Source organism: Brassica napus, chromosome C3, assembly GCF_020379485.1.
Source record: "Brassica napus cultivar Da-Ae chromosome C3, Da-Ae, whole genome shotgun sequence".
Lineage (NCBI taxonomy): Eukaryota > Viridiplantae > Streptophyta > Magnoliopsida > Brassicales > Brassicaceae > Brassica > Brassica napus.
The window spans coordinates 17883214-17934667 of record NC_063446.1 but is presented as its reverse complement, the minus strand read 5'-3'; the positions used below and the strand labels follow the sequence as shown (position 1 = coordinate 17934667).

Sequence of the window (51454 nt, the reverse complement as noted above, 5' to 3'; positions counted from 1 at the left end):
GTGGAAAATAACCACCGTAGATGCTCTAAAAGTAACTACAACACTTTTCTCAGACCATCTCCAATGGAACACTATTATTTTTTTTATATTTTATACTAAAATAGAGTAACTCTATTATAGAGTAACTCTATTATAGAGTTGGATTTGCTCTAATGGTTCATTATATAATAGAGTTACACTATAACATAGTAAAATATAGAGAAATGTTCTTTTTTTACTTTATATTTAGAGTAAAAAAACAACATTTCTCTATATTTTACTCTATTATAAAGTAAACCATCGAAGCAAATTCAACTCTATAATAGAGTTACTCTATTTTAGTGTAAAATATAAAGGAAAAAATAGTGTTACGTTGGAGATGCTCTTAATAGGTTTCTAGCAATTAAAAAAAATAAAAATATTAAAAAGGATGAAAGAGAGCGTGTAAGAGTTCTAATATACGAGTTTTTGGCATAATAAATTCTCAACTCTTTAGTTTGGACATAATTAAGCTCTAATTTTTATTTTATCATAATAAATGCTAAACTCTTTCAAAAACTCTAATTAAATCCTAAAATTTCTATAGTTTGGCTATAAAGAGCTACTGTTAAAATCAGTCATGACACCGTCAACTTTTCTTTTTAAAGGCGTTTTCTTGTCTTCTCTCTTCACCGTCCCATTTATACAGTTAAGTTGCAGACTTATTTAAAACAGAGCAAAGAGTGAAAACTTGTAAGATAAAGACAAAACAACTAATATTGATGTTCTTGTGGAGTCACGATGATGACGTATCTCTTCTTAAGTGCTAATATATTATAAGTTCAACATTAAGAAGAAAAAAATAAAATAAAAAAATTGTTCAAAAACAAGGAACAAACTTCGAAACATTATTCCAATACTATTAAATCCCAGAGAAGCAGAATCCAAACAAGATTGTGACAGAAAAATCCAAACAAGATCAGTTTCAAAAAAAATACAAATAAGATTATCGTCATTCAAAAGAAAAAGAAAACAGTAAGACTATTCAGATTTCTCTAAATAGCCTGTCCATATGTTTGCAACATTTTGCCAGCCTACAAGAACAAATATTATGAATAAAATTCATGAGAAATATAATCAAAAGAGCATATACAAAGATAACCAAAATTATAAATAAGATAATCAAAAGCTAAACCATATACTATGGTTCTTTTTTTTGGTCGACCTCGAGGACGTTTTCTACCACCATTAGAGGATTAGAAAATATTGTTTTGTTGCGCCCCTCTTGCTTACAGTGTGAGCATGTAATTGTCCTACCATCATCACCTGTCATTCTTCCCTTCTTTGATAGATCTTCGTGGGGTTCTTTACACTAGTTATGATTCCTTTTTCTTCCTCATTTTGGTCTTGAATCTGGTGGTATAATAGGATATCTATTTAGCTGCAGCCATAATTTCATCCCTTGTACAGTTCTCATCCCTCGAGCATATGTTTGCTGCCACTTATGAGTAGTAAAGTACTCTGGTACATAGTCATCAAGATTTAATTTTTTCCCTATGATAACACACATAGCAAGATCTTCTAATCTCCAACTTTTGTCTCATATTATGCATCGTGATCATTTGGCTCAGATTTAGGGATTTGAGTTTTAGCGAAGTTCAGAAAAAAGAAAAAAAGAGAGAAAGACGTAACGGATACGTGACGAGGTTACAATGTAAGTTAACCAAACCTCTTTTTAGCCAAAAAAGAAAAGAAAAGAAATTTTAGGATTTAGTCAGATTTTTTGAATGAGTTTAATATTTTTATGCCAAAATAAAAGTAAAGCTTAATTATGCCAAAATTAAAGAGTTGAGGATATATTAAGCCAAGAACCCAATTTAAACACTTTTTGTATACGGTCTAAAACCTCATATAGCACCTGTCACTTTATTATTGATTCAATTAGGTGCATAGTCTCCGCGCAAGCGTGGAGTCGGCTACATTATAGGTGCATTGTATAGTTTTGTTTACGGGATTTTATTATTTGTTTTTTTTTTGTCTATAATGTGATGGATGAGACTTTGGAAATTACATAGGTTGATGAGTTTGATATAAGAATGAATGACGAAGTTATATGTTGATATTTTTATATCTTATATGTTCAAAGTTGAGGGTGATGGAACTTGTTAGTGTTTACTTAGATAGTTGTTTGTATATAAATCAAATAGTGCATGAAAAAAGATAATAAATTTGGATTTAACAATTTAAATAAACAATAAAATAAAATTTTCTTCTTATTTCACCAATTGTTTTTAGAAAAAAATAGAATTGTAATATATTTAAAAAAACTTATAACATTTTTAGAATTACGTACTTAGAAAATTATTTTATTTATATTTTTTCTGGATTTTGTTATAGATGATTTGGGGTTGACAAAAAAGTCTGAAATATGGCCAAATATATATATATTTTTTTTAAAAGCATGACTTTAAAATGTTAGGGTTTCAAAATAGTTGGACCTTGAATCTGTGGTTTAGTCTGATACTGAGAAAACTGTTGGAATTCAACTCCTCTTTTTTTCTATGTTGGGAATGTGGGCACTAATTTCCTCATTCAAGTAGGTAAAATTATTTCTTAGCTTGTGAGATTGAAAAACGTAGATTGATTTTAAGCATGATTGATGAGAGGTTTACTTGCATCAACTTCGTCTGCCGTGGGTGTTGAGTTTCGTCAGCGCCAGATGTTAGACATGCAAGAGAGAAGGTCTGAATATGTTAATTTCGTGTTTTGTTTTTCTTCTCTCGTGTTTTGTGGGTTCCACTCTTTTCTCAGGCTGTACAAAAGATGAAGTCTGGCTAAGCCGTCTCACTTCTCTGAAGTATTCCCTTGATCAACCTCCCATCAACATCTATTTTCTGATTCTGTCTTGAAGTCGAGGAACTTCCAGAAAAATTAGCTTACATCTGCTGTTCCGCTTGGAATGGAGAAATTAGTTCTAAAATGCCGCATAAAAACCATATTGGCAAATGACTAATGATTGTCAACAACTATCACTATACTAAATAGAAAAGAAATCAAGGTTTTTTATTCTGCACAAACTAAAATCTTACAACAGGGTTACCACATTCTTTTTTATTCTGCACAAATTAAAATCTTACAACAGGGTTGCCACATTCTTTTTTCAGGAGCAAGATCTTTTTCTTCCCAGAAACCATAGTCAATGCAATCCTTGGGAGAGAGCTATCCATGACAGAGGCTAAAGTTGCGTAGATGAAAAAATAGATCAGAAACATAGTGGATTTTTTTAGGAATAAGGAAAATATAGGATAAGTTGTTGACTAATTACCAGTTTCAGTTGTTGATATGTCATTTCACTTGAATTTGTCTGATTGTATTCTTGCTTGGAGCTGCCAAATATGCTATGTTTACCAGTTTCTAGGTTTGTGTTCGCAATCACTTGGCAATTGTCGAACATTCTAATCTTGATTGGATATTGATCTCAGGAGCACCCGTGATGACTTCATCAATAATGGTTAATGAGATGAAACGAATGAGGAATGAATGATTAGTTATCGTGTACATGCTTGAGCATCTAGCAACCTCAAAATGATCGACTTTCACAGTGGAACCTTCTTTCAAAGATGGCATGTAATGATTAGCAAGTCTGACGGGAGTAAACCCATGAATCACGGAATCTGCAAATAATATTATTCAACAAAGAATTAGGAAATCAATTAAAATAATTATGTTAAATAAGTGTGATAGATCGAAGATTAACTTACATTTTCATCAAGGAAGAGAACTGTGATTCCCACAAACTCCTTGTCTTTCTTGAAGTTCAGGGAATCCCAGAAGCGGAGGAAGCCAAAGGCTATGCTCTGACTACTACGACCAAGACGGAGAGACTCGAAGGTTGAGTGGCGGACGCCGGGACGCTGGTTTGAGAAACTGGAGAAGCAGAGAGAAACATTTTCTAGAAAATGCAGATTGGGTTCATCAAAGATGAGAATCATATATATAGGATTTACAAAGGGGCTACAAATCAGGAACATTTATGATAAAGCGATTTAAGATGGGGACATGAAGAGTTCACCGGTGAAAAAATAGATTACGAACATACACGGCGCAACTCTGTAACTCAGACTTGTTTGAGACAATGATGAAAAGAACTCGAACTCATGTTGAACGACAAAAGTTTATAATATAGGAAAACCATAATTATTTCAAACTTGAGCTTTTTTCATATAACGTGATGAATCCCATTAAAAAATGAAACTCATAATACACTTGTAGGTCCGACCCTCAGAGGAAGCCGAAAAAGCAAGGGCTTCCGACCTTCGTAAATATATATTAGGTTCGATCATCAATGTACAAAGTATCAGTTAGCTCAGTGGTATAAATGTTGGTGTTTATATCTCACTAACCCGAGTTCGAGCCATGAACTTGACATTTTTTCACACTTTTTAAAAGTGAGGCCCACGAAACGCTGACGTGGTGCGCTGAGGAGTGAGTAAAAACTCAACTATTATAATATAGATTAATACTAGAAAGGTAGAATGTACTTAGATAATTATAATATTAACATAATTTTTTTTAAAGAAACTATAGCAGTTTGTTATCGATAATGCTGCTCTAAGGCTGGAGAAAATATGGGAAATAAAAATACAAACATAAACTCGTCGTCGGACTTCATTGAAACTGATGATATGCGTAGTTCTTCTTTTCTTTTTTCTTTTTTTTTTTGACTCATACAATAGTTTAGGCTTTGTTGCTTCTTGTTTTACTGCAGCTTCATGTTTCTCATCCTGCCAAAAGTAAATGAAGGAATTAAAAAGAAAACTTATTACATTGATTTTGCTTGTACATGTTTGTTTTTTTTTGTTCTCTTTTTTGGTAAAACTACATCTTGTTTGTTTTCATAGAAAGCTTCCTTTTATTTTCTTTAATTAAATATAGTACTTAGTAGTTTCATGATGAATAGGTTTCGTTTTTTTCCCGAACCTTCTTGGGCAAGATGTGGGATCGGACAGTAAATATTACATACCAAACTGAGAAGGAATGATCCTAGGCATAAATATTTTGGGTACCTTTTGTTGTCTGGTTTGTTACAAAGCCTAAGGAGGCACTGAGAAGGAAACACTTGGAAGATTTAGAGACTCACATTGCTTAGCATAAGAAGTCAGAGAATCTTTGTAAAGTAAAAGATGTTTTATTCTGAAACAGACATGCCCTTTTATGTTTGATTTGGTGTGTATTATCATGACGCAGGCACACATATAACCTTGTTCATAGAAGTATTTTAAAATGGAAAATAAGCGGGCTATTAGGGATATAAACACAGTTGATTTGTTGTAATTATCACAAAATGTTTGGAATTAGATTGCAAAAGAATAACAATACCTTTTTTCCTCATCACAGCCTGCCTTTGGTTCTGCCTCCAGTAGTCGTGTAGTTAGGGAATGGCACATGCCCATTCTCGATGATTTCGATGTCACGTACGAGAAGGTCATATTGTCTCTTAGCTTCATCAGGTGTTGTTCCACCAACAGCTCTAGCAACATTATACCAACGATCAGGAGTGTCTTGGTCATAGGTTGCTAGAGCACGCTCAAAGGCTTTGTTCTGCTTAACAGTCCATGAGCCAGATCCATAAGAAGACATTGAGTTTGATGCCATTGTGAAAAAGTTTGGTGTATTTCTCTAGTAATAACTTATATGAAAGAGAGGATATGTTGCACAGATGTAGTCCTTGCTCTTTATAAAGGAGGATTTGAGGTAAGGTATAGTGCCAGTTGGCAAAGATATCTTTGCTTTGCCAAAACAGAGAGAACGACGTTAAGTTTTTGTCTCCATAGGAAAATAATACTGAGAAAATATTTTGGAAATGACTATCAAAGATCCAAACTAATCACCTCAAAAGATTGTAAGATTGTGTTTGCAAGTGTCTTTTTGGATCCAGATTTGGCATATGATGCTCAGTAGAGACATATTTTCTGTAAATGTTGTTAATGTTTATTTTCCTTACCCAATTAGTGTTATAATGTCATTCTCTAGATTAAGCTTGTATTCAAAACAAATAGTTTATGCATGTGACAGAACCAGTTTTGAAATGTGTATCTACACTTTTGATACCTAGTCAACTACTTCCAGGAACAGTCTTGTCTCTAGTCAATAGTCACAGCACGAGGCTAACTATGTCCGTAAGACAAGGAAAGTTACAAGTATTGGATTAGAGTTAGGGAGAAGTCTATGTTAACATATGATTTTCATTGACTATCCAGATTTCTTCTTATCAAAAATCTCAGCGACTTGGAAGATTGTGAGGATTAATTTGTATCCACAAAACAAAATGTGTAGCTTTGTAGCTTTTCATGTGTTTTCCATAAGCCACATATTCTTCTTGAAGGAAAGTGGGGGCAGAGAGCTTTACCTCGGGATTCTCAGTCCTGAACACACGATATCAAGTTATCTAGCTGCATATACTTGTCCGTACAACCATGACCATAGCCATTTTTGTGTTTATTTTTTGTTGTTGGTGATCTTGTGAAAAATATGGTCAACATTGCTAACCTACCTTTTTTCTTGGATTGTTTGGTCCATCTCCATGGAGTTATATAACTATGCTTTTAAATTATTCTAATTAATGTGGATTCTTGGTCGTTAACTTGTTATATAATCACTTTTCTTGGTGGATATTTAATTGTTTTCTGTTGTTTGGGTTTGCATTATTGAGATGAGGAGAAACCAAATATTTTACAGGTGTCTTACTCTTGCTGTAATTTATTGTTGTCGTTGTGGAATCATATCCACTCCTTAAGAGAGCCTATGAATAAAACAATGACTTATAATAATGTTTTTTCGTCGTATTATCAGCACTTTGGTTTTAATTGAACAATTACTTCCCTTGTTTGGTAAGAAGATCTGGGATGGGCAAACAAACTATGTCCCGAAACTAATTTAGGATAGCCAAACTGTTTCATAGCTTTTGTACAACCTACAAAAAGTTCACATAAAATAATGATAGTAGGAGTATACATATTTGAGCGGGACATTATGGTCCAGTGGTAATGGACGGGTTCTAGAAGCTAACACATTTTGGATTCGATACTCCTGCCGTGGAAACTAAGTCACATTGTTCTGCTAACCACGGTTGCGGATCCGTCCGCATGAATACTCGGGAGATAGCCTATCATAACTACACCTCCCACCCAGAAGTTATGTCTGGTTCTTTAATAAACATGGGTTTAACATTTTTTCTTCAAAAAAAAGTATACATATTTGGCAAAAAGAAACATCCACTAGTTGTTTTATTTTAACTCAGAAATTGAGCATTTTTGTACCATCTAGATTTATGTTATATAGTGGTGTATGTGGATATGCTTAGTAAAATTAATTTTGTTATCCATATCATCAACATACATTTATCTTTTGTTTTTGGTCAATTGGCTAGATAATTTTCAGGAGTTAAGTGTGTTTGAAGTAGTGGAAAGATAGTTAACCATATTAGGAGGTGATTCCTGATATCATGTGAGTGATATTAAAACACAAGAAAATATCATATAATGATTGCATAGCTAGTAAATAAGTATTTTGAGTCTACGAGAAATTGAAGCTCCCGACCACTGAAAAGGGTGGACCCACAACCCTAGAGAAAGTGCCTAGGACACACATGAGGAACAAATAAATCGTTAAAAGTGGTATCAAAGCTAGTTAGATATTTCAGTTCTGACATGAGGGGCGGTTAGAGACTTGTCTTGGTGTGCAACAAGAATCATTTTGTGAGTATATTTGATTGTAATATCCCAATTCCTGCTATATGATGATGTATGTGGATACACTTAATAAAATTTATTTAATTAGTTACATATCTCACCAAGATACACTTATCTTTTAAGTCAGTTGTCCAAAAAAACTCCAAAATTAAGCGTGTGTGGCTAGATGAATGAAAAGGTGGGAGACATATCAGAAAGTGATTCCCGATATCGTGTGATTGAGGCCAACGAATTAACAAAGAAAGATCATGTGAGAATTGATGATATATCTGTGTTTTTACTGGTTTATACCCTCTGTTTTGAGTCTTTTATTGAGTCTAAGTGTTTCTTTTAGAGTCTTTTAATCCTTTATCAAGTCTTTACGACTTTAGGTCAATTTGGAATAAATGAGTTGAATTGGGTATAAAAGAGCAACTAAAGATGCAAAATTGCGCACATGCATCATAATTTTCCACTGGATGGAAGGATTCCCACCAGCGGATTGATCTCCACACAGTATAGAAATTGAGTTATCTTTCCATTTTGAGGTCGATCGCACGGTTGGATTAAAATTTATACTCTGTTACTGAAGATTGGTTTGTATGCAGGTTAAATACAAGAAACAAACTTTGTGTTATACTTATTTTTGGTTTGTTTTAATCTGACATGGACGTGTTTTTGATATATATCTATTATTTTGAGCCATTTTAGGCTAAACTTTATTTTATATCAAACTTTTAGGTTTTAATGCTCTGGGGAGATGAGATAATCTTGATGAACCCATGTATTATCTCTTTAATCTAATTATACAAACTTTATCACTGATCGTGTGTTCTTTGGGTATGTTTGAGTAGCTTAATTGTTAGGTTTTAAGGTTTGAAAAGAATTGATGAGAATGAATGTTTAGGGTTTTTTAATTAGGGAATCTTCCTTAGAGTTCTTCACTTAGATTTTTCTAATTGCTTGGACTTGATTAATCACTAGTTCATGATCTTATGTTAAATGAATTCAGCAAGAGTTGATTTGATTGATTGAAAATAATCCATGAAAGCAAAGTGCCGCTGACCTGCAAGAATAGATGTTATTACGCTTTGTGAACCACTGAAATTTAATCTTAATGCATATTTAATCTGTTGGGCTCAGTGGCTGTTAGTTCTCTAGGTTATTAGACATAGTGATTAGTGGTACAAGAGTGGAAATATTATACATTCGTGTTTTGAATTCTAAAAGAGTTTAATTGATTCTAATAAATTGTTTACATTTATGATCTGATTTTATACAATTTCCCTAATGTTTGACACTTTCTATTTATAAGTTTTACATTGTATTTACTTTTCTACTTGCCTTTAGAAAAAAAAAAACTTTTTTTATCACTTGGCCATTCATGACAGTTGCAGACTTGTTGGGTAATCTTGGTTTCTATGGATTTGATTCCAAGTTTTGTTACTGTGAACTGTTGTGCACTTGCAGTGTGATTAAATGCTCAGTATTACAAATATTTCTTATCTCCGAAAATTAATTCTCCCGACTATCAGCCACGATGTACCCACGTACCTACAGGGGAGGACGGACATGGACGATGTTAAAAGGAAATTCATAGTTATTTCATTCTATAGTATACATTTTGTAAGGTTTTTAATAGTTTTTAAACTTAGCTTAAATAACATATTTTATTATAAATTATTTTATAAAATTTTTTTGAAGTAATTAAAATATGTAATTTTGTTTTTAACAGATGGTTTCATAAAGTGTTTTAACATAAGATGACATAATATTATATGATGTATGATATGTTATAACTCTTAAATAAATTTCAAACTATATTAAAGTTAATAAAGTTAGTGGATTTAAATAGCATATCTGCATTATTCTTTTTTTTTTAATATTTTGTAACAATATATGCTATATATTGGTTTTAAAAAATAAGGTAAAAATTTAAGAATAATCAATTCTGATTTCTTTTAAATTTAGATGCCTTTAAAAATAAGATATATTCTTAGCAAATATACGAAAAAATTAGGATTTATTTATTTTGATATCTTGGTTGTTAGAAATTAACAACGTAATAAAAATATACAAATACAATTTCAAGCACTTTTTGAAATTATATTTAATCTCCATTATAATAGGGCAGTTTCAAGCTATATATTGGTTTTAAAAAATAAGGTAAAAATTTAAGAATAATCAATTCTGATTTCTTTTAAATTTAGATGCCTTTAAAAATAAGATATATTCTTAGCAAATATACGAAAATATTAGGATTTATTTATTTTGATATCTTGGTTGTTAGAAATTAACAACGTAATAAAAATATACAAATACAATTTCAAGCACTTTTTAAAATTATATTTAATCTCCATTATAATAGGGCAGTTGCATCACTCCTGATGCGACACGTCAGCGATATTTGGGTTCCACTTTTAAAAAGTGTGAAAAAATGTCAAATCTGTGATTCGAAACTGGGTTATTGAGATCTAAACAACAACATTTATACCACTGAGCTAAAGGATTCTTTGTACATTGAAGGCTGAAACAAATATATATTTATGAAGGTCGGAAAACTTTGCTTCTTCGGTTTTCTCTGTGGGACCCACACTTATTTATTTTATCTAATGATTTAATAAATATTTTATAACTCACGTTTTGAAATGGAATTCGTTAAAAAAAACCCAATAAACCTCTTTGGTCTGTAAGTGTTCTCTTCAATGGAAGTTTAGGGCTTTCAATTTTTAATCATCGGTTTATGACTCATCTAAGAAACACAGATTGACTCTTTGAGTTTCACGAATCAGTTTTTCTTCTTTAGTCTATACATCTCCCCATTTTTAATAAATTCATCATCAGTTCTTTTATTTTGCCTGATAAATCATGATTGTGTGGTTTTAATTTTCTTTGGTCATCCTTAGCTTGCACCATTTGATCTAACCAAGAAGAAGAAGAACACATTTGTCGTTCAGGATGCCATCGAGGACTCAGCTGAGTCACCCGAGAGACATAATATCAGTTGCCTGATTGTTAAAGAAGAGTTTATGTGCTGTGAAACATATTTGTTTCTTTTCATCAGTTGCTTTGTTTAATCTTTTTCCTGCAAATAATGATGGCTTTGACAGTTCATTCACAGGAGCCAAGAAGTAAAAGAAGAAGAAGCCAGTGAGTGTTTGACATTTTCTGTCTTCCTGAGTTTTTTTTTCATTCATTAAACTTGGATTTTGAAGATTATGTGCCTCACATTCTTTTTATTTTGATGGTTGTTAGGTTGAATGAAGATCATTGAATAAAGAAAATGTCGATGCTCCTGAAGATTTGGAGGGTACTTTATATTTCTTTCTCTGATAATTCTAGCGACATAAATTTAAACCTTACAGAGGGTATATTGCAGAGCATCCTAATGATGAGGAAGAGGTGGAGAGAATTGATCTGCACCAGCAACGTTACCCGTGGGAGGGAAGTGACATGGATTACTTATACGACGAGGTAATCATATCATTAGATGGTTTGCAGTCCATCTTTGAGAGCCGTCGATTGTAACTGTCTATCATTTTGAAGTTGTACGACACTAAGATGTAAAGAATTACTAATCACGATTACCTTACTAGCAGAGTTCTTTTGCACAGCTATTGTCAATGAAATTAACACTGGAAATTGATGGTGTTATATTTCATTTTCCAAATGCTAACGCATACTCCAATGTTGATTCTCAGCTTTAACATGCCAAAATCACAATGCAGTGGGTGTTGTAAGGTAATTCAGTAGGCACAAATGTTCAGTTGAAAAAAATTCTAAACTGTATTTATGCATCAAACTTATCATTCGTAACATAATAATATGTTTTTTCTGTGCTAGAAACCGTTTGTAAATAAATGTCTCGGATGTATATGACTGCTTAGTTTGTTGCTTTTGACAGTGAAATCACTAAGCTTGCAATGTGTCAGGACAGCAAAAGCATCTCAGCTGATGGTTAGCTTTACAATTTCGTTGGTTTATTTTTCCTATTATGTTTGATGAATTATTTTAGCTAACAAATATTGCAACAGAGCGCTGGCAATAACTCTAATAGATTTATATATACATTTAGAATTGGAAGTTTTGTGAGAACAGGAACAAGTACTTCTGTCACGCTATTGGACAGTTATACGCCATTTCAAGAGAATTGATTTCTTATATTTCTCATAATCAGTAAGATTTTAACTGTTTTGTCTACTTTGCATTCATACCTCATTCTCCATCTAACTTCTCGGTGCTACTATAAAATGATCAAGTCATTTTCTGCACAAATAGGTAAGTGGGGATGTTACGTTGGGTGCTTGGTTTATTGGGCTTGGCTATACAAAGTCTGTTGTAACTCTAAAATTTTTACCTCATTTAACGTTGATTCTGGTTCTTGGGAGAATTGCAGATTGAGAATGAAAGGCACAAGCAGGGAACATATGTGTAGCTGCGTTCGACTCGACATGTAGCGGTATCTGCAGATCCGCTGATCCCATTGTGGAGGTTAACATGCAATGTGTTGACCTGGAAATCATTATTTGAAAGCTACATTTCGAGGCATTTCCTCAACATATAAATAGATCATAGACAGAATTTGATATTTACAATACTCAGTGATCATGGAGTCTGCAGAAAACAGTCATTTTGCATATTCTATATGGAACCAAGAGATATGTCATTTGTTTGATGATTGTATTATGATAGCTACTAACATAGGAGATGACTAGAGAAAGAGAAATGAGTATGAAACTCTTATATTGGTAGCTTTTGTAAACACATTTGGGTTTATTAACAGTTGTGACAAGTATTATGTTTATAGTAAAGGAAACCCGCCGCAGCGTCAATAACAAATGCGCCTGTTTTTTGGTTGTTTGGGATTGAAATAGCTTATGGGTTTTCTAAATCAATATAATTGATTTGACTAAAGCTATCTTGGATGACAAAAAGAAGGATTGCAAGTTTAATAACTTCTAATTTAGACTTTAATTTCAACTAAATTATAATCAGTCTTTTATCCATATCATCTTAGTTATAATCGTAAGGATTTATTAGAATAAATAAACAGTTTCGACAATATTTAATATGTGATTTAATAAACAAAAGAACATGTATGATTTTTAGGATTTAAAGAGATTGGAGACAATAGTTAATGAATATGAAAAGAATACGAAGCAGATGATGAAAAATGATTCGAGCAAATTAGTGGCAACACAGAGCTAAACGAGATAAAAATATCAATCAATAAAGAATGAAAGAAGAATGAGCAGGGTTAAGTTATTACACAAGCCAAAAATAAGACAAATCAAACGACAGAACGTGAAAACAAATGTAAACAAGACAAGAGAAGATGATGAAGATAAAATACATTGAAAAACTGAATGCTAGATTAGTAACCAAGAGACAAAAATAGATTAAAATGCAAAAACTCCGCGCCTTGGCGCGGATAACGATCCCTATTGTTTTCAATATCTATATTTAAGTTTGTTATAATGTTGTGATGGATATACTGACATCTTTAAATGATAGATGTTTAAACATTAGTGATTGCATGGCTCATTAAAGTCTTGTTATGGTGTATAATGTTGGTTCTTCTATTTTTTTTTAATTTCATAAACTGAGAAATTGCGAAAGAGTAGGCTGAGTGCATTGGATGCGATTTTTTAAGAACATAGTATCGTTTTGGTTTTGAGATTCATATGTAACGTTTTTATAAGATGAATCTAAGGAATGTTTAACCTAAGACTGACAAATGAATGGCTGAGTGTTGCCAAAAAAAGAATTGCTGAGAACATTGTATATCACTTTTCACGGTAGAACACAATTCTATAAATGTAGATGGTGGGTTGAACTATTTCAGTTTTTACATGTATAATGTTATGTATTTCATTTGTTTACCACATGATATGTAGAGAATAATTATATAAAATGTTTGTATCGAATGGTGCTGTGAAATTAATAGAAACAATGGTTTATAGACAAAACGTAAGTACATATTTAAAAGGTTATAGGTTGTTTTAAGGACAACTAGATTTTTCACCCGCACATCCGTGCGGGTAGATTTTCATTTTATAAATATATAACGATACCATCGTAAAACTTTAAAAGATATTTACATTTTAGTGTTATATATTGTGTAAATCTATAATGTTATTGGTTATGTTTTTTATTCGATATTATTAATGTATAATGATTTGTTTTATATATTTTACTTTATTATTAATTGTTATTATATATTAATATATTTTCGAGTTTGGTAAAATAAATTCATAGTATGAAATAAAAAAATTGAGAATCTCCTTTATTTTTTCTAATTTTTACAGACTGAATACAATACATTTTAAAATTTTATTTAGTTATACTATAAACTGATATTTTCTTGGGATTATTTGAAAAATACCCTACTTGTGTTTTCAAATTTGATAAATACACCTTATTTTTTTTTATTTTTGAAAACTAACTCTTTTTATATGTGATAAGACATATTTACCCAAATTTAACTTAGATATTATATTTTAATAAATAAAGATTAAATTCAAAAAATATTGTCATTGCTGTTATCTACAAAATAAACAGATAATCTAATATGGTTAAATGAATAACTGGATTAAAATGTCTGCAAATATTTTCTAAAATCAATATTTAAACCTTATATATCATACGATTCACTACATCTTTTCAAACTAACCGGTGTAATCATAACCATAAACAATTTGACTGATTTAGTTTAGTTAATAATATGATTACATGTGGGCTGTAAAGCATGGGTGCGTCTACTCTAGGAGCTGTCTCGCTAGAGATGTTCGGGGATGGTTTTGGAAACGTTTTGGGAAGGTTTTTTTGATAGTTTGGCTTTAAATCGTGTCCCTTGTCGAGCTTAGTAACATGAGTTTGTTATCCGAGTGGAGATACCAAGATGATGGAGCAATTGTGCCAATGTGTTTGGCCAATTCTGGTTATGATATCTAATCAGGCCAAAGCAGATTTCACCATTTTTCCTGTTCAAACAAAAAAATGGCGTCCTTTGATGCTTTATGAAACATCTTCATGTGATACGGAAACCTGTAAAATTTTAAAACCGAACACAATCTCTGATCTTAAAGGAAGAAGATGACGACATGCTTTTAAATTAAGCATGTGTATAATTTTAAATGGCCTTCTCATTTATTATTTTAATTTGAAACTTACGATGTTATTTGATAAGGATAATTTAGTCAATTCTCTAAGTAGAAAGTGTAATTTTCAAAAAAATTAAATAATGGTGTATTTATCAAAATAAAATCTTATTAAGAGGTACTTATCCAAATTTTTCCTATTTTCTTAGCATAATTTATATTTCTATGTTATTTATTTTAGTATATTATGGGATTTTATAAGTAAATACATTATAATAATAATAGATTATTAATTATGAAATCAATCGCTGCATTAATTTAAAAATATTTTAAAATTTTATTAAGATTCTGTTAGGTTTTTTCAACATATATTGTTATAAGTAAAAATAAAATTTAAATTTAAAATTAAAATTTATTTATTAATATCTATATAATTTATAAGATTTTTTAGAAATGTTATATATTAAATAGATTAACTTAAATAGTCAAATAGATGTAATTGATGAAATAGACCTATTATGAATTTTTATGGTATTTCTATTAATAAAGAAGATATAAAATATAATTATAAAATTTGAAAAATAGCATACACTTTTATTTTATTTTGTTTTATAATTTTATTTAAATTAATGTATAATAGTATATATTATTAATTACGAAATTAATCAATGGTATTAATTTAAATAAAATATTTAAAATTTTTAGAAAGATTTTGTTAGATTTTTTCTCAACATTTTGTTATAACTAAAAATAAAATTTAAATTTACAGTTAAAATTAATTTATTATTAATATCTTTATATATTGAATAGATTAATATAAATAATTAAATAAATGTAATTAATAAAATGGACCTAATAAGATTAGTATGACTTTTTTTTATGGTAGATAAAAATGGTACTTCTCTTTTAATAGAGAAGATAAACAATTATAGGTTTTATTAAAATGTTAAGAGGGTTTTATTTGGTTGATGTAATAGAGGTTATTTATAATCACTTGAGCATAAGAAGATATACAAAGCTGTGACGTTTTTTGGTCATTTAATGAACGCGGTGTTTTATACTTAACGGCAATTCACAGCTTTTAACGTCAAAAGTGACGGAGGGATCGATTCGTTAAACAAAATGACTTGAGGAGTTTATACATTGAATCATTAATTGAGGGGTTTATATCCAAACAAAACATACTTTCTCTTTTGACGAAACAAAACATACTTAAGGGGTTTTTATGTTAAAAACCCAAATAAATAAATGCAACAACTTTGTCCAACAGATTAATTTGTTTTTAATCGGATTGACCCGAACCAGTTGTTTGGGAACAGTTTCGGGTCGGATATTTTCGGATTCTGATAAATGCACTACAAAAAAGAAGTAGATTGTATCACTTAAATTAAATCACATAAATAAGTGATTTTATTTTAAATTACTTATTTACAAATGATACAAAAATATACAACTTAAAATCAATTATTATAATTGATTATTATTAGCTAATTTAACATCATTTCATTAAAATGATATATTTTTTATTATTTTTTATCATTTTGACAGAAATGATATTATTATATACATTTATATCAATTATATAATTGATACAGCTATTTTTGTGGTTAACACCATTTATTAAATTGATACAAAACTTACATCAATAATAAACTGATACTAACAAAAAAATATGTAACTAAAATTTTTTTTGCATTAATTTAATAAAAGCGATATTATTTTATTTTAATTTGCATCATTTACACAGTTTTTTAATATCAAATTTATCTTAAAAATCACCCTATATTTACGAGATGTAGTTTCTTTTTTTTGTGGCTTTAACTTCTTCTTTTTGTGGTTTTAATTAAGTTTACCCATGATCTTCTGTAACTGTTTTTATTAACATGTTAAGAGCATATTATTCTCTACCAAATTTTTCATTCTTCCGTCCATCTTTCTCGCAGTTTTTTCAAGTTTTTTTATCAGTTTAAAATTTATAGTTCTAGGCTATTTGATTTATGAACAAAAAACAACAAGAATCAAGCTTTTTTTCTTATGAATCATGATTGTATTTTTTTTTCTTATGTAGGATTTGGAAGGAAAGTAGGGTATCCAAGTCAAACGAATCTGATAAAAACCTTTCTCTAAAGGTAATATTTTTCTTTTGTTCTTCTTCTTTTTTTTTTTTTTGTAAACTTTTTGTTCTTCTTCTTCTTCTTCTTCTAATTCTCTTTTTGAAAATTGTAATTATTTTTTACTGTATAGTCCTCGTCTTCCTCGTCAGGCTGCTGAAAGAAGAATACGCATAACAGTTTTCTGAGTTTCTTATGGCGGAAGTTAGTGGAAAAACAGTATACTGTTTGGTGTTTCAAGAGGATAACTGCTGCAAAGTCTCTTGGAGAGGATATTTTCTGTTAGAATTCATATTACCAGAATCTCTTGCAAGTGTAGAAGAGTAGAAGTCTATGAGAAAAGCAGCATTCTTCGATGAATTTCATCAGTATTGAATTCATTCAACTGAAGATTGAATATAAAAACAAAGGAACTTTTTTTATTTGTTTTTAATATTTTTCTCTATGAATCTATCTTTCTTTTGTTTCCGGTTTTTTTTTTGTTCTTCAGATTCTATCACCAGTGTAAAGAAAAAGAAAAAGAGTTAATGAAAAATGTTTTAATTAATTATGTACGTAAATTTAATCAAATACTAGATTTGGATGTGCGGGTATTAATTTTCATGTTTATATATATTTTGCATAATTAGAATATATTTTTAAAGTTACTTATATATTTAAATGTTTATATATAATTATTTTAAATATAACAATTTGATAGTTTTGATGCTGTAAGTTAATTGATTATTTCAAATCATCACATATATTTGGCATTTTTAATATATATATATATATATATATATATATATATATATATATATATATTTTAAAATTATTTTTTATTCAATTATTATGAAGCTGAACCGTAATTCAAAGCACTATATTTCCTTTATCAATATTTTTTTTATGTTTATTCATTTAATATAATAACTATATATATATATAAAAAGTTTGAGATAAGTTTATTTTATACATGAATTATCTAATTTACTAATGGTAACCCATTCTACCAACATATTATATTTCTAGCATAAATTTTTAATGGTTGTAAAAATAAAATATATTAATTTATCAGTTTAAAATAATTTTACCATATTTAGTTAAATACAATGTTTTATTTTAAAATGATAGATAAAATAGTAAAATTTGATATAATTTTTTTCATTTTATAAAAGATAACTAAGTATATATATATATATATCTATATATATATATATATATATATATATTAATGTATAATAACATTAATTTCATTATTAATTACAAAATTAGTGAAAATATTTATATACAATTTTTGATAATTAAGATATTGTTATAATGTTTTTCAACACATTTGTTAAAAAAATTAAATATATTTATTTATATTTTAAATTAAAAGATATCAAATTATATTATGATTTAAGTAGTTAAAAGATTATATATTAGCATTAAGGAAATACATTTAATAAAAATTTAAATGATGATCCAAATAAAAATATCACACATGAATCAAGGTGAGTTTGTTAACCAATCCGGATTTTTAGGAGTCGATGTTATATTAGGAATGATATATTATTAATTCATATTATTAGTAATAAATGAATGATAACTGATTTCTAGTGAGAGTCCATTTTAAAAAAAAAATCACACATGAATCAAGGTTGTGACTTCTGTTTTAATATATAAGATGTGTCTATCAATTTTTAAAACATAATAAGTTTACGGTATATTTTTTCATTGAATAGATTGTTTCAAACTTTCACATGTATTTGTATCTTCTTCTATATATATATTTCGGATTATTAAAATCGTAACTATATATATAAAGATTAGTAAAATATTTTTTTATTGTCATATTCAAAAATATTGTAACATTTTACAAATTTAGAAAGTTTTTAAAAAATTAAACTTTTCGCTTCATAAATTTATATTATAGAGAAAATAATTAAACATTTAGTTTTTGTTTAATTTTAAAAATAAACTATATAGTTTAAAAAAAAATTTATTGGTTTAAGTTATTAAAGATTAATCATTGTTAGATAATATGATTTTTGTTATTTAAAAAAAATCTTTATAATTTTAAAAGTTAACATCGACAAATATTTAAATAATTAACATATGCAGGTATAGTATTACGAAATTAAATTATATTTATTTAATTTATATTATCTACAAATCCAATAGATCATTTATTGTTTAAATCCAATTATTGATAGCCCAATAAAAATTTCTGGTAGGTCCAAAATTTAAATGATAAGATTAGAGATTAAATGTAACATGACTTTCTATGAATATGTCCATTAGATCTATTTTTAAAAAAATCACACATGAATCAAAGTTGTGACTTCTGTTTTAATATATAAGATACAAATGAAAAAATTAAATAAATTATTTTAAATTTTAAAATTCTTAAAATTAATTTATAAATTAATATTAATCTTATTTCAGTTATTGATAAATGATATAAAATTTTGAAATCAATTATTTTAATTGATACTAAACTAACATCATTTACAAAACAGATGTGAATGTTAATATCATTTTCTTATAATTGATACATATTGACATCACTTATAGTAACTAATGTCAATATTTGATATATTTGTATCATTTAGTAATAAAATGATGTAAATTATTTGCATCACCACTTTCAGAGTCATTTATTTAAGTGATGTAAATTTATTTTACATCATTTATAAAGAATGCAAATATTAAAAACAAATGATGCTAAACAGTGTTTTTTTTTTTTTAGTGATGGCTCATCCGTAATACACAAGTAATATGTACTTCCTTCGGTCGAAAAAAAAAATAATATGTACTTCCTTCGGTCGAAAAAAAATAATAATATGTACTTCCTTCGGTCGACGTAAGAATGTTGAAATAATGGGATGAGTAATGAGTGGCGGCTGTAACCATAATGACCTTTTACTTTTGCCAAAAAATATATACACCCTCCGTTTCATCATAAATTTTTTAGAAAAAAAAATTGTTTCACAAATATGTATTTTTGTGTTTTCTATGATAAAATTGTAAATTTCAAAAAAATTAATTGAATTTATTGAATTACTATTGGTTAAAATTTATTAAAAATTGAAAATTGCAGAAAATAATATATTTATTATGGTAGTTTAATGTGTTTTCTTAATATGTGTGAAAATATTAAAAAGTCTATCATTTAGGAACGGAGGGAGTAGTATTTTGTAACTTTCTATTTGTCGCCGCCTTTGATATTTTCAAAACTCTCGTGACGCAGCGTCTTTACCCCAATAATAATGAGAAGAATAAAATACGTACCTTCGGTGACCGATTGACCATGCTTTCGTTGTTTATACAGATTTAGTGTTGGTGCATGTTAGACAAATACATTACAACATGGGACACAATATTTACACTACAACATCTATTGGTGACTAGAAGAGTGCACTAAATGAGCTTTCTCATGATTAGGAATCTGAACCTACTATTCTTTAAAAACAAAAAATAGAAGAAACCTTCTATTCAAGTGATACACCACAAGAGGTCAAGAACCCCGAAACCCAGAAAGTTTATATCGTTGTAACAATAAAATATTGTAGTTAGGTTATAAAAGGGTTGACATAGTCCAAATGAGGAAGAAAAGAAGTTCACGAAAACCAATAAGATTGGAGCTCCAAAATGGAGGACGCTGGAAGTTACTTTGACGTGTAAAATATACTAGGAATGAAGACCTAGTCGAACATTGGTACAGTAGCCCCTTTTGTCCTATAAATACATAGAGCTTGTTAACTTCCTATAATATCTCACAATAAAGTATCCACATAATATCTTTCAAAGTTACAATCAAAGTATCTTCTCAAGTATCCATAAATTGCTTTCTGATAGATGCAAATGGAGAGCCCAAAATCACCTCTTCAACCCCCAACCTATGGAAATTTAGTCACAATCCTTAGCATAGATGGTGGTGGCATTAGAGGGATTATTCCTGCCACTATCCTTGCTTTTTTGGAATCGGAACTTCAGGTATATTTGTCCTACCTAAACTATATGTTACATCTATAACACTTCTATTTTGTCCACTTTAATAATGAGCTTTCGAGTTAATACAAATTTCCACTATAATATTTTTATTTGACTTTTTATATGGAATTATTTGACATGTTATATGGCATTATTGACATGGAGTTAATACATGGATGTGCAGAAACTGGACGGAAACGAAGCAAGGCTTGCAGACTACTTTGATGTTGTGGCAGGAACAAGCACCGGTGGTCTGGTTACAGCCATGCTAACTGCTCCTAATAAGGAAGGCCGACCCTTGTTTGCAGCCTCTGAGATTAAAGAGTTTTACCTTGAGCACTGCCCAAAAATCTTTCCTCAAAATCATTTCCCATTCTCTGCCACCAAGAACTTGGTGAAGTCCTTGACTGGTCCCAAGTATGATGGTGAATACCTTCATCAACTTATCCATGCCAAGTTGGGTGATACAAGGTTGCATCAAACACTTACTAACGTTGTCATTCCAACCTTCGATATCAAGCATCTTCAACCTACTATATTTAGTAGTTACGAGGTTTGTTTTGTGTTTTATGTCTACGCAGTTACTGCGATATCTTCAAATATAGAAAACTTTTGATACAATAAAGAAAACTATCTGTTAGGTGAAGAAAAATCCTCTCAAGAACGCAACCCTCGCTGACATAACAATCTCAACTTCAGCAGCCCCTACATACTTGCCTGCCCATTTCTTCAAAACTCATGATTCAGCCGGAAACGTGAAAGAATACAATCTTATTGACGGGGGAGTTGCAGCTAACAATCCGGTAATTTACCAGAGATATGAAATTATTGTCATTGTAGGCTTTCAACATTATTAAAATAAGATACTATGCAATAACAATAAAAAGGAATTATCTATCAACTTAGTCTAGCATTTTCATGGCCTTGATTGTTAAGCTGTGTGTAGTACGGTTTTTGTGTGAAACAAACATCGACATTTCTTGACTTATATCTTAACAATACTTTTAAACTATCACATGAGTGGTATACAAAAGACGGATTTTGGAAAATTAAACGATCCGGATTCAAAGCAATTTCACACGGATATAAAATAACATTTTAAACTTCATTTGAATACTTGGATAGAAGGTTTATCCGTAGAGTACACATTTTTTTCAAAACTAATCTAGGACCCTATAGATTTGAATTACCCTATATTAATGAAAAAAAATTAAATTAATTGAATTAGAATCTACGTGGAAGATTTTAAATTTGCTTTATGTTTCCGTTTGGGTTCTTATATTATATAATATATTAATTGTATGAAAACACTGAATTACGATGGTAGAAAACTCAAGCCTTTATTTTATTTTACTTAATATGGAACTTCTAGTTATATCCATCGGGCATTAGTTGACCCAAAAGAAAACCCATCTATAGAAGGATTGTATAATGCTATATAATACTTTTTTCTCATTCATATTAAATATCATTTTAATATTTTTTTTTATTAAAAAAATTTCATTTTAAAATTTTAATACAACTTTCAGCTTAATATTAATTATAAATGCATTAATTTTATAAATATATTTATTTTTCTCAAAGACTATTGATTAATATGTTTATTTAGTAAGAACATAAATGTGTTTTAATCATTTTTTTAATTTGTGTGAAAAATGTCAAAGTGAATTTCATTATGAAATGGGCGGAATATATAATGTAGGCTTTGGTGGCCATTGGGGAAGTGACAAAAGAGATAACAAGAGGGAGCAGTGACTTTTTCCCTATAAGACCAAATGACTACGGAAGGTTTCTTGTGCTTTCTCTTGGAACTGGAACTCGTAAATCAGAAGAGAAATTCAATGCAAATGAAGTAGCTGGATGGGGAATGTTGAGTTGGTTAACACACGACAACTCTACACCTCTCATTGATGCTTTCATGCAAGCGAGTTCCGATATGGTTGATTTTCATCTCTCTGCTGTTTTTCGAGCTCTTCACTCTGAAGCCAACTATATTCGAATCCAGGTGTTGGCAATCAGCTCACTATCCTTTTCCTTTTCTTTGTCGCCTTATTTATAACAATCGCTTTCAATTATACAGGATGATACATTAAATGGGGATGCTGCTTCTGTTGATATTTCTACCGTTGAGAATCTCGACATTCTCGCCAAGACAGGAGATGAACTTCTCAAGAAACCTGTTTCAAGAGTCAATCTTGAGTCGGGATGTAACGAAAATGCTTATGAAGTGACGAATGAAAAGGCCCTTATAAAGTATGAGACATTAATTTTGCATTTGATATCTTTATTCATTCATTTTTACATGATTATAAATGTTCTGTTAATATATTTAAATTTTGGCTGTGAAGGTTAGCAGGAATACTATCAAAAGAAAAGATGATCCGAGATTCGCGATCTCCTCATGAAAAAAAGCCAAATAGCAAATAAAAGATCATTAGTTTATCCTTTCTCTAGTTTTTGTTGTTAATGTTTATTTTTCTTTTCTGTTAAATAGCAAATAAAAGATCATTAGTTTATCCTTTCTTGGTTCACTAACGCAAGTTTAGTTTTATAATAATAAATGATTGCCGCTCATTGTAGTTACTTGTATGATTGTATCTTCTATCATTTGAATAAAGTCAATAAAATACTAAAATTTGGTCTTCATCCAACATACATTAGAATAAGGGGTAATTGATCAAATAACTTGAAAAATAAAGGGAAATGATATCTTTCATACAATTAGAAGTGTCCAATATTTTGAAAATTACAATTTAGCCAACTCTTCCAATATAATAACAAAAATACCATTATTGGTTTCCAAATAATTTTAAAAACTGGAAAATAGATTAAAACAAAAAATTTCCGTAATTCTTATTAATAGGCTGATCCAGTGTTGTTAACTCATTAGAGGTCTTCGGTAATTTCTTAAATTCATTTCTTTAACATTTAACTTTGTTTACAAATGTTTGATTAGCAGTTAGATGCATTCTTTGATAGGAAATCCTTGTTTGTATTTAAAGGATAAAACTATATTTTCTGGTTAATTAATGGGAAAAGGTTTAAAAGTGAACATATTGCAGGAAGCTCGCTGATAAGTAAACGAAAATGTTTCTTAAATCTGCAAAATAAAGATTGGCGGAAGTTTGTTTCAAAAAAAAAAAAAAAAAAGATTGGCGGAAGTAATTCTACCAAAACCCTCTGCTGATTCTTGGCAGACCTTCCGTTGATGTTTGCCAAACCAACAAGTGTTTCTAGTAGACTTAAGAGAAACCAATATATTGAGAACTACTTATGAACAATCTTTTATGCAAATAGTATTGCACTTGTTACTGGTTTCTGACAATGGAGATGGATAATGTGGTTCGGAGTCCCTTGTTAATTGCGTAAGAGATCAAATATGAGAATTTTCTCCATAAGTTTTGTGAATATTACAACATGATTAGGGAGATAGAAGTTGAGATTAAAAATATGTTGCCTAAATATATATTGGAACGTAACAAATGCTTAGCAACACACCCCCAATCTAATCCACCTGCAGTGACAAAGGAAGGTTGTCATAATCAACTTCAAATACAATCAACAAATAAACATTGTCGTAATTAAGTTCCACCTGCTCAGTAAGTAAATGTTGTATTCAATCTCCGAGTACTCCATCAACAAAGAAGAAAATAATTCTTCAGAGAAGTACTTCATCTAATAATCCATCATCAAAGAAACCAAAACATTCGGAAAATAACTGATAAGATTTAACCACAAACGACATCCCGAATGGCGGAAAAAGACTTTTCCGTAGTAACCCATCACTAAAGAAGGCAACTCGTAGCGGTCAAAAACCAAATAAATCTCTAATGCCCCGACCGCCCACGGCTAATGGGCCACCCACCCACGTTCGCTCTCTCGGCCCGTGGGCCTCATCCCGTTTTAACAGTCGGTGCGTTAATTTATCTGAGGCTTGAAATTATTGTTTATTGACCATACAATCACCATATGATCTTTCCCGTGCTTTTGGCCTCTCTCACACGGTATCGCGAATCACTTTCCAATAGGTCACCCATCTTTTCACTACTCTAGCCAAAGCACACTTAACTCTGAAGTTTTAAACGGATATGTGACGGAAAAGATAAGTCAACTTTTGTGACATAAGTAGTCAAATCAATCATCTTAAGCCTTTCCATATATCACAACTCGAGATGTTACAATTCACCACTCTCAAAAAATGTAACGTCCCCGTTGTGCCCCACAACAGGTCTCAACACGCCTCTCAGGTCAGAACCGAGATGGCTAACCAGCTCTGATACCACTTGTAACGCCTCGACTGCCCATGGCTAATGGGCTACCCACGTCTGTTCTCTCGCCCCGTGAGCCTCATTCCGTTCCAACAGTCGGTGCGTTAATTTATCCAAGGTTCGAAATCATTATTTACTGACCCTGCAATCACCACATGACCTTTCTCCCTGCTTTTGGTCTCACTTACACAGTATCGCGAATCACTTCCCGATAGGTCACACATCCTTCGACTACTCCAGCCCATACACGTTTAACTCTGGAGTTCTAAACGGATGTGTGACGGAAAAGATAAGTCAACTTTGATGATATAGATAGTCAAATCAATCATCTTAAACCTTTCCATATATCACAACTCGGGATGTAACAAAATCACGGATACATTTCCAGTGTAGTCAAAAACCAAATACGCCACCGGTACATTCTCAGCATAGTCAATGACCATTGATGTAAGGAAGTTTTACATGAACATAAAATGCAACTAAGGTCGACACAATCGAGTGATATGCACATTTTCATCATTATTTTTGGGTGATAATAATGGAAGACTGCAGTATTTGGCTTTGTTTTATATTTTACCTTGAAGACTGTTTGGTTTTTATCCTTACGTGATATTTTACTTGAATATTGTTTTGGTTTTGCAACACTGTCCTTATGTAATGCAGAATTATTTGTCGTTTATGCATGTATTAAGAGAAGAGAGGATCATATCTACTGATAGCAAATTAAGATAGGATACAAATCAAAGGTTAAAACTTTTTATATGCCAAAATTTACGTATAACTTGTTACCTAGAAGAAAATAACTAATAATTTGAATTCCAATTTTATTTTTAGTTTTTTTTTATGTGAGAGTATCAGGAGACGGATTTTTTAAAAAAAATATTGTATGTTTTTTTTTTGAAAAGAAAATGGTTAAATCCGGGTATGTTAAATATAATTTTTTATGTATAACAAAATTTTTACGTATAGTACAGTTTTATGCTACAGTAAAACAGTTTATAAGATTCACAACATTCTATGTCAAATGATTTGATGAAGATTTGGAGTTGGACGATACTAAATCGTAATAAGGGTTGGAAGAACTCCCCAAATGTGTTGGAGATGAGAGGTTATTAGGTTAGTCATCACGTTTGGGCTGCACAAAATAGATGGGCTATTCAATTAAAATTGCAAATTACACCAACCTGGGTCTCAGCCGAGGAACTAGCGAAAGTTAGCCACACACTATACGCACACATTTTATAATTGAGCGGTTGATACGATCTTTACGCAGACCGGCGGTTTATTCAACGGAATTGACTGGATTCGCCCAGAGCCGTGCGAGCACTAATCACTGCCCGAAGCGACCAAATTTTTTTTATGAAACTATGTCTACAATCGCTAATAGTTTATTGTAATAGAACTACAGAACAATTTTTTTGGTCATCTGAAATGTATAGAGAAAATTATCAGTAAAAATGTATAGAGAAAATATTTTTATTGAGTTATTTACCCAGATTTTTAGGAAAAACAAAACAATTGTTTCCGTATTTTGTTTGGTTTCTTAAACAAACCATGTTTTCAATCTTATATCAGTTTTTGCTTATCCATATAAATATTAAAGAGGCTATGTTGTATAGTTGTTTAACATAAGATCTAGTTAATGAAAATTAATCATAATTTTTTATTTTTAAAAAATGTGCTAGGCCAATGAGGCAATGATTATTTCCCTCTCCTGTGAGCAGAGATGTTATAAACTTAGTTACCAAAGATATGATATCATAGCTTGTTTTTATATAAAAATGATGCCGTAAACGACAGTTTCTTTTCCCCTCATGTGGGCACGGCTCTGGATTCGCCATGTCCATCTCCTGGCTAGAGCTACGTTTGTTTCGAACAAAGCTTATATGTATTCTAAAAGTCCTTTTCAAGTTGGAGTGGAAACTGTTTGCACTCCAAGCTTGCTCAGTAGATTGTGAAGTGGAGGAGCTGAGACTGAAACGCAATGAACTCCTGGTGTTCTTGGTAATGAGCTTTTAGACAATCTCCGAAAATGAACTCGATTTTGAAGTTTCCAAAACTGTTTTTTTCTCCAAAAGCAAAACTTTAAACTCAGCTTCAAAACTATTTATATTTTATAATATGGTTTTTATAATTATCATAGCTAATTTGAATTCATAAAACTTTTGTAAATAAGTAGCACATATATAAACATATTACAACAATATTAATTAATAAAATATTCGATTAAATATAAAAATTTAAATAAAAAGAACTCAATTAATATTAAACTTCAAACAAAATACCTTATTATTTCATAAAATGATTTTCCTAATGCATATATGATCTATTAGTGAATTTCGAAGTAAAAATGACTCTCTTCATTTTTACTTTGTAGATTACGAGCTAAAAGTTGTTGAAATTGGATAATATTGATACTTGTAAATACATTAGACCAGAACAAGAAAGTAAAAGAGAAAATAAAATATTGCTAAAAGACTAATTTCTTTTCGATGATATTAATATTCGTGAATATATTCGATATGAACAAGAAAGAATTGTACGAAAAAGACATCAAAAACAACAACAACAACCATCTTCAATTACACAAAAAAATTTGGACAATATTTGAAAATTTGAAAGTTCCGGATCAAACTTACCTGACTATTAGTGTTGTTGTAATATTTATATTTGTATAATAGTTATGTCTTCATGTAATTTTTTAAAATTTTTTTGTTAAGTTTTTTTTGTATATTATTGTTGTCTAAATCTAGTTTAAAATATTTTAAATCTTATTTTAAAGTTTTATTTAATTTTATGTGTAAAATTTAAAATCTGTAAACAAAATTTAAAATATTTATGAGATATAATTTTTTTAAGGATTAAAACAATAAACGAGAAAATATTTATGAATCATAAAGGTGATGTGTGATTATAGAGACCAAAATGCAAATAAAATATGAAACTTCAAATTTAAAGTTTTGAGTAGTGAAATTTCAAATATAGAGTTTCAATCTTCAAAACTTCAAATATAGAGTTTCAATTTTCAAAACTTCAATGTTTCTTTTTGGAGAGCAAAAAACTTCATATTTGAAGTTATATAATGTGTTTTTGAGATGCTCTTAAGAAACTCAAATAATGATTAGAAAAAGAACAACGAGAACTGAGCCACATTTATTTTTCACTGAATTCATAATTATGGTTTATAAGGACTTTATAACCAAATATCAAATGGAGTCCAATGTGTCTAGCGAATAGCATAAAGTAGGAGAAATCCCATAAGGGATTCATGTTGTTAGAGCTGAAATCAGCTACTTTGATAGATACTTGGTTTTACTTCTTGTGACTATTGACTCTAGGCAAAACTGAAATTATTTCACTACTTGTTGCTCATCAAGAAACCCAAAGCAAACTATCAAATACTAATACCCTGTTCGTTTCATAACCGCTAGACGCAGCGTCAGCGGCGATAAATTAGCCTTTCATTACGGCAACCCAACACCGGTGAAGGTTCCGAGCTTACTTATTTTCCAGACGCAGCGGCAATCAATGATGGGTGAAAGAGACGCAGGAATTAATGGCGTCACCGGCGCTTCACTTTTTGTGTCTCCGTAAGAGACGCTGAGATTAATGGCGTCACCGTTTTTAATTTTTTTGTGCCTCCGTACTTTATTTTTTTAGACGCAGCCGCAGCATTCGGCGTCTACCAAAAGAACACGCCTTAAGTATGTTCTTACATTAACTTTATAGTTGAAGGGGTTATTCTAAGATCCATTTTTACTTTAGAAGTCTTTTCATTAAAAATCCATAGCATCTGCAACGACTACTTGTGCGACCAAAAGAAGAGGATCACACGAACAACATGCCTTTGGCCCGCACAAGTGACGTTCCAATACATGATATAAAAGAACTAGACGATACATTTCTGTGTTCCAACATCTCAATGTCTACAAATGATATTCAGTAACTGAACAGTTATAGAATCTGATTATTTGCATTGGCATCAAAACCTATCTCTCATAAATCAGAAAAATCATAAACATATCACTTAAAACAAATGAGAACTGCACAAACTACTTGTGAAGAGAAGAGCACAAAATAACAAGAAATCTCGAATTAAATACACGAGGTCTAGGTAAGCTAACCTTTGATCCCAACAAACACCATCAAGCGTAATAGATTTCATGAACACCAATATCAGTTGATGCTACCACCGTTCATAGTTGCCTGAAAATTCTCCATAGTGGTGGGGCGGACCATACCTTGAGGGTGCATGACCATATATGTTCTGCTGCTGCTGCTGATGATGATGATGATGTGAAGATGTGGGAGGATAATAAGGATGCCGCCTTGAAGTTAAAGGACCCAAGAGATGCCCATTAGACTCGAATGGTGAATTTCTATGGTTTCCACCATTTCGTGTGCTTGACAGAGGACTCGAGTAATGCCCACCGGAATTGAATGTTGGTGATCTCTGGTTATATGTACTGGATAACATATGGTTACGATCCAGATATGTACTGGGTAACATATGGTGGTTATGACCTGCTGGTGTAATGTGAGAGGTAGATTGATAATAAGGCTGCCCCCTTGAAAATGGAGGATCCAAGTGATGTCCATTGGACCCGAAGGATGGATCTCTATGGTTTCCACCATGTGGTGGTATGGTCGACAGAGAACCTGTGGAACGCCAACCAGAACTGAATGTTGGTAACACATGATTGTGACCTGATGGTGTAATGGGAGAGGTAGGAGAATAGTAACTCTGCCTCAGCCTTGAAATTGGAGGATCCAAGAGATGCCTATTAGACTCGAATGATAAATATCCACGGTTACCACCGCATGGTTCCATGGATAGAGAACCCGTATAAGGCCCGCCAGAACTGAATGTTGGTGACCAATGGTTATGGCACGGTGGTGTAACGGGTAACCGATGGTGGCTATGACCTAATGGTGCAATAGGAGAGGTAGGAGGATAGTTACGCTGCCACAGCCTTGGTGGAGGACCCGAGAGATGCTCATTAGACACAAAAGATGAATTTATAAGGTTTCTATCATATTGTGTGGTTGAGTGAGAACCCGGGTAATGGCCACCAGAAATGACCATATGTGTAGTGGCCAATCTGTGGTTATGACCCGGTGGCGAAACAGGTAAAATATGGTGGTCATAACCCGATGGTGTAGTGGGGGAACACAGCCTCCTAATCTTTCCTCTGTGGAAAGGATCTTCTTCCAAATACTCTGTTATCCAACCACTTCTAAGATTTGGTTTCTCTGCTACAGGGGTCTGTTCACCTTTAGCTTTCTTCTTCTTCCTGTTGGATTCATTATTCTTCTTCTTCCTGTTGGATTCATTATTCTTCTTCGTCTTTCCAGTAGAATGTTGTTCCAAATTCCCATCATTCTTCTCGCCGTTGGATTCAGGAGCAGTAACATGCTGATCCGAGTTTTTGTTATTCTTCTTCTTCTTCTTATTCGTCATCATAGTCCAGTTGGAGTCATGAAGAATAGATTTTTCTTCTGAGTCTACATCATTTGTCTTGAGTGATGATAGTGTGGCTGTCTCACGTTCCCTCTTCTTCCCGAGCTCGGAAATGGCTGCAGAAGTAGCAAGACGTCGCTTTTTCTTCTCATCTTCTTTGACTCGACCAAATCCACTTTGTATATCAGGGCTTCCCTCGTAGTGTCTACCACACGACAGTCCAGTATGACCCAGTTCACCACATCTGTAACAAGACACAGCCCACAAAGAGGGCGGTGAATCACAAGGCTCGACACAGCACAGGTGACCAAAGCTTTTACAGACATAACACTGTACATTCTTCAAATCATCCTCAGTGTATTCGTACTTGCACAAACCCATTTCGTGTCCTAAGCCTCCACATCTTAAACAAACTGATGTCTTATCAGAACAATCTTTGTCTGGGTGGTTCATTGAGCAGTGCTTTGTAACATGTTGGACACTAGCGCATATCAAACAAGGCTTCCTACGAGGCTTGGTGGGATTATAACAAGGGTTAGTCATCAAACCATCGAAGTACCTTGCTGGACGAAGAAGCCTTTTCAAAACCATGTTGCTCGATGTTACTTGTTGATTCTTTCTCTTCTTACGATTGCCTTCCTCCTTGGACTTTCCTCCGTTAACCATCATCACAAAATCGTTCACGCATACACTTTGTCTCCTTTGAATCATCCAAATCCAGCCTTTGATGATACAAATTCAATCTAAGATCTTCGTCTTCGCCGGATCTATCGTTAATCGGGTAAGTTTTCGCCGATTGGTTGTGATTTTGATTTCACTTCGGAATGATTGGGATAATGGGCTTCTTTTCCTTAAAAGCCCATTACTTATGGTGAACGACTCTTTTTAACGACGTCGCTGGGTTTCTTTTGTTTCGCTCGCATTCAACAGTTTTCTTGTGTTCGATCCTTCTACTTTGAGAATTCATTGTACCATCTATTCTATTAAAACATACCCCCTTTTTTTTTTACGTCACCTTATTAGTTTTTGCAAATATTTACACTTTTACAGCAATGTCTTCTTTACTTTTAATTTAAGAGCTACGGAAATTAATTGTAACAACCTATCTATTTATTCATCTTTTTTTTTTACAACTATTCATCTTTTCTTTAAATGGTCGAAAATCATATATTTGAGAATAACATATGTTAGTTTCATGGGTTAAAATTTAGCTTAATTTTATGAACAACCGGTTAACATTCGAAGTGAATAAAACTCGAGAATACATGTCATTCTCAAACTTCTTTATGTTGAAATTTACTACAGTGTACTAATTTACCCATAGTTGTACTAACATTTATGGTCGTCCTAAGCCGATCATAATAGTTTTTCAATAATTTTTTGGGCAATTCTCTCGGATGGCTATTTTTAATTTTTTGTCACAAAAATAACCATAAAAAAAAATAAAATAACCAAACTAGACCCTTTTTATTTTAAAATTTTTAATATTTTTTTTTATTTTTTTAAGCTTGAAACCCTATCCCCAAAATCCTACCCCTTAAATCTAAACTATAAACTCTAAGTCTATATTAGTTAACCATAGGGTAAAAATGTATTTTGACCCTTTAATGAAACTTTTTTTGGTCATTTTTGTCATTGAGAACTATTTTGTGACAAAAACTTAAAAAAACTATCCTTGGAAATTTCTCTAATTCTTTTACTACAAATCATTAGAGAAAATAAATATATAAAAAGTTAAACTAAAAACAAAATACTAATTATATAACAAGACTTATTTTTATTTTAAAATGAATATTAATTAAGTTTTTACCATTAAATTTTATAACCATTTTAGATAAAGTAATTATATTACTCAATTTTCATGCCTATCAAACAAAACTAAAATTTTATCAACTTTACATTTTTGAAAATATTTTTTAAAATACATTCAAAACTATAGCCGCCAACCAATCTAATTACTCTAACTATTTAATAATTAACAAATTGTACTATATGCAATTAATTTATATTGAAAATTATTTTTGTCCCAATAATACCAAATAAATTATTGATTAATCAATAAATTAAAAAAATTATCAAAAAAAAATAATACCAAATAAATCCAGTAGTACAAAATTTATTTTTCACCAAATAATTCCATAGACATTATTTGATAAGTGATTCATCACCATATTCATTCTTACCAAAAAAGATGAATCACTTTGAGAAATTATGATATGACATCAATTAATTGTTGGCATATGGTTTTGTAACGGATCTCGGATACATTCTCTTAGTTAAGATATTATTTGAAAGATATTTTTATTTTGAAAAATAATCATAATAAATATATCAAGTTATAAGTAAAAATAATGAAATTTTTGTAGCTGAGAGAAAATATATCACTTCTAAAAATACTTTAATATACTTTCATAACTAATATGTGAATGTTATTGTTATAGTTAGGTGTATAAAAAATACATATTTTTGAAAAAAAATTCTATGAAAGTTTCTTAATTATAGTAACTATAATCGTATAAAAAATTGGTTAAACTTTAAAATCTATTTTTTACACAGTATAACTAACAAAACTTAAATCTGCCAAAATATAATTATGTAGAAGCAAGTATTATCTTAGATATTACTTCCTCCGTTCCTAAAGTTACATATTCTAGAAAAAAATATGTTTCAAAAAGATCTATTTTTTTTTGTATTTTCAATGCATGTTTTATTAACTAATTGCAAATTTCAAAAAAAAACTTAGTTGCACTAATTAGATTTTTGTTTGCTTAAAATTATGGAAAAAAAAAGATAATCACAAAATATTATGCACATTTAATGTGTTTTATTAAAATATGTGAAAAATCTAAAATATGTAACATTCTGAAACGAAGAGAATATTATGTGTAGATTATTTTTATTAAATGACAGATGCACGTCTTAAATGTGATAATATATATATATATATATATTAAAACACAAGTTAAATACATTCACTACAAAATAGTCAACATTGATAGCATATTGTTATAGCACGTTTTACTGAACTGTTATTTTAGATGATTTAGAAATTACCATATTATATAATAGTGTTGGATAAACGTTATGATATAGTGAAACCTAAAATAACATTTAATTAATGCTATTTTGAAAATTAAGTGAGCAGAAAAATAAAATCAGTAATTCCGTCAATATTTATCGGGAAATTAGACTTAAGCGCCAAAACATTATTTAAGCGGCTTTAGTAATGCTATCAAAGACATGTAATAACATTTTTCTAATGCTAAGAAATGCTAAGAAATGCTATTTGAACCCCTAAACCCTAAACATTGTTTTAAACCCTTAACTCTAAAGACAACCCTTAAACTCAAGGAAGTAGAGAGAATTTTTTTTCTCTTTTTTTTTTTAAATATGAGTTTGCATATCAAAATAAAAAGAGTTATAGAATGGCGAAGAATATCTTCCACATGGGGACAAATCCAACAAGGAACCAATTATATAAGAGATAATTTAAAAACATATGAGTGAAGGATGAACAGTAGCATCAGTAGACACCATAGGATATCCTCAAACTAAAGAGAAATAAAACGAAGACTACTCCCAAGTAAGAGCCAAGGAGCATAGAAACATAGCACTAACAAGCCTGAGTCAAAAACTAGCATAGAATCCTGAGAAGACTTGCATTTAGAGTCATAAACCGAAGTTGAACAATCTTTATACCAAAAAACAACACTAAGAACCAATCGCTTCTATATCAATATACGTACAAACCTTTCAAAGTTCACCTTGCGACTTCCTAAATTTAATTAAACATGCTACAAGAAAACAGCGGCATACTGAGGGAAAAAATCGTCGGTATGTCGTCGGAATAACGCTATTCCGACGACATACCGACGAAAAAAATCCTCAGAAATAACTCCTCGGAAATTCATCTTTCCTCGGAAATCCCTCGGAAATTTCCGACGGAATTCCGAGGAAATTCATTTCCTCGGAATATTCCGAGGACTTTTTTCGTCGGAAATTCCTCGGAATATTCCGAGGAATATGTCGTCGGAATATTCCGAGGGATACACTTCCTCGGAATATTTCCAAAATTCAAAAAAAAAATTATAAATTTATTTTTTTAAATTGAAATTCAAAAATATAAAATTAAAATTGAAATAGAAAACATATTTAAAATACAAAAAATAATAAAATAGTTTTTATAAATAAAAAAATGTTTTATAAATACAAAATTAGTATTAATAAATATAAATATTTTTATAAATATGAAATCATCTTTTTATAAATACAAAATAGTTTTTATAAATACAAAAAATAATAAAATAGTGTTTATAAATAAAAAAAATGTTTTATAAATAAAAAAATGTTTTATAAATACAAAATTAGTTTTAATAAATATAAATATTTTATAGATATGAAATCATCTTTTTATAAATACAAAATAGTATTTATAAATACAAAAAATAATAAAATAATGTTTATAAATCAAAAAATGTTTTATAAATACAAAATTAATTTTAAAATATGAAATCATCTTTTATAAATCCAAAAACGAATTTATATACAAAGAACGTTTTGTATATTTAAAAATAGTTTTTATAAATACAAAAATAAAAAAAATAGTGTTTATAAATCAAAAAAATGTTTTATAAATACAAAATTAGTTTTAATAAATATAAATATTTTTATAAATATGAAATCATCTTTTATAAATCCAGAAATCGAATTTATATACAAAAACGTTTTGTAAAATCGAATTTATATAAACGTTTTGTAAATACAAAAATAATAAACAATTTATAAAAAAAGTTCTAAATCAATTCAACACAACCAAATCACAATTCTAAACCTATTACACAACAAATCACAATCCTACCCAATCACCCTAACAAAAATCTATCAAAAAACTTCTAAAATCATCAAATCTACTTAAAAACCTAACAAATAGGACCTAAGAGAGTGGGATAAGGTCCTTACATGATTTGTAAAGGAATGGAAAGGATTCGCCGGAGAGATCGCCGCGAGAGAAGGTGGAGAACGCCGGAAGGAGAGAGAGATCGCCGGAGAGGAAGAAGAGAGAAATGGGGAAGAAGAGAGAAATGGGGAAGAAGAGAGAAATGGGGAAGAAGATGCGGTTCGAGTTTATAAAACCTTGGGTCTGACGGATATTTTCCGTCGGAATTCCCTCAGTATTTTCAATTTCAATTTTCGCGAAATATTTGGCGGCTTGTTTGCCCGGTTAAATGAAAATATTCCGAGGAAATTCCGACGGCCACTTAAATATCCGTCGGAATTTCCTCGGAATATTTTCATTAATTCGAGGAAAAAGAATATCCTGTGCATGTATTTCTATTAATTTATATTGTTCCTCAGAATTTCCTCGGAATATTCCGAGGAAATACCGAGGAACTAGTGTTTGGGGTTTCAAAACATCAATTTTTTTTTGCCGTATTTCATTTCTTATACAATTGTAATGCATACCATTGAGGATTCTTTGTATAGATGAGCATAAACCATGAAATAACAAATTTCAAAACGAATAGTAAGTATTCCCTTTACCGTTCATTAAAGTGTATAAGTGTTTCTCTTATGTTGTGGGGATTTCGTTCATACAATCGGAAAAGTGTTTATTATAGGGTAATGAACAAATTTTTGACTTCATAATGAACGTAAGACACTTAATAAGGGTTATATAGGTGTTATTCAAACCGCAAAACGTTGTTTTCGGTTTAAAAACCCTATTTCCTCGGAATTTCCTCGGAATATTCCGAGGAAATTCTGAGGAAGAGGAAATTCCGAGGAAACCCTTTTCTTCCTCAGAATTCCGTCGGAATATTCCGAGGAAATTCTGAGGAACTAGTGTTTGGGGTTTCAAAATCTCGAATGTTTTTTTATAAACGGATCGATCGATGTATTTATGTCCAAAAACGCATCGATCGATCACTAAGATGGACCAAAGCGTAACAATGTGATCGATCGATGAGATTATCCCATCGATCGATCAAGGATATCAAGTGTTCCTCGGAATTTCCTCGGAATATTCCGAGAAAATTCTGAGGAACTAGTGTTTGGGGTTTCAAAATCTCGAATGTTTTTTTTTATAAACGGATCGATCGATGTATTTATGTCCAAAAACGCATCGATCGATCACTAAGATGGACCAAAGCGTAACAATGTGATCGATCGATGAGATTATCCCATCGATCGATCAAGGATATCAAGTGTTCCTCGGAATTTCCTCGGAATATTCCGAGGAAATTCTGAGGAACTAGTGTTTGGGGTTTCAAAATCTCGAATGCTTTTTTATAAACGGATCGATCGATGTATTTATGTCCAAAACGCATCGATCGATCACTAAGATGGACCAAAGCGTAACAATGTGATCGATCGATGAGATTATCCCATCGATCGATCAAGGATATCAAGTGTTCCTCGGAATTTCCTCGGAATATTCCGAGGAAATTCTGAGGAACTAGTGTTTGGGGTTTCAAAATCTCGAATGTTTTTTTATAAACGGATCGATCGATGTATTTATGTCCAAAAACGCATCGATCGATCACTAAGATGGACCAAAGCGTAACAATGTGATCGATCGATGGGTATATGTCCAAAAACGCATCGATCGATCACTAGTTCGTCGGAATTTCCTCGGAATATTCCGACGGATTGATGTTTCCTCGGAATTCCGTCGGTATATTCCGAGGAAATTCCTCGGGAAATTCCGAGGATTTCATTTTCCGTCGGAATGTCCGTCAGAATACCGATGTTTTCTTGTAGTGACATGAGCCAAAAGTTTAAACCATTGGATTAGAGCCGGAAAACTCAGCCAAGAACTTGCGAACAACACCATAATTTATAAGAAAGATTCTCATATATTTTTTTTAACGCTGGATAATTATGCTATTACAACAATGAGAAATATTACAGACGATTCTACAACCGACAATTCTACATGTTGTATGAGGATTCACGCTTGAGCCGCCCTAGGAGATCCTTACTTGACGGTACTCCTTGCACCATGCTGAAGATCTCTTGTAAGCTTTTTCTCCTTCAATTCGTATAATTCTGCCTTCTCCGGGAATTGAAACCCATAACTCTTGGTGTAAAAAGATTCTCATATTCATATTATGTTTTTTTTTGTCAGCATTCATATTCAGTTAAAAGCCCAAACATTTATGTTTTTGTTGGGCTAAAATTTATGTGGGAACGGGCTTGAGCTAAATGAGGACCATGAAAAGGGAAAGGATAAAAACATAACAGCTGTCACCATCTTATCATGATCGAATAGTGTGTGATGTGATGGTTGCTGCACCAACCACGTGACTCACAAAATGGTTGCTCCATTGAAAACCATTTCTTCAACGTGGACCGACGAGTGTATTAGCACAGTGATATCTATATATACATATCTAATCCATAAAGGACTTGATATTTAGAAATTAAAAAGAGAATGAGTATGACACTAAAGGTTCTGCTTCTACTTATACTTGTCTTCAGTCATCATGCTGATTCTGGCTCTATCGTCAAGTTTCTTCCTGGTTTTGAAGGTCCTCTTCCTTTCGAACTTGAAACCGGGTTCGTAAAATGTTACTTTTCTTGTTACCAATACAATAATTTGTGTTCAAGTTTGCAATTAGTAATTAGCCATTCTTCTGAACAAAAGATACATTGGCATTGGCGAGGAAGAGAACTTGCAGTTGTTCTACTACTTCATCAAATCTTAGAAGAATCCAAAAGAAGATCCTCTTCTTTTATGGTTGAATGGAGGACCTGGGTGCTCTTCTCTCGAAGGCCTTCTTTTTGAGAACCGTAAATCTATAAAATATCATTTTTCTCTAATTAAGCACCATTTTAAATGATATGTTAAAAGTGGTAAGAACAAAGAACAAAACAGGACCGGTGGCTGTGAAGGTTGAGGTTTACAATGGAAGTCTCGTTTCTTTGGTGTCTACTACATATTCATGGACGCAGGTAGCGGAAAGTACGTTCATATGTCGATCATAAACCCAATCTTTTTTTGATCTTTTTAAAATTTGATCACATTTTTTAGATTGCAAACATAATATACTTGGATCAACCAGTTGGAGCTGGCTTCTCCTACTCAAGAACTCCACTTGGTAAAACTAGTGACACAAATGAAGCTAAGATGATCCATGAGTTTCTTCAGAAGGTAATATGACAAACTTAACCACTTGTCTTTGTGCCTTCACGGTTTTGTATTATATGCTAGTCTTATCGACCTTGGCGAGATGTAGGCCATTTCATTATAGCACAACCTGTTTTTGTATTCGAAGCAGTATATATTTTTATTGCCAGCGATTAGTTAGCTTATCAATTAGAAAATAAACATACTTTTGGGCAGTGGTTAAGCAAGCATCCACAATTTTTCTCCAACCCTTTTTACGCTACCGGGGATTCTTATTCCGGTAAGACTGTTCCGGCACTCGTTCAAGAAATCTCACAAGGTATGTTATTTTATCGAATCAATCGATCTGGTATTCTCACGTTTTTAACATTACACACTATGATGCAGGAAACTATAAATGTTGTAAACCTCTCATAAATCTACAGGTCTTTAACTTTCAACTCATTCTTATGTACATATTTTCGATCACTAAAAATTTATTAATATTTTTGTACAAAACCAGGGTTATGTGCTCGGAAACCCAGTAACATATCCTGAATTTGAAGAAAATTACCGTATTCCATTTTCTCATGGAATGTCATTAATATCTGATGAACTCCACGAGGTATAAAATATACGCAATACTTAATTTGTCGCTTGAGAATTTTATAGTTGACGAACTAAGCCTGGCCCCGAGTTTATCTTAAATTTTTTTTATTATTACTTTTATAGCTTTAAATGACACAACAACGTATTTTTGGAAAAATTGCATAAGAACCCTTCAAAATGGCGACCACATACACTTTAAAGCTATAAAAGTGTTTATTGGTTGGGGATTTTCGGGATTTTTATAGGTAGATTAATATAGGGTTTGTGAATAGCTACTAAAATACTTGGAATTTAATTTGTTTGCTTTGATTTGGTTCATGAGAATCAGATAATGAATTTTTATAATCTAAATTAAACTAATCGTAACCCAGATAGTTATTTTGGATTTTTTTTTTTATCTTTAATATTACGTGTGTGTTGGTTGGATTTTGGAAAAGTCAGGATTTTTGAGATTAGCCAGTTTATAGCACTCACAGCGCGTTATTCCTTAGACGCTTTTTGAATTTAGTTATAAAAATCCAGAAAATTCCCAACCAATAAACACTAAAATATAGTGTTTTCTGATTTTTATAAAACAAATTTTATTTTTGATTTTTTGTGAATTTTTTTATTATTTTTGTGATTTTTATATTATCTTTATTAATAAAATAATAAAATAATATAAATACTTTTTGTGTGAATTTTTATTTGTGTGAATTTAATGATTATTTTTTAATTTTAATGAATTTTTATAATTTTATAAATTTTTATATTTATTTTATTATTAAATAATTTAAACATTATTATAGAAAAAAAGTAAAACCGGCACATCATCGATGTTGAACAATACATGTTACAGTTTTAACTTGATTTACAAGTAAGCCAAATTGGAAGTTTTTATAATATAAGTGTCACTTTAAAATTTTAAAGTGCTTTAACAAGTTCAAAGTTTAAAGTGTCACTGGTCGTTTTTTTGAGAGGTTTTTATTCGATTTCCCCCAATTTTGTTTACAGTCTTTGAAGATAAACTGCAAGGGAAATTATGGAAATGTGGATCCACTTAACACAAAGTGTCTGAAACTTGTTGAAGAATACCATAAGGTACACACTCTGCTTTAATCAATTTGCATTTTTTTTTGCTTGATACTAAATATTATCATTAATTCAATTTTTCTTCTTCTTTTTATTTGCAGTGCACTGACAAAATAAATACACAACATCTATTATTACCTGATTGCGATGACAAAAGAAATCCAAAAAATACATCTCCAGATTGCTATGTAAGTAATGTTGAAGTCATTAAAATATCACTAATCTATTCAAAATGGTGAATATAATATTAATAGCTACGTTAAGATCTATACTTTGCGCAGAATGAACATTGAATATACAATTATTTTTACGTTCTACTATCTATTTTAAATTTTTTACATATTATAAACTAATAAAATATTAAATATATATTAAATAATTGAAAAATTAGTAACTATTGTGTATATAATTAGTTGGCGCGATCACATAAATAAAAATAATCACTCTTGTTTCCTTACAATTATTTTATGGTAAATAAATCTATATAATCACATTTATCTATTTTATATGGTATATAATTAAATTAAAATTATATTAACATATATTAATATATTTTAATATGGTTATCTATTAAATAAGACTTCATACGCACATGTTTTTATAATCATTTGTATTTTTATAAACTACTAACACCTAATTTTGTAACGTGGACTTTTAATAGTTTAGTAATTTATCATTATTTTTAAAAATTCAATGCAAATTTTGAAATTATTATGTATTTTATATTGTATTTATTTTACTTTAAACTGTATTAAAAAAAATATTTATATATATATATATATATTTAATCTGAAAACTATTAAATAAGACTTCTCATTCATATGGTTTTATGATCATTTGTGTCTTTTTATAATACAAAAAAAATAAGCTACTGATAACAAAATTTTCAATGTTGTAGTGTTTTTCATAAGAACAATATATTTAATACATTAATAAGTAATAAGAACTATATGTTTAAAAGGACCGACTTATTTCTCTAAGGAATTTGATAATCATTTTGGTTCTGACACAAGACATAGCTCAAATGTTGTAATGTTTTTTCAAATAATATATGAGAGATGTAACTAAATTTAAATGATATTAACATATATATATATATATATATATATATATATATATATATATATATATATATATATATATATTAATATGGCTATCTATTAAATAAGATACTTTTATGATCATTTGTATTTTTTAAAAATAATGATAACTAAAGTTTTAATGTGAAATTTTAATAGTTTTAGTAATTTATCATTATTTTGAAAATCCAATTCAATTTTGAAGTTAAAATATTAAGTTTTCAGTACTTTTAAATTGCGATTTCAAAATTGAAACATCATGTATTTTATATGGTATATATTTTAGTTTAAACGATATTAATATATATATATATATATATATATATATTAACCTTAGAAACTATTAAATGAGACTTCTTATTCATGTGGTTTTATGATCATTTGTGTTTTTTTATAATAAAAATGAAAACACAGATAACAAAATATTTCAATGTGAGATTTTTAACATTTTTAGTTATAGTTATTTAAAAAAATTCAAAATAATATTTTAAAAAACTAATAATTATTATATGATTAATGTGATTATTTAATATATTTTGATAACATCAAAATTAAATAAAATGATAGATAATGCACAGATTGCTATCGAATCTTTATTATTCAAAATCATTATTTATCAAATAGATCTTGATTACATTAGATAATTCGGTAGCTTTTATTTAAAAAAAAGATAAATCTCTTTTATACATTAATAATTAATTTGTGATTAGTTGAATGAGCAGAATATTTTTACATGGTGCAACTTATTTCTCTAAAAAATCTGAAAATGATTCTACTATTGACACATAGCATAACTCAAATGTTTTAATATTAAAACATTAAAACATAGCCCCATGATGTTTTAATGTGAAACCACATCATGGTGGTCTAGTGGTCTCCACTAGAGGAAGAATAGTCATGGTCTAGGCCATGGATCAATTCCCCTCCAGTGGGAGACTCTTAACCCTGCATATGGCCACTGTCAATTAACATGGGGTGAAATCGGCGGCCCTCCGAGATGCTTTCGACGGCGGTGTCATTAGGCGCTAGTCAGGCTCTGTATGGTGTTTGGATACCCGGATCATCAAAAAAAAAATGTTTTAATGTTTCTCAAATAATATTTAATAGATAATTCACTTACTCTCCCTTTGAAGGCCAATATTTCAATTTTAGAAATTATTCATAATAAAATTAAAATATTTTAGTGACTCAAGAATTTTTTTCCAACTAAAATTAAGAATTAAAAATATGGTTAATGTATTTTCTTTTTGTTACTCTTCTGGTAGTAGCTTTTTCTCTATAAAATTTGAGATATTATATACCAGATACAGGCTAAACCATATGAAAACTACTAGCATCATGTAAGCTCTTTTAAAAAAAAAAACATCATGTAAGCTTATCTGTAGGCGTATCTTTCTGTTAACAAATAGTACATTTGTGAGTGCACAGAAAAAAAATAGTACATTTGTGATATTTGAAGAAACAATTTGATTTTTGACATGTTTGCCTGGCAGTATTATCTTTATTATCTCATTGAATGCTGGGCCAATAACGAGAGAGTTCGCGAAGCTCTTCATGTTAAAAAGGTATAGCAGACTTTGTTTTTTTTTTTTTTTTTTACGAATAACTATTCTATTACTCAAATTAGAGAGACATGAATAACCAAAACTTTGGTTTAAGATCATTGATTATATAAAGAAAGTTTTATGCCGTAAAATTTAAATCTCAATCATTGACCATCTATGATTACAGGGGACCAAAGGACATTGGCAGCGATGTAACTGGACTATTCCATACAATCACGACATTATAAGCAGCGTACCATATCATATGAATATCAGCCTCAGCGAATACCGATCTCTTGTATATAGGTGTGAATTAACATTTCAAACTACAATCAAACCAAGATCAAATAAAACTATCATAAATTATAAAACTGTCCACTTTTATCTATAAGATTCGAACAGATTATAAAATTGGTGTGATTTATGGTGAACAGTGGTGATCATGACATCACGATGCCATTCCTAGGAACACAAGCCTGGATCAAATCTCTGAATTACTCCATCATTGATGACTGGAGGCCTTGGAAGATAAAAGATCAAATCGCTGGGTAAATATCTTCTTATGTTTTAAGTTTCTCTTGTTCATTTATTTTCCATCTTATCACAAACTTCATATTAATCCTTCTTGTTCTTTTTCTTTTTCTTGACAGATACACCAGAACTTATTCCAATAAAATGACATTTGCTACTATCAAAGAAAGTATTCTCGTTTGAACTTAACATTTTCCTATCAATGCATTATTTGTAATGAAAAGAAAATGCTTTTTTTTTCTAAAAATGAAATTAAAATGCTTATTAATCTTTTTGAGCATTTTGATTATAGGGGGGTGGACACACGGCAGAGTATAAACCAAACGAGACATTTATCATGTTCCAAAGGTGGATCAGTGGACATCCTTTGTAAAAGAATTCATGGCTTTACGTATAATGATCATTAATTATTGTAGCTCATAAAATATTTAAATGCTATATACATTTGATCAACACATAACATTCAGAGAATAGATTACGGAGTCGCTTGCCTACTTATTTTGTACAGTCCAGTTTATATTCAACGAACTAAATACTGAAATCGTTAATTTTAAGTTTTGGGGTGGTCGGGTGGGCTTCACCAGTTTCACAGCCATCATTTATCCAAATGAGCCAAGTTCTTTCCAATGTTATAATATGTAGTTATTTACTATGAAATTCTTAGTTTTCTAGTATATTCTTCTGTAGGAACTAAAATATTCAGAATGTGTTTCTTTATAATGTCATCAGCATCGAAGAAAAGAACAGCTAAACAAAAGACCAATCGTTTGACAAAAAAAAAAAAAAACCAATCTATAGCTGCGTCAAGAGCAGATAAATTTTTTTTTTTTTTAACAAGAGCAGATAGATATTAGTACGTTATTTTCTGAAAATTTATCAGCTTATTGGTGAACCGTATTTTTTTTAATAACAGTAAAATAATATGGGCATGCAAAAACAGGTGATCTCTAGTTTCATATCTTTCTCATAAGATCACCAGTAGATAACATAAATAGTGGTGAGGTATTGCTTGACTAAACCAGACCAAAATGTGCCAAACTACTCGATCCCTCTTAATATGCAAGTGATCTGAAGTCTTGGTAGCAGAGAAAGTTGGTATGTAATCATCAAGATTGTGCCTCCAAAGAACTATATCACCTGAAAAAGGAGCAGGTGGAGTTAGCTCTTCAATATAAAAAAGCATCAAGGTTAAACCATCTTTATAATAAAACTTTTAACTAACGCCTAAAGCTTCAAAGTCTGATATGTTAACCAAAATACATTTCCATATAATCTTTTATGTTTTCCCATTTTAATTATCTTTGTTTAAATAAGAAAATAAAGTAAATGACCACCATAACCATGATAACCATCAATCCACTAGATATTCATCAGGTCAACCCATTTATTGTCTCCAAAATCTTCAAAATTGAGACTAAGTGTTTTAGGTTTTACTTTTCACTAGGTTAAGACCTGCGCCTTGCGCAGGATAAATTTATATGAAAATTATTTAAGAAATATCGTATAGAAAATGAAATTTATATTATTGATCGAATTAATATTTTTGGGCCTTAAACAATTTTTTTAAAACTTTTTTGTTAACCACATAATTTATTTACTAATGAACTGGTCTCATTTTTAAAAATATTTTAGGTCAAAAAATTATTTATCACATAAAAACCTAACGTTTAGGCCGAAGAATCTCATGCCTACTATTTGGTTACAATGAAACTATATCAACTCGGTTTTATATCATGATTTAGCAATTTAAAAGTTAATTATGGTTATGAGAAATTTACATTCACGTGTTAATCCTATCTATCTTCGATATTTTTTTTCATTTTTGTGTTATTTTGGTTATTTGCTCGATATAAATATTAATTTTTGAGTCTATTCTCATTTATTTCTTTTATTTTGGTCTGAGATTTAGAAAATGTTTAAGATTCAAAATTATTAAAAAGATACATACTTAAGTTAAAATCTGTGCCTTGTGCAAAATAAATATTTTATATTTTTGTGCATATTATGAAATAATAAAATAATAATTATATATTAAATAACTAAGAAATCAGTTACTATTATGTAATAAATTGGTTTGCATATATAAATCAAATGACAGCTCTTGTATATTCGCAATTATTTTAGAATAAATAAATCAAAACAATCAATCTTATCTATCGTATATGATATATAATTAAATTTAAACGATATGAAATATATATATAGATATATTAACATAAACACATATTAAAGTAAAATTATTTGTTTATATGATTTTATTATCATTGTATCTTATTATAAAAAAATTAAACATTGATCACAAAAGTTTATGTGAGACTTTTAATAGTTATAGTAATTTATACTCGTTTTGAAAAATTCAAAATACAACATATACAAAAAAACTCTAAAATTTTAATATACGATTAATATAATTGTGTAATTTATTTTAATAATAAAGCATTAAACAAAAATGATAGAAAGTATACAGATTATTAGCAAATCTTCATTATTTAAAATCATTAATTACTATATATATCATAATCATATTAGGTACTTCCGTAGGTTTTATTTAAGTAAATAATATATAATAAATTTCAATTTGATAATTGAATGATCCATAATAGACATACTATATAATATAACATTCTTTAGCAATTTAATTTTGGACTAACAAAATTCTCAATTGATTTTTAAGTCGCCACGTAAACAAATTAACATTCTAGTTACGTGACAACCTAGCACAACATTTTTTTAATTAGTAACTATAGGTTCTAAACTTTTTAAATGTTTCTCTATTAATATATAGGGGATGTTAAACCATTGATCATTAATTTTTTACATAATAATTTTAATAATTTTTGTAATTTTGTCGTTTTTAAAAATTTAAAATATAATATATACGAAAAAATCTATATTTTTAATTTTATAGCTAATTTTATTGTTTAATAATATAAAATTAAACAAAAACAATGGATGAGATATAAATTGTTATCAAATCTTTATTATTAGAATCATTAATTGTAATATATTTATATTAGTCATATTTGGTAATTCCGTAGCTTTTATTTAAGGAAAGAAAAGAAAATAGTAATTGTACACTTTAATTAATTTTATGATTATTTTAATGAAAAGTATAATATATACTTAATTGGACCAACTTATTTTCTAAGTATTATGAATTTCATTCTGGTGATGACACGTGGCTACACTTAAATGTTGTAATGTTTCTCAATTAATATATAAGGGATTTCTCTTCTTCTTCACTGGAACAACCTGCCGATATTCTTTCATCATTTTATCACCGGAGAAATGATTATCTTCCAAAAGTAAACGCATCAACTATTTCTCTAGAAAAAAACAACGAAACAACAAACCACAAATTACACAACGAAAAAGAGAAAAAAACGAACCCAAAATGGTATAACTTAGTAAAATGTAGTGCAACTATTAAAATTTGTATAATTTAGTACAACTTTTGCTTCAACAAAGATGTTGGAAATGATCAAAACGAAAAGAAAGCAAAAAGGTACAAATCAGCCATTGTGAATACACAATGAAAAGGAAAATAGAAGCAAATGAACTAATCTTCATCACCATCAAACGAAACCAACTATACTGGATTGAATCTGTTGTCATTCATCAAATGAGGAGAACTCGTACAAAGAATCCGTCGGTCTTTTTGAATGGAGTTGATCCAGAGTGATCCAGATAAAATAGGTGACACTTGCTCTGGGAATCGTCTAAAGATGGCTTCTCTCTACTTTTTATCCAGCGTCATCCTACGAGCTATCAATGTGACAAAAATTGTGTCCTTGCAGAAGTTTGACAAATTTTTTACTTTTGCATTTGTAAAACTTTGCAAAACTTAGAAATCCATAATAAAAGCATAGATAATATAGACTCAGATATGATCCGAAAGAAAACTTATTAAAATTCGGTTTAACCGGAACTCCTCCAATGTTTTAGGATTCAGAAAACAAAAATAAAAACGAAAATATTTAATTTTTTTTATTTAGAAGGCATGAGAAGAGAAGGGACATTCAAGGCAGAGACATGAACGACTCCCCAATCTTTTTCCAGTCAATATATGAGACTTTGACAGTTGTTAATTTCTCCTCTGCAAGGAAGAGCTTGGCTTGAAGTCTTTCATTCTTCGCCTTTATGACGAAAAGTTCCTCCTTCTCCATGTCTTCTAGTAACTCTATTTGATCAGAAATATAGTATACCTCAGTTTGTGCTGAGTGTATTTTCTCCTTATCTTTCATTTGATCCTTCACCATGTGGAGGATGGCCTTGTAGTATTCCTTTGTTTCCGCCTTTCCTTTCTTGAAACCTTCTTCAGGCATTCGTCTATAGTCATCCTCTGTAGAACGCTTCTTCTTCAGGTCAAAGGATCCCGACATCTTAACCTATATGTGTAAATGAAATCAAAATATACATTTGCCTATAAGATGATGAGAAGTAGAGGAGGTTTCTTACTTGAATTCATATATTGATCCAGAAATGAATGAAGAGAGGAGGAGTTTCCTTCTTCAGATATTCATATATTTTATTTTTCAAATGAAGGTTGGGGTATTTATTATAATGGAATATCAAAGTCCCAATGTAATAATGGAATCAAAGTCCCAATGTATGCGACTCTTCAGTGATAATGGAATCAAAGTCCCAATGTATGCTACTCTTCGGTATACTCCCCATGTATGGGATTCTTCGGTTGTGTTTTACAACTGGGTACAACTTTTACAAAGTTTTACTTTTTCGTTAAACTTCGTAAAACTTAGGAATAATTTTCAAAAACTCATAACTGCATTAACTTGATAAAAGTTCAAATTACTTGTACAAGTCTTAACAATAACAAGTTAACCATAGACCAGTCTTAACGATAACAACATAAAAATTTATACCAATAAAAGAGACTATTTGAAGTTCCATGGAGTGCCACATCAGCATACAAAACAAACTTTAAAAATAAGCCACATGGTATTATTATAAAAATGGAATTAATACATTAAACATCTATCGTAATATTACTCATTTGATATAAAAACAAGAAAATTTGAATAAGTAAATATACAAAACAACAAAAAAAAATAATAAGTAAATATTCGATACAAGAAATAGAAATATTACATTAGATATCTATCTGAAAATGTATAGTTTTACATTTTTAAGTAAATACACAATATAAGAAATGAAAATACTACATCAAACATCTAGCTGAAAAATGTATAGTGTTACATTTTTATTATTCCCAAATATTTTTATATGAAGAGACCGCTTATCTCGCTCTCAAGCACATCACCATAAATGTCTCTGCAATAGGACAAGACTCATCGTGACTCATATGGCATAACGAGCTAACGAAGGTGAAATAGTCACATGTACACATATTGGTAAAAGAGTCTCACTCCCAAGGATCATTTTATCTCCAATAGACTTAGACCATCCATTTATACTTAAAGAGAAGACAATTTCCAATAAGAATATGCTATACAATGACCATAAACAAAAGCCAAGGACAAAGCTTGAAATCAGTTATTCTATATTTGCCTAAACCAGTTTTTAGTGATGGCCACCTGAAGGCTTAAGCATTTTACAAGAAGAAAAAGACTCAGCCGCTGAAGTGAATAACATTGTCTACAAAGAAATCTTCAACAACATCCCGCAGTAGTAAGGTCCGCAAATCATAAGCAAATCTATTTGTATATATATACACAAAAACATTATACCTGTCTATTCACTATATAGGTTCTTAAATCTGACGAGTAAATAGGAAAATCACATCGATTAAAAAAATCAACATTATAATGAGCCAGTTTCAAGGCTCCTCAGCGCGCCACGTCAGCATTTTGTGGATCCCACCTTTAAAATAAGTGAAAAAATGTCAAGCCCATGGTTCAAACTCGGGTTATTAACATATAAACACCAGCATTTATACCACTAGACTAAAGGATACTTTGTACATTGATGACCGAAACTAATATATATTTATGAAGGTCGATTTAATCATGTCCCACAAATAAATAAAATGATTTACAAATCACGTTCTCTATTATTTGCTGATTGATTTGTGGGCTTATTTTTTTAAACTCGCTATCCCATCTATTACATCAGCTTATACATTTGATTAAAGCCTAAGTCTATCTTAATAAACCATAAAACTGGCCCTAAAAAGCCAGCAAGTCGTCAGCTCTTCGTCTTCGACTGAGACCTATGGTTTTCTCAATCATGTGCCTCCCCTCCAATACACAGACGCTACTGTCTAAACTTCTCCAATCAAATCCATGGAACTCTTAGTCTCCCTCTATTTCTTCATCTCCCCCTCTTTACGCACACCATAAAAAACGCTAGCGTCTCATAACTGATACGAACGGCTTCGCTATATATAGGTCATGCTAGATCCAGGAGTCCAACCTCTCATATCTACCAGCACTGTTTTTTTTTCAATTGTTGAGCATGTATGTCTCTGATGCTATTGTCGTCCTCCCCACCACCTTCAACGCTCTCCGCCTTTGTCGGTCTTCTCAAGTTTGTTGTTGGCCGTCTCCTCAGCTACTGGGATCCCCGTAACATCAATAAAAATGGTGAATTTATGGGAATCACCCTCCTTTTGCTAGAAAAAAAGGTATCGTCATCTTTACTCTAACATGAATGATTTCTTCCTTCCATATTTCATAAAAACTAAAACTATTAGTCTACGTATTTAACTCTTCTTACCGACAATCTTTACGGACGGCAGCGATCGTAAATGATAGGTTTGAAGTTGGAAGATTGACAGAGATTCGATCATCTCCAGGCTCTTACAAACACAAACTTATAACCCCCGGTAAAGTTTTATATATCACAGTCAAATTTCTCCAACGCCGTGCATTCATATTAGCTACTGATTCTTAATTCCATTTGTTAACTTTCAGATGTTGTTGGCCAAAAACGTTTTCTGCTAGGCACTGACCTCAAAAACGTCTCAACAACGACTCGGCTTATGGTATGTTTTAATCTCATTGACCCAAGCCCGCTTTCACATAGTTCTCATGTTTTTATCCATTTGCTCATGCTTTAAGAAAACTTATATAATCTCATACACCAGTACGGTGGTCTTGTACTTGCTTTGTGTGACTGACGATGATGCTGCCCCTTTAGGTTCTTATGAACTCAGATGATATAACCCAGTTTGTCATAGTGATCACCACGGTCAGTCCAAAAGATATTTAGGGATAGTCATATATTTTTTCTCAAGAAACATGTTGATGCTAAACAATTTCTGCTGAATATAGTACTTTCGTGCATATATCTAACAGAATAACATCATCTAATAGAACACACACGTACAAATGTGTTTCAGACTGCCAGCAGCAACAAAACTCCAGACGTGGATTCCCAATCTATACTACCAGCATCAACTGTTAGCTACACGGTTCATGTGCTCAGGAGAGCCGAAGAAGTTGATGAAGCAATGCCAAGCTTTGAAAACGAAGAAAAGAGGCACGTGAGTGATTGTTTCAAGTCCATCAAACCGTCATCCCCGCTTAGCTTATGTGTCAATGAAATAACCATTTTCGTATGTTTTTTCCTACTTTCAACTTTGGTTGTTTTTAATTATCTGCAAACTATCTCCCACCAGGAGAAGAGTTACTTGGTTTTTAAATAAAGGGGAACGTTGATGGGTCTTTGCATTTCGAGAAAATAAGCATGTCTTTTGCTTCATGCATGAGAACATGTTCAGATAGTTACATGACATCGACGTTAAACAATGCAACAAAGAAACCAACTAAAATCCAATAGTCACCAAAACAAAACAAAAACCCCAGAAAAAATGACACAAGCACACCATCATATGTTCCTCGGTGGGAATTGGGATGCATACAACTAAATACAAAAAATACATATGTATCAACTGGTCTTCGTTCACAAAGCGTCCTACACGTAATCAACAACAAACAGCTGCCTCCCTA

The 51454-nt window shown here is 30.6% G+C and overlaps 4 protein-coding genes across 6 annotated transcripts; 2 read left to right on the top strand and 2 right to left on the bottom strand.

The window, feature by feature from the left end:
* Positions 1-4945: 4945 nt before the first annotated feature.
* LOC125584400 (protein RADIALIS-like 2) lies at positions 4946-7348 on the bottom strand. The gene has a single exon (XM_048752822.1). It carries the CDS (start codon positions 5611-5613, stop codon positions 5350-5352), a length of 264 nt encoding a protein of 87 aa, XP_048608779.1. The 5' UTR covers positions 5614-7348; the 3' UTR covers positions 4946-5349.
* A 12924-nt stretch (positions 7349-20272) lies between these two features.
* On the top strand, positions 20273-23371 carry LOC125584399 (patatin-like protein 2). Its single transcript, XM_048752821.1, has 6 exons — positions 20273-20856; positions 21038-21406; positions 21495-21656; positions 22556-22858; positions 22934-23106; positions 23202-23371. Exons 1-6 carry the CDS (start codon positions 20719-20721, stop codon positions 23278-23280), a joined length of 1224 nt encoding a protein of 407 aa, XP_048608778.1. The 5' UTR covers positions 20273-20718; the 3' UTR covers positions 23281-23371.
* A 5936-nt stretch (positions 23372-29307) lies between these two features.
* On the bottom strand, positions 29308-31248 carry LOC106389500 (atrophin-1-like). Its single transcript, XM_048749428.1, has 2 exons — positions 30513-31248; positions 29308-30341 (listed from the first exon to the last, which is right to left on the bottom strand). Exons 1-2 carry the CDS (start codon positions 31246-31248, stop codon positions 29308-29310), a joined length of 1770 nt encoding a protein of 589 aa, XP_048605385.1.
* Positions 31249-37977: 6729 nt separating this feature from the next.
* LOC125575689 (serine carboxypeptidase-like 10) lies at positions 37978-44021 on the top strand. Of its 3 annotated transcripts, none has more exons than XM_048752818.1 (14): positions 37978-38139; positions 38228-38373; positions 38459-38535; positions 38615-38734; positions 38927-39029; positions 39098-39135; positions 39213-39314; positions 40292-40378; positions 40471-40557; positions 42942-43013; positions 43180-43298; positions 43427-43540; positions 43643-43688; positions 43816-44021. In XM_048752818.1, exons 4-14 carry the CDS (start codon positions 38711-38713, stop codon positions 43894-43896), a joined length of 873 nt encoding a protein of 290 aa, XP_048608775.1. In that variant the 5' UTR covers positions 37978-38139; positions 38228-38373; positions 38459-38535; positions 38615-38710; the 3' UTR covers positions 43897-44021. The 3 variants fall into 3 exon arrangements, with proteins under 3 accessions (XP_048608775.1, XP_048608777.1, XP_048608774.1); XM_048752820.1 differs by having other exon boundaries at positions 38459-38545; XM_048752817.1 differs by having other exon boundaries at positions 38228-38535.
* The last annotated feature ends 7433 nt before the right edge of the window (positions 44022-51454 follow it).

Excerpts from the sequence above, each read along its gene's own strand:
- LOC125584400 (XM_048752822.1), bottom strand. The coding sequence starts at position 5,613 with ATGGCATCAAACTCAATGTCTTCTTATGGATCTGGCTCATGGACTGTT.
- LOC125584399 (XM_048752821.1), top strand. The coding sequence starts at position 20,719 with ATGCAAATGGAGAGCCCAAAATCACCTCTTCAACCCCCAACCTATGGA. Across the intron at positions 21,407-21,494 it reads CTATATTTAGTAGTTACGAG|GTGAAGAAAAATCCTCTCAA; the intron begins GTTTGTTTTGTG and ends ACTATCTGTTAG. Across the intron at positions 22,859-22,933 it reads CCAACTATATTCGAATCCAG|GATGATACATTAAATGGGGA; the intron begins GTGTTGGCAATC and ends TCAATTATACAG.
- LOC106389500 (XM_048749428.1), bottom strand. The coding sequence starts at position 31,248 with ATGGTTAACGGAGGAAAGTCCAAGGAGGAAGGCAATCGTAAGAAGAGA. Across the intron at positions 30,342-30,512 it reads TACTGCTCCTGAATCCAACG|AGTATTTGGAAGAAGATCCT; the intron begins GCGAGAAGAATG and ends GTTGGATAACAG.
- LOC125575689 (XM_048752817.1), top strand. The coding sequence starts at position 38,425 with ATGTTAAAAGTGGTAAGAACAAAGAACAAAACAGGACCGGTGGCTGTG. Across the intron at positions 39,136-39,212 it reads AACCTCTCATAAATCTACAG|GGTTATGTGCTCGGAAACCC; the intron begins GTCTTTAACTTT and ends GTACAAAACCAG. Across the intron at positions 40,558-42,941 it reads ATACATCTCCAGATTGCTAT|TATTATCTTTATTATCTCAT; the intron begins GTAAGTAATGTT and ends TTTGCCTGGCAG.